This window comes from Acromyrmex echinatior, chromosome 6 (genome assembly GCF_024713525.1).
Source record: "Acromyrmex echinatior isolate Ae372 chromosome 6, ASM2471352v2, whole genome shotgun sequence".
NCBI lineage: Eukaryota > Metazoa > Arthropoda > Insecta > Hymenoptera > Formicidae > Acromyrmex > Acromyrmex echinatior.
This window is the reverse complement of record NC_141857.1, coordinates 12,671,642-12,743,730: the sequence shown is the minus strand read 5'-3', so window position 1 is coordinate 12,743,730 and position 72,089 is coordinate 12,671,642. Positions and strand designations below refer to the sequence as shown.

Here is a 72,089-nt window from a genome sequence, read left to right as displayed (position 1 = left end):
TATTCGGCCAGAATATCGCGAAGGAGGAAGTTGGCGCTTGTTACACGATAATGCGCCATCTCACCGTTCGACACTTGTCACTGATTTTTTGACTAAAAATCACATTTTAACAATCAACCATTCCCCGTATTCGCCTGATATGGCACCTTGTGACTTCTACCTATTCGGCAAAATGCATTTGTCCATGAAAGGAAAGCGGTATGTGGACGTAGAAGACATCCAAAGGGCTTGTACCACTATTCTGAAGGACGTGCCTTTGAACGACATAAAACACTCATTTGAAATGCTTTTAGATCGTGCCAAACGTTGTATTGAGTCCGACGGGGACTACTTTGAATAAACAATTTGAATTTGAAAAAAAAAGTAAACCGTTGTTGTTTTATTTCAAAAGTTGGGAAAATTTTGGGACGCACCTTGTATGTGTGTGTGTGTGTGTGTGTGTGTGTGTAAAACTACTATGCTAAAAATAAAAAAATCTTAGCATTATCTGTAGCTGCCATACAATATAATTTCATATTTCATTTTATATAATAATTAAAAATATTATGTTGTAACTGTGCTCGCGAGCGATACAACTTCGTCGCGTGCTCTGTGACTTTCCGGTACTTAGAAAGACTCTATGCAAGATAAATGTAGGATCTTGATAGCTCAATAGATTTTACAGTTATTAAAGCTTTTTACTAAACAGGTTGGGCAGCTAGGCACGAGAGAGCATGTCTCTCTTTCGATAGTTTTTTGTCTACTCTAAATTAATAGCTCGCAATTAATTCGCGAGGCAATAAGGGTTCAGAAAGGGGGAAGTTCTGAAAGAGCGTGAGAAATAGGCTATAAGAATCACACACAAATTAATAATGAGAAAAATAATAAGTGTATTTATTAAATCGTTTTACAATCAATCTCTAGAACTTTGCTCTGTGAGCCGGATTTAACAAGATCTATAATAATTCTACAGATTCAGACGATAATTTATTTCTAAAATCTGATCGACAATCGTATTTCATACAATTAGAATCTCACTTCTCTAAGCAATTATCTTAAGAGGACTAATATACGACAATCGAATGTTCATAAAACACGTCGATAGCATATAAGAGCGCGTATCTTGAGCAAAATCCGTTATCCGCGAGGGCAATTTCGAATCCGCACGATATCCGCGCACCCGATGCAAGTTACTGTAATCGATTCGACACAACACAAAGAAAAATGCGAGACCAAACGAAGAACATGCAGTGATTCGATCGTGGCAAAAGAAGTGAGCGCGAACAGACAGCAAATATTTCTTTTAACAAAAGGCGCGGGGATGATACATAATTCTACGGATGGCGGCCGTTAAGACAGTCACTTGCAGCCACGCGAGTTTTCACTCGCGATTTGCACGCTACGAACCTTACGATCGGCGGCCTTACAGCGGCGATACTCGTCTCATCTACGGTCCGGAGATCCTCGGCTAACATCTTCACGACAGCTCTAAATATTGGTCTGGAATATGTTATCGTCGTTAGCGGAGAAAGCACACGCATGGTGGAAGGGATAACATGGTGATTAGTTTGCAAGCATCTTTTTCTGAACCTCCGCCGTCTCTGTCTATGAATATCGATAAGAGACTAAGGCTAGCAACTGTAAAACGCTAAACATGAGGTAATATTAGTAATAAAGATAGGCTGGTTCTAATCCAGGAGCTCCGAGAAGAGGTGAGGGGCAGGGGAGTACCCGTGGCGTGGGGGAATCCGCGGAAAGGGGAGGGAGATGACGTAAAAGAAGGTGACATCATTAGACAAGGGGTGAGGGGGAGGCCAATGACGTCACAGGAGGTGATGTCACTAGGCGAGGGGGAGACGTTACGGGAGTGGGCGAAGAAATTACATTGTGGGAAATTACATAGCGTAGGGTATATGGAAAATTATGTCCGCGGTATTGACGTCACGCGGGGTCAGTGGCTGCTGGGCGCGGTCCGTCTCTGAGCGCGGTCCGTCTCTGGACGCGATCCGCGCCCAGATTTCCACCATCACCGCCATCAGGCATGGTCCCCACCGCATGCTATATTTACTATGTATACTTACCTTAATACTTTTTCTTCTTATGCGTCGTCATCTTATTCTTCTAGCACGCGCAATATTTTATTTATTTATTTATTATGTTATATTATATTATACTTTATTTTATTTTATTTTAACAATTTGAAGAGTGCGAACGCATTATGCAATAAATGCGATTTGTCGCGCGCGATGTCGTGCGTAATGCGAGATAAGATATCGCGGAGATAAGATGGAAAAAAAGATGGAAAGAAGGAAGGAATAATTGCGAACACTGAGATATTTTTATTTAGTTTTTATTTATTTTTATTTAGTTTTCATGTAATGCATTATATACAATGTTATCTCTACAGCGTATACTGTCAATTCGCATTTAATATATAAATTCTTATCATAAATCTTACGCAAAATATTTATAGCATCATATTTGTTATTTATACAGTTTTGACGTAAATAAGTCATGAAATATTTAAATTTTTCACTCATACATTTATGTATTGGCAGTTCATAATATATGTGTTCTACATATTATTCAAGTTCGAGCATGAAGAGCATGCGATGGTTTCATTATATATAAACACTTATCATATAATGATAATTTCACATTATCCACATCGCGTAATTTCACAAGTTCAATTTGAAACTTCTGAAGCATTAACAATGATGGAGTAGTCGACTGCACGAATCGCTCGATCTGTCCGTTTTTTTAGCGTCAGAATAACGTCCACATAACATGAGGCAGGACAATGCGGTTGCCTCGGGTGTCGCCAATGGCCATTTCTAAATAGGATAATATCTCGTTAATTATTGCGAGCATTACAAAATGGTAAAGGACTTTTCTACTCAGTTTAGTACATTCTACCTGCTCGGGACGAGTGGGGCCGTATATTCATGCCACCCTGTATATGATACAAATGCGACATTGACAAATAATATATAATGTGATACAATTGAAATGCGAAATAGTACAATTGAGTTGCCAAATAGTAGGGGAGACCGGGATTAGTTGAATATAGGGGTAAGTAGAATAATCGAGACTACATTAAAAACAAAACACAAAGATATGCGTAAACATGTCTGAGCACGCAGTAGCGACTGCCGCTGTTTGCTGTAACATCTTGCTGCGAACACATCTATGATAGAAGTTATGCCAATTTAAAAAAATCATACACCTAAGTAAATATTTTTATTCTTAAAGTTTTTTACTATCTTATATGATTGTCTAAGATATTTGATTTCTATTTAGTGTAGTTCTTATTTAATAAAGACAGATTTTTTTGTTTATGTGTCTCCGTTATTGTATTGTATATTGTTAATGTTTTTAAAAAATGAACGGATGGGGATAATAGACTAATCACAGCATGGAACTGTATGACTCATTTAGTGACGACTCTTATAATATTTACTCAAAATTTTATTCCTTTAAAGAGATTTTCCTCAATGGTAAATAAGTTTAGTTCCCTCATGTCCAATCTCGAAAAGTAGACTTATTCGATGTGTTTTTGTACGAAATGAACAAATTTTGCAAAAAGAAGTATTTGCTCTGCGAAGCAAATATTTGTGTTTAAAATATATTTTTATAAAAGTTTTATTAATATGTAGCCAAAAATGTAGATTAAAATATAATCTTTATTTTAATAATCTTAGTCGAATTATCTCAGTTCTAGGGTTAGTTGAATCAGATGGAATGCATTAGAAAAATGCATTTTTTTTTCATATTAGTTGTCAATTTCCCCTTATTATTAAAATATTATTAGGTAGTCAAATATGTATGTAATAACTGGTGTAGGATTCATTTTTTTGATAAGTTTCTTAATTTTGCCTGTAAAAATTCGAAACTGAAAAATGAATCTATTAGCCCCGGTCTCTCTACAAGTACAGAGTGCGTCAACAAAATCCGGACAAATTTTAATTTAAAATTAAAGTCCGTTATATTGTGCCTTCGCCAAAGATTGTTGTTGGCGTCTGAGAAAGCCTGATGCTTCTAGTAAAGTCATATTCTCCAAATGACCGCGATGTTGAAACCAAGTGCGGAGCATAATCGAAGAGCCGCGATCATCGAAGACTTTTGCGCTAGGCGCTCAGGAACGAATTACTGAAAATAATTCGGTTCTTTGGATACCCGAGATCAACCGTTTATGACCGTTTACGTTGTGGCAAAATATATGGCTTAGTCTAACAAAGGTTCCAGTATGCCAGCGAGAAAGAATCATTCGAAAGAACGCACCGCGAGGACTCTCCCAGTCGTTGGAAAGGCTCAAGCGCTGATTTCGAATGATCCAGGGCAATCGTTGCGAAAATTAGCATCGATTGTTGATGTAAGTGAGCCAACAATGCGTCGAACCGAAGAGGACCTTCGATACAAATCGTACACATTAAAGATACGATAGATGCTCTCTGAGGCTGCCAGGACAAACTGAGAGTTTCATCTTCCTTTAATGACTCGTTGTCTTCATTAGAGATTGCTCGTGCTTTCAGGGCAGAAATTCGTGCCTTTTCTGGCAGAAATTCGCCCTCGTCTCCACTTATAATCAAATTTATGAAAATAGCAAGACGCAATAAGCTAATCGCCAAGGCTCGTCAAAGGAGTGGATTGAATGCATCTGATATCTGCGGCTCCTGGTTAACCGATAGGATTTCTATTTGCGAGCGGGCTACAGCGTCTGAGCTGGTGCACTTTTACTGAGGCTCGTCGACTGGCGGCGGCACATGGTGTTGGGCGTGTTTGGATACATAGGGGGATGACGTATTTTCGCATCAAAGATAATACGCCCTCGTATTGTTACGTTTTCCCGAATTCTCTTCTCTCCATCCTCAAGTCCGTTTTACTCCCGTTCGCTCCTTCTCCCCTGTCTTCGCCGCTTGCATTCGGAAGTGTCTCTGCGTGACTCTCTGCAGATCCGTCTCAATTTTCAGGTTCAGGGACGGATATCTTTCTCAATGGCAGACTGCGTTTTGCACATTAGGTCGTTCGTTCCGCATGTCGCGTTGGTCGGAGATGTTATCACCTTCCACCGTTTAGATGTTCTGGTCATCGGGGAGACTTGGTTGCGGAATTCGATCGATTCTGGATCCGTCGACATTGATAACTACGTGCTCGTTGGCTCGGACAAATGGGTCGCTGTGGAGGCGGTGTCGCGCTATTTATCGATGAGTCTCTCCAATTCTTCCTAGCTTGAGCATCCCGTCAGTGGGTATTCTCACTGACATTTTTGCTGTATCTCTCCATCTTACTCGCGGTCGGATGGCGGTCATCTGCGCATATCGCCTTCCTGGTGCACCATTTTCTGATTTGCATTTTATAAAATCATGCCTATTCTGTGCGGCATGTATAACCGACGCGATTCTGTGCTTCGGCGATTTCAATGTCGATATGTTCGTCGACAAATTGATTATAACGTCAAACTGTTACTCGATATCGCGTCGCTATTTTCTCTTAGGCAAATGATTGATGCTTCAATTCACTTAACATGTAATTCGGTAACCACCTTGGATCTTATTTTTATCTCGTCGAGCATCAATGTAGTTGAGTGCGAAATCAGTGTGAGTGACCATCCACGCGACGTTGGCTATTCCGTGACCACATCGTCTTAGTCGTGTGTCTTTCTCGCATAACATTCATGCAATCAGACTGAGGACATCGAGTATGAGCTGGGATTGATAGACTGGTCTCCTTTATATGCGGCATCGCATGTTGATGAGATGGTCTCTCACTTTACTGCCTCTCTTATTGAAATTTTTGACCGACTCGCCCCGATTATTTGTAGGCGTGTTTCTCATCCTCTTACGCCGTGGCTGAATGGTGCAATTCGACGGCTCATTGAGCTGAAGAAATGTGTCCTTCTTTGGTACAGGCGATCTCAGCCTCCTGCGGACTGGTAGCGCTACAAGAGTTAGCGGAATGACGTAAATATTGCTGTTCATCGTAAGAAAAAGTCCTTCTTCTCTACCTGCCTTATAACTGATTCCTTACTCCAATTCTGGAGAAATCTCGGTGCATAATTCTCTTCTACTTCTATGCCTCTGCACTTTAGAAATCTTTCCCTTCTGAATAATCATTTTCTTGATACTCTACCTTCTTCGTTTTATTCCTCTAACTCTTTTACTCACTTTATTTCCTTCTCTCCTCACGTTTCCTCGACCTTCAACTTTGATCCAGTGATCTCTAGAATATTTTTAAGCGCATTTTCCTGACTTTCTCTGGATCTCTCCAGTCGCTTCTATTGTGCCTTCCTCTCTTGATCCCCTTCTCTATATGTTAAATTTCTCCTTTTCTCACAGTATCTTTCCCTCCTCCTGGGAACATTCAATTGTTTTTCCCATTCTTAAAACTAATAATCTCTCTTCTCCTTCGTCTTTTTGCCCTATCTCGCCCTTTCCTCTCAAAGCTGTTTGAGTGTATCTGCTTCTTACAACTTAATGCTTTTATCTCAAATTTTAATATCCTTCCTTCCTGTCAATTTGATTTTCGTCTTTCGATCTCACAGCACGATGACGGAATTGCTTCACATCTCTGACGTCATGCTTCGTAATTTCGATAATTGTCGCCTTACTTCCCTCGTTGTGCTAGACTTCACAAAGGCTTTCGATAACGTCAATCATGATCTACTTTTTAGTCAAACTCAAGTTATGTGATTTTTTTCATCCTGCTCTTTCTGCTCATTTCTTACAAACTGCACACAACAAGTCCTCACATATAATCTTTTTCCTCTTTTCTCCTCTACTCGTACCGTTCTCTTTGGTGTTCCCCAGGATTCCATTCTTGGACTCTTATTCTTTAATATTTTTGTCTCTGATTTGTCTAATGTTTCTCTGTCTTCCTAGCTCTTCATGTATGCAGATGACGTAATTCTTCTCAAATCCTTTCATTCATTTGATGCAACCTGTTCTACTTTGAATACAGACTTAAAATCAATCGCCTAATGGTCCACTAATAATGCCCTGCATCTTTCTAAATTATCCATACTGATTGTCGGTTCCTCAACATTGTTATCCCGTATTCAGTCCTTTGATATTTCTCTTAATTCTATTTCAATTTCTTGTTCCTCTTCTATTAAGATTCTTGGTGTACATGTTGACTCTTCATGGTCATTCGAGTCACACGTGGCCGTCAAGTGTCGGGCTGCTTATACTCGTTTACGTTTTCTTTATCCTCTTCGCCACATCCTTTTCTGCTCTCAAAAACTCCTTACTTCTCAATTACTTGTTATTTCTCTATTTGATTACGCTGATGTCATCTACGTTCTGTCTTTTAACCAACATCTGCTAAATCGTATATAGCATATTCAAAATTCTTGTCTCCTATTGTGTCCGTAAATACGACCATATATCTCCGTATTACCAGAGGTCTGGCTGGTTTAAGATTTGGCAACGTTTTATTCTCCACCTGTGCTGTCTTGTATTTTCTCTCCTTCACTCCAATACTCTTCTATATCTGCGATTTTCTTTCAATTGAACTCTGAACATCATTCTTCTTTTAACCTTCTCGTCACCAAGATTATTTATCCTTCCCCATATATCAGTCCACTAAGTTCTATGCCGCTTTCTCTTGACCTCTGCCAAATATTTTAATTCCCTTCCTAATTCCATAAAAATCATTCTCTCTCTGTTCTCCTTTTGTTCCGCTGTGCGTTTCATCGCGTTACAGTATTTAAACGAGATTGATGTAAATAATGCGTTTGCGGGTGTATGCGCGTGTGTGTATGTGTGTGTTTATGATTTCAGCTATTGATTTACCTTTTATTGCATTGTTGTTTTATTCTGGTTTGTTACTGATAGGCTTTGTAACAGAAATTTTGTTAAACGCCTAATCATTTGCAAGCTACTATTGTCTATTGTATTTATGTTTATATTAACTATAGTCTATTGTATTATATTTTATATCTATTACTCTGTTAACATATAGTTTTTTTCATATAACTTTGCAATAAACTAAATTAAATTAAATTAAATTAAATTAAATTTTAGATATTTAATCATACATCACTCCGGTAAGAACATGCAACATGTGGACACATTAAATTGATGTCCTTTACTTACTAATAATAAAGGAGTGTAACAATAGTTTTCTGGCAAGACTTCGTCGAAATCAGGAAGACGAAGAATTATTGAGAAACAGATCGAAAAGAATCGAGGAGACGACTTCGCGATGCAAAACGGACTAGTATAAGGAAAACGATGGCGATACTTTTATAGTCATACTAAAACTAATGCAGACAGCACTGATTCATCAGGTTCACAAACGTGGTCATTTTGGAAATATCAAGACAGAGCAACTCCTGAAGGCTGATTACTGGTTCAAGAACATTCGAAAGTAATCTAAAATTGTCTTGAATGTATCATGACTACGAAGAAAGTAGGCAGGCAGGAAGGACTGCTTCACCCAATTGGTAAGGAGGCATCGTTAGACTTACCACATGGATCACCTGGATCCGATGCCATCAACGCAGAAGAGATACCAATATATATTTGCGATCGTAGATACCTTCACAAAATTCGTGTGGCTCTATCCGACAAGGAGGATTAATTTTGGATCATCTGATGAAACAATCAGTCATTTTTGGGAACTCCAAATGGATTATCTCTGATCAGTGATCAGTATTTCACATTCAAGTTTCAAATCATATTATGAGGACGAAGGCATTGAGCATAGTTTAATTGTCGCCGATGTACCAAGAGGCAACGGCCAAATAGAACGCATAAACTCCACGTTGATTCCATTGCTGACCAAATTATTGATGTCACAGCCAACTCAGTGGCATAAATACATTATTCGAGCGCAACAATACTTAAATCATGTGCCGAGTCGAAGCACAGGAATGATTCCTTTCAGTCTTCTGTTTGGAGTTCAGATGAGATTTAAAGAAGATCCGCAAATAAAAAAGTCTTGGATGCAGAGAGTGCTACTAATTTTCAAGAGAAACGCGAGCATATGAGAGAAGAAGCACGTGAAGCAATATCCAAAATCCAAACTAAAAATAAACGAAACTACAATAGGAAACGAAAGAAGCCGAATAGCTATCAAGAGGGCAATCTAGTTGTCATTTAGCGAACGCAAGGAGGACCAGATCTCAAGCTCTGTACGAAGTATTTAGGGCCTTACAAAGTCAAGCGCGTCTTGCGCAACGATCGTGGAAAAAGTAGGCAAAGGAGAAAATCCACGTAGAACATCGTCGGCTGCTGACCATTTGAAACCATGGACAAATTATTTGGACGATCTGCCAGACGAGGAAGACGACATCTGAGGGCAGCCAAGTATAGGATAAGTTGAAATAAAGAAGAGAATGTATTTTTGTTCATTTACTTTTGTGAAATTTAGACTTATTTTTCGTGTAGTATCACTCAAACGCGATTAGGCATAGGGAAATCACAATGCGTGTGCGAAATGATATTTGGAAATGCTCGGGCAGGTTCGAAGTCCGATGAAGAGCGGAGAGGAAGAAACGCGCGGCAGTCGAGAATGAGCGTGTCATTGCCGCGTGTACGAAATTTTTGTAACTAACCTAACAATTAATTTTTACTGTGTAATAAACGCCTCTCTCTATTCTCAACACTACGTCTCGTGTAATCAAACCCCTAGACGAACCATTATTCTACAGTAAATATATATCGTTTTAATTTTTATTTATTCTTATTTTACTTAATTTTGCATTTTGAACATATGACTAAGATTCTTTTTTCTTTTTTCTTTCCATTATATTTTATTTATATACACATCACTAATTTTATTCTGTTCTTTATAAATCTAATTTTATTGTTTGACTTGTTTTTATAATGTTATCTGTTAATTATAAACAGTTAAACTATAAGGAGAGAGAGAAAGAGAGAGAGAGAAAGAGAGAGAGAGGGGGGGGAGGGAGAGGGAGGGAGAGAGAGGGGAGGGATGGAGGGAGAGGGGGAGGAGGGGGAGAGAGAGAGAAAGATTCTTGGATGTATCTTCTGAAATGCGAGTGCATGGCATTACAAATAGTATCTATTATTTTCTTTGTAATATTACATTATAACACCGATACGATATGAGTTGCCACTGAATCACAGTTATATACTGGAATTACCATAACTTCTCTATCTTCATTTGCGTTTCTAAATTAATTTCGTACATAGTTTAATTTTTATGTTAACAACATTGAAGATGATCTCATGGTAAGTCGAAACGTTTGTCTTTGTTATATTTTGCTATTAAGTTTTGTTATCAATTCTTCTACTTTTGTTTTATTATTTTTATCTTGAATATTGTGATATATATTATATTAGCTCGTAACTTTTTTTTATATGTATTGAATTTTAATCATTTGTAGTTTTCTTATATTTTTAATTTTATTGTTTTTATATTTTACATGAAATAAAAGGTTACTCACTTCCCATACTTGTCGCTATGGTAACAAAATCACTACAGTGATCGAATGTAATTAGTCTTGGTCTAATATAACTATCAATTACTATTATGTAATTAGTCTTGAAACAACAATAAACTATAATAACTATAATAACAGACCTTGTTTTTAACAACTTATAATGTATATCATCAGTAAATTGAACAATACACATTGATTTTTAAAACAAAGATAACTAACTCATTGATCAGAGGTGAAAATCTTGTCCATAGTAAAATGTAGTCAGAAGATACGGTACTGTCTCGCACTAACAAAGATCACGCGTAACGATAGATCAGCGCGAGATCAGTCGTATATCTTCATGTAAATCGGAGATTTTCCAGATCGCGATTATGGGATTTCAATAAGGACTGAACCGATCAAGTTATAAGTACGTTCAATCGACAGCTTCTATCCGAAATATATAGTGAGTCTTTATTTTTTTTTTGCGTGTCCTACGATTGGAGATATCATGATGCAAAGTTTTGATGCGTGTGACTTTCGCGATTTTGATTTAAGAAAGATTGTGATTATCATCGGACATTCCGCGCATTCCTTTTGTGCTCTTCCGATATTTTTTTGCTCAAGGAGCGCTAGCGATACGTAATCAGTAGAGATTATCCTATAATCAGAGTTTGGCGAATGTGGACCAAAAATGGCGAATAGAAAAAGATAACAGATACTGCTTTCTCTTATGAATGCATGCGCAAAAAGTGTTAAAATACGTGACGACAAGAATAACTAATCGAGTTGTTCAATTGATCGAATAGTGCAATTGTAATTTGTTAATTTTCTCTTTGTTTGAAATTTTGGAGCGATTTCTAATCTCTTTCACACAGGTTTTATTTATCTGCTTGCAGCTATCTATCTTTTTTTTTCTACGCACTCGTTTTCCATATACGAAGCTATAATCATATCCGAAGTGGATCAAAGTGAAGAATCAATTAGGAGTTGTGCCCGTTTTCGCCAAACTCTGATTATAAGATCTCTAGTGATCAGCGCTACGATCAGTGTCTCGATCAATTCTAAACAACAGAAGGTAAAGTCGGTCTAATAGCATAATATTCGATTTATTGACTCGACCTGACTCCGAGTCAATGATCTGTTCCGTTTAACTGCGAAAGAAAAGCTAAATTGCTAGTAAATCAAATACGCTATAAGTGTCTTGCAGTGTAATAATTTTGCAGGGTAATAATAAATAAATAGGTAATTGTTGAGCAGTGTAATAATCTCGGTAATAATAAATAAATAGGTAATTGTTGAGTTTAGCCTCCTCATCTTTGATGTTGGTAAAATTAGACTCATTCGACGTGTTTTTGCATGAAATGAACGAATCTGACAAAAAAAGTGTCGTTCTGCTTCATGGATTGAGATATTAATTATTAAAGTTGATGACTATTTAGGTTAGAAACACAAATAAGAAAATAATTCAAGGCCATACGTCAAACGTAAGTTATTTTTGAAGCGAGAATACATATTTAATACCATTGTTATAATTTAATTATAACAAAATTCAAAGTACGTTTCGACTATAGATTTAAGTCATCTTCAGCGTAAAATAATAACAAATGTATAATATTGCATAACGCAAACATCGTCGCAATTTTTTGATAGTATGCCGCATATAACCCCTTCGACATGAGAACACGAGCAGTTGTCCAACGCAATTGCATAACTGAATGAAAATAACATTCTAGCTCACTTCTACAGACAAGTCACAACCAACCTTATACAATACCATATAAGTACAGTTACTTTGAATTAAGACTCCTTTGAGATAAATCGATCAATGAATTAATGCCTTTGTAAGCACTGGATCTCGGTGTGAAGTATTTGGTTTATTTAATCTCTCATACAAATTTCAAACGTTTCGATCCTAGTTCGGATCCTTTTCAATGTCAGAAATTTACATTTGTGAAATCATTGTGTTTCCTGATACAATGAATTTAGTCAAAAGTAATGAGAATGACAAAACAGTTATATTCTCATTTCTTCTAACAATACACCTCATCTAACAACTCCTCAAACCAAGAGTGCAAAATTTGTCATGAAAAGTAGAAATTTTTTGAATAAAATAAAATAATATGAGCGAACATGTCGAATTGACGTTACGACGTTACGACATTACGATGTTATATCGATAGCATAGAGGAGCGTGAGATCATGTGAGGCTAGAATAAGTATTTTTTGTTTCAATTACATAGATTCTCTACTTCGAAACACATTCTCTGTTTCAAGAACATAATTAATGTATTAAATCAATTATTTTTTTATATAATTTTTGTTTTTACAGCAGAGAATTTGTTTTGGTTATGTATTTGTTTGTTTTAAAAGCAAATTTTCTATTATACTATAACAACAAAAATTATATAAAAAATAATTTGTTTTTATAAAAAGACGTCGCGAATCCAACATATATTGTCTGCTAAACTTTAAACTATTTTTCTCTGCTAACATTTTCATACGTTTGCATACTTCTAAAAGTATATATTTTTTCTTTTTACTTAAATCATATAAAATTAATTAGTTCAAATATGAGATAATGAAGAAGTAATTTCCTTATACTTGTATATTATACACGATGAGAATATGTTAAGATTTGGATAAATATTACATCAGTAATCGAGCAATTGTTGAGTAATGGGATTGCTATGAATTTATTAATGGCAATTACATCGTGTTATTAAATGTATAATATAAGTTATGTTAGATTGATATATAATTTAATACATCAACTGAATACAAGATTGCTAATTACAGTCAAAGTTAAATGTTTAGAGTAATACATCAGTATATATTTTAAATACAATTATCTCAGAACTATGATTGCGTATTAATTATTTTCGAACTTGTAATTCAATAAATCTGACATGCTAATAATTCTCAAAAATTAAATTAAAACCTGTAAATAACTTATTACGAAAAATATTACCGAAGCCGAGAATCGAATTCAGATTTCACGTTTAGTATACCATACTAGCTATTATCTTCAGAGACTAGAAAACTAGCGTTCTCACAGATAAAAATATTTTTTGCAATAAGTTCTTCACGAATTTTAATTTGATTTGGGAAGGATTATTAATATCTTAGATTATCGCAAGATTACGAACATAATCAGTCTGTAAAAAAGTTCTGAGATGAAAATATTGGTAATCCTAAATATTTAAGTTTAGCAGTACAATCGTTTTTGTATTTAGTTGATTTATTCATGTTAGCGCACCTATCAAATATTAATATTTTAAATAAAATAGACTTTATTATGAACAAAATTTTCACTTTTGATCAATGAATTAATATAAATTCTATTGATTAATATTACTATAGACTATGATAAAAAAGTGTAAGAGTCTGTTGAAATTAAATTATTCGAAACATTAATTAATTATTAAAAATAAGTTGAAAAAATTGATTTTTAAAAATTATTTTAACAATCTTTTATTGTCAACACTGAGGACGACTAATAATTTTTCCAGTTTTCTCGAACAAGCTAATAATAACATTACATGCTCAATCGCATCCTTCAAAAAAAATTATTGAACTCTCCAACGAAAAAAAAGGAAATTAAAAAGAGAAAGCGGTCAATCGAGATTATTTCTGTGATCAAAGTTACATTTTTGTTCTCGACGAGGTAGATGTTCTCGTTCGCTCCCATCCGGACGATTAATCTTGGCGGAAAACATTTACGAGCCCAGTGCCGCGGTTCACGGAGCTCGGCTTGCGAAAAGCGAGGGAGAGTCTTAGATCACGACAGCCCGGGACATTGGCGGTGGAAGGGCAAAGAAAAGGAAGCGGGATTCGATTCCTCGAATCATGATGGGGAGTAAGGCCCGATTGCACCAACGTTACTTTAATTTTAAGCGAGGCTTAAAACTTTCTTTGTCCCTGTCTCTTTTCAATTTTAAAATGAGATAGAGAGAGTTTTAAGTTTCGCTTAAAATCAAAGTAACGTTGGTGCAACCGGGTCTTAGTAGAATAAAATTATTTTAAAGTGCGAGTGCAAACGGTATCGCGTTTAATCGAATCGTCTTATGCATTTTAAAAAGAGATAAGCTTGTACATCTGTTATCTTGAATTTGTCCTTAAAGAGGATGATTTGTTTTTAAGTTTTTAAGGTGGACACACGAAATGCAGGAATTTGCACATGCAATTAATGATACGCCAAATTGCGTGCGGAGATCGTGAAGGGAAAGAGAGTTGAGCCGGTGGTTGAAGCAATGCACGAGATGGAGGAGGATATCGGCGGCGATCCTGGCGATGCGATAGAGAAGGTCTGATAATTGGAGAAAGAGAGAAGCAGCATGCCACTCGTTCATAGGATACTACCGGCGTGTGTACTGGTGGTGGCGAACATTGGGAGCGCGCCCGGACATCGATACAGCTCTGCCGCCGCTGTTGTCGCATCGCCTGCGCCACGCCGCGCTACCACCACTCGATCCTTTTTGACCTTCCCTAGCCATCGCGCGCGCGAGCTTCGTGCACACAGTATCACACGCACATGGTGCACACAGTAACACCACAGACGCGCTTTCTCACCTCTTCCTCTCGCATATACATCATTAGCTTCAAAAGCGATATGTGGCCCGGTCTTTCTCCTCCCTTACCTACGTTATTCGCGCGCTCTCAACATTTATTGTTGCCGTTCCTTTCCTAGTACCCGCGGCGCGACTTGCTCTCTCGGTTCCCTCCCTGATTCATTCAATTAAAGTCACTCGAAATAATCCTGAGAACACACAAAACGCGGCAGAAAGCGGAATTGTCGCTCTTAATCATGGCCTCGTCATTTTTTCTGTATAAATTATTTCAAGTTACAGTTATTCCTCACCAATATGTGAAAGAAAAAAATGGTGATTTCATTGGATTTGTGAAATTGTTTGATTAGATGGTATACTCGCGATCGATAAATTTATTTTCCAGAAAATAAACAAAGAAAAATGAACAATTGTAAAAATTCTTTCGAAAATTTCCTTCAAAGGGACAATCGTAAAATCGATGATTATGACAGTAATCTATTTGTTATTTATATATTCTTATAATTTGTAAGTGCAGTTCCATGGTTATATTTAAGAAATACTTTTTTCACACAATGTATTAAATTAATTTAACAACGCAAAATATTATAAATGATTATTGAAAGATCAAGATAGTAATTTGAGCAGTTATAAGAATTCCGTGAAATATTTCACGATTCTTGTTATATCGATTCTTGTTTTTATTTAAAATTACATATTATATATTTAATTGTACATAAACTTATCATTAAAATATAGCAGACACTTTTATATTATATTATAAGGTTATGATTACCTATTTTGTCATCGTAATGAAAAATTACTATTGTGATAAATAACTCACAATAAATCAAATTTTTCTATTTTGCTTCGGTATAATTGTTGTTAATTTCCGTGCTTTTTATCAGTATAGAAAAATGTGCTTCAAGTTACATGAGCGTCGGATTAACTTGATTATTATTGAGCTGTGATCTTTTTATCACTAGACAAAATTCTTACGTTCTGTGTGCTCAATATTGCACTCTCCCTTCTTCAACCCTTTTCTTCCATTTTCTCTCTCTCTCTCTCTCTCTCGCTCTCTCTCTCGCGCTCTCTCTTTCTCTCTCTCTCTCTCTCTCTCTCTCTCTCTCTCTCTCTCCTTCTCGCCCTTTGTTTGGCATTACTTGCAATCAGCTAGCTCTCCGAGCGCTGGAACTAATGAGCGACTCGAAATTGTTATCGAATGCAGATCGCTGATGAGAGCAATTAACACCAAAATTACATTCTAAATCGGGATTATTTTGCTTAGCGGACATCGTTAAGATGTTAAACGCGCGCATCAATCCACTACGGCGCAGTCTTTTATGCGGAGTTGTATCAAAATTAGCATCCGACAAGCTCATTTTGAATTTAATCCTTTGTAATCCTTTGGGCCAAATTGCACACGCATTGGCGTCTCGAGGAACGCATACGCTCATTCCCGTATCATTATCAGCTTCGGATGGAAATGTGATTTGCGATCTAAGCCTCTCTCTCATCGCTTTAAACAATCTTAAAAACAAATTATTCAAGTAATGCTAATTAAAATCGGCCAATATATAACGGTTTTTGTTTATTTAAATATATGGCCGTAAACACACGGTCTAAGTGTGCATTTAATATTTATGATAGTAGCAGATTATAAATTAGAAATAATTTCGATGTGCTAATCAAATACTGATGAACAATATCTGATTAAATTGATATACACAAATGGTCTGTCCGCTTTTGACAGCGCAACCGGTAAGGAGGTAATTTTCCGCATAAATTAAACGTATTTAATGAATTACTATTGTATGCTTTGTTTTCGATTGAGAAAATCGAATATAAAAATTAATATCATTTTCTCTTGTCATTTTAAAGATGCATTTTAAATTACATTATATTACATTATAGCTCGATTTGTGTTTGGAGATTATTAAAAATTATTAATAAAATAGTGTAATATTTTATTTCACACAACGATTAAATATAATCTTAATATTTTGTAAATTTAATTACTCTTTATCGTGTGTGTGTTTCACGTTATAAAATAGAATATTAAATATTAATTTTATTTATATTTCGCCATTAGTATTGAAAGTTTGTATAGAAATACAATTTATGTCGTAATATAATTAAAAGTTATTCAAGTTTAAAAATTTTTTCAAGTTCAATGTGGATGCAATACTTCTTATACAAATTGTACAAGTTCAGACGCGATTGTGATCAGAATCATTTTCTTTGTTTCACTAATCGTTAATAGAACTTGTTATGCCGTTTATTTTTCTATTATTAGAAAAAAGAAAGAAAGAATCGATCTCCACTTTGTAGAGATTTCTAATGATCGAGGTTCATGCTGCAGATTATTTCAATTTCTCAAACTAGTTTAATGAGATCTAAAAATTATAACTGAATCTGAGATACAGTTGAAGCATGACTGATCATAGTGGCTGTCAGTTATTATAGATATTTACAATTAAGAAAGTGGAAAAATACCGGAAGCAGATCGAATAGTTAGAAACATACGTATCGGTGGGCGGATTCTAGGCATATTAATGTAGATATATTTTGCAAATTTCGATGGAGATATGAGAGCGCGTAAAGGCATTTCACTGAATCATTGACCCGACCAAAAGCAAATAGCATGATAAAACGTATACTCTCAACCACGAGAACGGACCGCTAATTTTTTGCTCTTATTCTTATTGAAGGATGATGGATATTTGAATATTCGTTAATGAGTTAATTGAGCGAATTATCTTACGAAAAGAAAACTTTCGCGATTAGAATTATGAATTTGCCCGGTATACTTTCTATTTTAATCCTTTTACCATACCACTAGATATATTATGTTTTAAATCTTCGTATTTTTTTTCATTTTCTTTTCTAATTCTTTCTTTAAAGCAAAAAAAGAATTGTTAAGTATATATACAAATATGAGTAAGATTTATTAATATTAGAAGATATTTTCATAGAATATACAAATTACAGTTTTCTATCACAGCGTCTTAGAATGAATTTTACATTCTGATCTTTTATATTTTATACTTTAAAACGGAACTATTGTATTATCATGGAAGCAGCAGTAAATTGTAGTTTGATGATCGCATTTATTATTTAATTAATATCTAGTACTGCAAATCAATAAAATTTCACTGAAACAATTAATTAGTAATATTAACTGTTTCAATGTAGTAATATTATATTGTTAGAAACAGTTCGTAATTACAAGATATAAAGTGCGTTAAGTAAAGAGAGAAGAGATAACGTGAATAAAACGGAGATGATAATTTAAGAAAGATGTTTATTTTTGAATTGATTCTAGTGATATAAGGGATGATACTAATGAAAATACTACAGTAATTTAATTTATTATTGATAATAATTAAATATTATTGAAGATATTGATGGAAATAATATAATTAACAATACTATATAATACAATGACATATATCGAAGGTATAGATTGAAAAATTTGTTTACTTGAAAAAAATTAAAAATTTCACAGATCTCTTATAGTTATAATGAGAAATATAACTGTAATGTTACTCAATTTTTTTGGAAAATATTGAGTTTACAATTTTTTTTCAACATCTGCAAAAAACCAGTATCAAAAGTTAATTCTCGTTTTAATCTGCTGGCTATAAATAATGAAGAACGCGGAAACCTCAGATTTATTTTCGCGAAAATAACGTGCATTCCGAGAGTGCTAAAACTCAACATAATAACAATTTTATTGTACAGTAAAACGCGACGCGTGAATGTATCTCATGGGAGATCGGGAGACGACGTACGCGAGAACAAAAAGAAGACACGCGGTAAGGATTTATTTTTCCTCGTCCGTATTTTCACGCAAAATTGAAAACTGAGCTATGCCGATGCTTTGATAATTATATGTTCGACATCTTGTTATTTCTGTATTGAATGTGCCATAATTATTTTTTATCGAATCATACACAAAGGGTAAAAAAACATTAAAAGTGACGATTTTTGCTCGACTTAGACCGTTTATATAAGAAAAACAAAAAATCTAAAAATGTCAGGGCGAATGAGAATCATTAGTTAATACGCAATCTTTATTTTAAAAAATAGAATCTTTATTCCAAAAAATAGAAAATAGTATGTTTCAGTTCATCTTGGAACCTCAGCAATACAATTTCAAAATATTAATCTCTTCATGTCTAAGACAAAATCATCATCAGATCAACAAATGAGGTGAAATTTTATTGATTTGCAGTACTAGGTAATAATAAATGCGATCATCAAACTACAATTTACTGCTGCTTCCATGATAACACAATAGTTCCGTTTTAAAGTACAAAATATAAAAGATCAGAATATAAAATTCGTAATTCATTCTAAGATGCTGTGATAGAAAACTGTAATTTATTCGAAATTAAAGTAATTACGAGGGAAAGTCAATAATTTTTTAGAAAAACATAGTTAAACACATTTTTTTTATCAATTCATTTTTATTTCTCAACAGTCTCCTTTCAGCTCGATACACTTGAGCCAACGATTCTCCAACTTTTTTAAGCCGTCCGAATAATATGATTTGTCGAACCCTTTAAAATAAGCCTCTGTTTCGGCGATGAGCTGCTCTCTAGTGGTAAATCTCATTCCTCCAAACCATTTCTTCAGGTTTGGAAACAGGAAATAGTCGCAGGAGGCTAAATCTGCTGGGTGAATATGCTGGATGAGGAAGCAATTCGTAGCAGAATTTGTTGAATTTGTTGAATTGGTGCCGAGGATATGTGAACTCGTGCATTGTCTTGAATTGTGCATCGGAAGAGCACTTTCTTCTTCGCCAAATGGGGACGTTTTTTCTTCAAAATGTTGAAACAGTCCAATAAGGCTGCGTAGTAATCGCCATTCATCATTTGCTTCGACGGAGGGTAATCAATATGAATTATACCGCATGCATAAAAACTGTGGCCATTACCTTTCCGGCCGACTTCACGGTCTTTGCCTTCTTCGGAGCTGGTTCACTCGGTGAAGTCCATTGTTTTGACTGTTCTGTCATTTCGAGTGTGAAGTAATGGATCCATGTTTCGTCCACAGTAATGAATCGACGCAGAAATTCATCTGGATTACGTTGAAACATCTCCAAACATTGTTTTGAAATCATCACACGGTTGCGCTTAGGTTCACAGTGAGCAAACGCGGCATCCATCTTGCCAATAGCTTTTTCATACCCAATTGTTCGTACAAAATTGAAATCACTGTGCCATGTGATATGCCTGTGACCTCAACAAGCTCGCGCACTTTTACTCGTCGATCAGTCAAAACATCACATATCGTGGATTTTATCGATGATTTCTGGTGTAGCAGTCTCAATTGGACGTCCCGAACGAGGTGCACATGTGGATGTACAACCACGTTTAAATTCGTTCACCCAATTGTATACAGTCGCAAACGGTGCAGATGTGCTATGAACATTATTCAACTCGGCTTTGATTTCTTTCGGCGTTAAACCTTTCATATGTAGATGTTTGATCACTGCACTTCTGAAATTCGTTTTTTCCATTTTGCAAAAAAATACAAAAATTGTCCGCTTTAATCGTCTACAGAAATGAAACCACGCCATGAATTCCGCTCAAAATTTGACAGTAATCAACTGAAAGATGCTTTGTCAAAAAATAATGTGACATGACACTGCCCTCTGACAGATTTTCTAATAACTTTTTGACTTGCGTATCTTTTTGACTCGTATCTTATAAATATTTCGAAACCATTTTGTTCAATAAGTTACAAAATTAACATTAAAAAAACTGATGACTCACCCCAACACATAGAAGGAATTCGTTTCGACATTGGTTCAAAACCAATTAAAATTTATAATCACGAAAGAGTATCAAATTAAAAAACGCATGTTGATTGCTCGAACAAAACATGACTAATACATTTAATATAATAAGAAAGGGTGTCATGTCAGGTCAAGAAGGAAAATAAAAAGAAAAAAGAATAATGTCAATACACAATAATTTTTATAAACCGACAAAATGTAACTATTTAATGTTTTTTAATAATTGTATATAAGTTTGTGTATACCCTCTGTATCTGAGCGTAAATTGAGATTATTTTGTTGCATGAATATGGAGGCATTCATAATCAGATATTAAACGTTCATTAAGAAAACACTCTTCATCTAGTATCGCGACATTCTCACAATCGAAATCATGTTCAAATTTAATTCGATGTTCTGTGATTAACCGATTGATTGTTACTATTCATGTTAATATGATTACGATGCTCAGCCAATCTAATTTTAAGTTTTCTTTCTGTCTGCCCAACTGCTAAGAGGCATTGTAGTATTTACATTTACAGGACAGGAGAAAATTTAAAATTAGATTGGTTGAACATCGTAATCATATTAACCGGAATAGTAACAATCAATCAGTGGTTGAATTTGAACATGATTTTGATTGAACATCACTGAACATGATTTGAATATCCGTTTTTTAACTCTTTAATGATTATAAATTTTAATTGGTTTTCATCCAATATTGAGAATTCCTTCTATATCTTGGGGTGAGTCACCATATTTGTAATGTTAATTTTGTAACATGTTGGACAGAAATATTTGTAAGATAATTGTTTTAATGTTTCGAATAGATTACAACATCAAATCTGTTGATCTGATGGTGATTTTTTCTTGGACATGAAAAGATTGATATTTTGAAATTGTATTGCTAAGAATAGTTCCAAAGTGAACTGAAATGTACTATTTTCTATTGTTTGGAATAAAGATTCTTTATTGGAATAAAGATTGCATTAACTAAGATTTATTAACTATCACGTTGATTTTCATTCGCCCTGACTTTTTTGGATTTTTTGTTGTTGAATTTGAGAGAATCCGTAAGAAGATTACATTTATATAAGGCAAGATTTCCTTTTAATTTTTAATTGTGAATCTTTCTCTACCTGTGAAACTTCATATTCTGCAAAATAATTGAATCTGACTCTAAACACATTTTAATGCATTTAAAATATGTACTTAAAAAAATGTCATATATTATGTGTTAAATATTGCATGACATGAACTTGTTAATGCAAAATAACACTTACAAGGTTTTTATTTGTCAATACCTGAATAGTAATTTTTATGTATTTATTTTATTGTTGAAAAAAAAATAACGTTAAAAGAGTTCCACAAATTTTGAGAAATCAAGAATATTTTTGAAAAACTTTGAAAGCACATATATAGAGTGCGTCACCAAAATCTGGACAAATCGAACAATTTCTTTAAACAAAATATTTTTAATGAAAAATTAAATATTACAAAAAATCCTCTTACATGGCATTTGGGGGATCCCTGTAGAAAACAATTATTCGATATATCCCCCATTAGTTTGAATGACGACCTCTATTCTCGGTCTGAAACGTTCGCACGTACGCTGTAATGTAGCGCTGTCCATGCCGACGAATGCTACCTCAATAGCGGTCTTTAATGATGTCACATTGGGATGCCGAGACTTGTTTGTGACTCTTTCAACTCGCTCACTACGCTCTATACGTAGTCCAAGAGATTTAAATCTAGGTTCGGTTGGGAGTCGAGGCGAGCAACTCGGCTTGTCCTGCTTCAGAGAGCATTTGTCGTATCTTTAATGTGTACGATTTGTATCGAAGATCCTCCTCGGCAATTTGATGCATTGTTGGCTCTCTTACACCAACAATCGATGCTAATTTTCGCAACGCCCTGGATCAGCGCTTGAGCCCTTTCAACGACTGCGGGGGTTCTCGCAGTGCATTCTTTCGAATGACTCTTCGTCACTAATATACTGGAACCTTCATTAAACTGTTCTGAAGCCGTATATTTTGCTACAACGTCATAAACGTTGATCTCTATCCAAAGAATCGAATTATTTCCGTTGCTGAGCGCCCAGCGCGAAGGTCTTCGATGATCGCGACTCGATTATACTCCGCACTTGGTTTCAACATCGCGGCCATTTTGAGAATATGATTGTTTACTAGAAGCACTAGGCTTTCTCGGATGCCAATAACAGTCTCTGGCGGAGGCACAATATAGTGGAAAATTTAAATTGAAATTTATCCGGATTTTGGTGACACACCCTGTAAATAATTTAATGATAACTCTTTTCTTTTATCCTATCGTATAAAATATATAAACATCTCTGCTATGGTATTGAAGAATAGAATCCCTGTTAATCAGTGTAATTTTTTGACATTGAATACTATCAAAAAATTTTGTTATTTTGATATATAACTTAAAATTGTACATTAACAATAAAAGAGGTTTCATTCTATAACATTTATTTTCATTGTAAAAAATATTTAATTTCTTATAGCCATGCATACACTACATAACATTGAGTTAGGAAAAAAGTCCTTTTAGATATAGCATAATTGAAACATATTTTTTAAATTATTTACAAACCTTTTATTAAACCAAATATGTGCCATTTTAATCGATGAAACTTTTGCCATTTTTCAAGTAGAGCCATTATTCCATCGGTGTACAACTTTTGTGATTTTTTGGAAAAAAAACCAAGATAACTTGTAAAAAGACTTTTTCTCTAACCTAATATATAACGTATGTACATATTACAAAAAAAAAGGATATGCATGCAATTTGAAGAGCAGGAAGAAATTGTTGAGTTCATTTTCTTTTCCATTCAATTTTATTTGTTGAATCCGAAAATCATAGACAAAATAGTCTTGGTGTTCAAGAAAAAATTGGGAATTTAAAAAGATTATTGTTATTTTGTAAATGGAGTTGTATGATTTTTTTACATAATATGATTCTTCTCATTATTCTGTATATAAAAGTCTTGAAGTAAATTTATTTAAAAAATCAATAGTATTTTTTACGAGATATTTTATACTTCATGTCAAAATGTGTCTGAATTGAAAATCCAGTTATCCAATTATAAAATCCAGTGAATTATTGATTTTTCGATAACTTTATTTTAATATTTTTATATGCAGAATATGGAAGAATTATATATATATATATATACGGTAAACACACACACACACACACACACATGTGGGATCCAAAGATGGGCAGGAGACGAGAGGGATTGCGACTAGAAAGTGTAGGAAGAAAGGGGGCGCGCGAGGATAAAAAAAAGGAAGGAGGGACTAAGACTAAACGGATGTCGACGTATGTTAATTTTTACCTTCATTCTTTGTATTTTTTAATTATTTATTATAAAATATTTTAAAGTTCTTGATTCAATATATCTACTGTGAAAATACAGAAACATACAAACATTTCCTACCTATTTTGGGGGCTCATCCGGGATTGAACGAAGAGTCGAAGAGTGAAGGAATTGCAGAATTCAGCAGCTAACCTACGATGCATAAATCTACTACAAGCTCAATATACGAAGAGACATCCGAGACGGTTAGAAGGATGGCCGAATTAATTTTTGGAGAGATATTCCCGAATAAGCTAAGTAGTTATTTCAGGAAGTTGAAAGATATCAATTCCTTGTATTTATTATTCTACGGAGAACAAGGTAATCCGAAAACGCAAAGTTCGCGTATTTAAAGGATTTTATTTTAACGACGATCAGGAATATGAGGCTAAGTTAAATTTTATAATTAATTCTTTTACAGTCGAAGAGTTGGTTAAGCTTTGTGCATGGTTTCAGTTCGAAATAATCGGATCTGCAGAAAAACTAACAGAGCATTTGTGTTTAAGCGACGACGAGAATGATAACGAAAATACCGGCATAAATGATAATGTTAGCAACGACGACGGTCCAATAGAAAAGGAACCTATGACGACACAAGGCTCAGCTACAGTGCTAGATGATGAAGCACAACAGCAAGGAAAATCACGATGACACGAGCGAATTGTACAACAACAACTCATTACACGACGAGGTAATATAGAATACGACGAACGACGTAGAGAAGATAGTGATCCTCGGCGAAGGATTGAACATCAACGACGAATCGAGTTTTCTCAATATCCGAAGAATGATGCACAGTATTATGATAATGAGATACAATGACTTAGCAATAAAATAAATCGCCTCAATGAAGAATTTCGACATTGTGATTATGACGTATAAAAGATGATGGATATCACAATGAAAAAGAACAACGGGAAGATTATTTACGATGTGCATACTACCAACAGGAGCATGATGATAATTCGAATTTATCACAATGAAATTAATACACGAACGATGGGTTATCCCATTCGACCGAGAGATGTGGAAGCATTGATTTGCGTTCACAGCTAACGATTATCCAATCGAGAAATGGTTGTCCGATTTCGAAGATATCGCACGGATGTCTAATCTCAACGAGCTAGAAAGAGCTATCTACGGTCGAAAAACAATTAAAGGAACAGCGACTAAGTTTCTACGATGTAGAAACTTGACACTGAATGCTGGTCAGAGTTCAAGACATCTCTACTAAATGAGTTTCAAAAAAAGAAAACGAGTGTCGAGTTACACGAAGAATTAACGAAGAGGAAACAAAAGCCACAGGAAAGTATCCAACAATACGCTGTGACAGAAATTGCTAGCTATGGAGATATTTCTGAAGAATCAATAATTGATTATATGATTCGAGGTATTAACGATGACGATATCAACAAGATGGTTCTCTATGGCGCACGCACATTAGAAGAATTGAAGAATAAATTAAGAATATACAAAATACGTGACCGCGCCATAGTTGATAAAAAATGAGACTCAGACAAAAAAGTCTAACGAAGTAAAATCTAAAACAACAAAAAATACGTTTGAAATGAAGAAGGAACGATGCTTCAATTGTGGACGTAGTGGACACAAGTCTCACAGTTGCCAAAATAAGGAGAAAGGAAAAAAATGCTTCAATTGTGATCAATTCGGGCATATGGCAAATTGCATCCAACCGAAACGCATGAGCTCCGGACAAAAACCGAGTAAGCCAATTGAAGCGACGACTAAAAGTTTCTATACTGTCAAGCAAGTCGAAGATTTCCACGGCATGAAGAATTAATAAATGGACGTGATATGATAGCTCTAATTGACACTGGTAACGAGATTAATATGATGAAATATGAAAAATACGACTAGGAAAACCAACATTGAGCTCCAGAGCGGTGTCAATAACCGGCCTAGATTAATACGAAATCAAAACGGATAGGCAGATTTAAAGCCAATATAAATGTTGATGACGTAAAGATTGAAATGGAAGTTCGTCATTCCCAACAACGCTATTCAATATGACATAATACTAGGTCAACCTTTGCTACAAAATAGCATAGTAGTAAATCGAAGTACTCTCAAACTTGTAACACCGAATATGACGAATGAGATGATACGCGAAGAAGAAAAAATGGACATTTACGAACAGAAAGATGATCCACCAGATATCGAAGAGAAGAAACCTCTGTGCTACATAACGTTGAATAACGATGAGTTAAATCTGGACATAAGTAGCTCACAATATCTCAAGGATGTCGTTAAGCTGATCGATGATTATAAACCAGCAGCTGTAAAAGAAACAAAAGTTCGTATGAAAATTGTTCTCAAAGATGATAAATCGATTTGCCAACGTTCACAAAGATTGTCGCAGCCAGAACAATATGAAGTTGACAAGCAAATTAAACAATGGTTAGAAGACAGCATTGTGAGGCCAAGTTCATCGGAATATGCAAGTCCTATCGTTCTTATCAAGAAGAAAACAGAAGACATTCGAATCTGCGGCGACTTCAGAGAATTAACAAAAAGACGATACGAGATCACTACTCATTGCCAATAAAAGAGAAAGTTAGATAAGTTGACTGGAGCCAAAATATTCACTACGCTCGATCTCAAAAACGGGTTCTTCCATGTGCCTGTTGAAGAAGAGAGCCGCAAGTACATATCCATTGTAGTTCCAAACGATCAGCACGAATTCCTATGCTCATTCGGTATGTGTAACAGCCCTTCAGTATTCCAACGCTATGTTAATGAAGTATTCAAGGAGTTGATCAGAAGAAATGTTGTACTTACCTATATGGATGACTTTATCATATCGGCAATGACGGAAGAACAGGCGCTAGAACAATTAAAGATGGTATTGGAAACTGCATTGATGTATGGCTTGGAATTCAAAAAAGTCACAGTTTTTGAAGAGCAAAATTGAATATCTGGGCCACATGATAGAAGATGGAAGGATTAAGCCATCACCGAAGAAAATCGATTTCAATTCAAAATAAAGGAGGAAGCAGCTTTTAAATTATTAAAGAAGAAGTTGTCTGCAAATCCAGTTCTAAAAATCTTTGAAAAGGAAACGGAATTACATACCGATGCATCAAGCGAAGGCTATGGAGCTTTTCTACTTCAGTGAGATGACATGGATGGTCAGTTGCATCCAGTACAATACATGAGTCAAAAGACGACGGATACCGAAAAAAAGAAGCATAGCTATGAATTAGAAGTTCTGGCAGTAATTGAAGTTCTTAAGAAGTTCCGACACTACTTTTTTATTAGGTATCCCATTTAAAATTATAACGACTGCCAAACTTTTGCAAAGACTATAGACAAGAAAGAACCAATACCGAAAATTGAGAGATGGGCATTGTATATGCAAGATTTTCAATGTACGGTAGAGCATCGTTCAAAAGATGCGACATTGCGACGTACTCAGCAGAAACCCTGTTGCAATGATGATACATGATGAAGTCACGCAACGAGTGGCTAGAGCACAACGAGACGATGAGTACCTTCAGACATTAGCAATAGTATTGCAAACCAAGCCGTATAAAGATTTCTGTATGATGCACGACTTTATTTACTTAAGGAACAAGATAGCAGGAAGTTATTAGTAGTGCTCAATCGAATGGCTGACGACATTATTAAACGAACCCACGAAATTGATCATTTTGTCGTAAAGAAGATGATGTATGTCTTAAAAAGTGATTACTGGATTTTAAATCTGGAAACAAAAGTTGAGCGATGCATAAGAATTGCAAACCGTGCATATTAATTAAGAAGAAAGAAGACAAACAGGAAAATTTGTTACATCCAGTAGATAAGAAAGATAAGCCCTTATGCATCTATCACATTGATCACGTTGGCCCATTGGAGAGCACGACTAAAAAATACAAATATTTGCTGATAGTAATTGATGCCTTCAGTAAATTCACGTGGATCTATCTAACAAAAACTCTAAGTAGTGAAGAATCGTCAAACTAACTAAGTTATCGTCAAACTCGAGAACAAAGTATCTTATTTCGTAATCGCGATGTGATTTCTCAGACCAAGGAAGAGCTTTCATGTCTCAATTATTCAAGGAGTACTGCCTACGAGAAAACATCAGTCATCATCTTATTACAGAAATACCACAAGGAAACGGACAGGTCGAAAGGATCAATAGAGTTATCCTGTCTATTCTAATGAAACTATCCATGGAGAAGCCTTCCCTATGGTATCGACACGTGAGAAGAGTTCAGCAAGCCATTGGAAGAACACCATTTGAGGTGATGTTTAGGGCATGAAGCTACGACGAACGGAAAATCCTCCGTTACAGCAATTATTGCAACAACAGCTGCTTGATTGTTTTATTAATGACAGAGACGATATATGTGCTGATGCTAGAGTACAAATCGAAAAAATTCAAGCCGAGAATGTACATCAATACAATTTACGTCGGAAGAAAACACGGAAATACGCTGTTGACGAACTGGTGGCCATACGAAGAATCCAGTTTACTCAAGAATCCAAGTTATTTCCAAAGTTTATGGGATCTTATCGCGTGACAAAGAAAATAGGTCATGACCGATACACTGTTGAAAAAGTTGGACAGCAATTAGGTCCGATGACATCAACAACCAGTGCTGACAATATGAAGGGCAAGAATCCATCAAGGCGACGATATACCAGATAAGAGTCTAGATGAAAGTCTAGTTAAAGGTCCAAATAAGACTCTAAAAGAAATATCGGACAAGTTCGAGGCGGACTCTGGTCAGGAAAGGCCGAATATGGGATCCGATGATGGCGCTGATCAGAAGACAAGAGGGATCGCGACTAGAAAGTGCAGGAAGAAAAGGGTGTGCGAGGATAAAAAAAAGGAAGGAGGGACTGAGACTGAACAAGTGTCGACGTGTGTTAATTTTTATCTTCATTCTTTGTATTTTTTAATAAAGTTCTTGGTTCAATCTACTGTGAAAATACAGAAACATACAAACATATAAATATACTACATATATAATATATAATTATATATACTTTGTATAAAATATATACATATATATGTTATACAAAATTGTTATTATGCAACTATTAGGTGTACAACTTTGCTTTCGCCGTTTTTTTTCCGAAATTCGAGGCTTTATTATAAAAAACTGGTTATACATTTATGATTCAAAGTATTGTCCATCGCTGATCACTACTTTCTCCCATCTTTCGGGCAGCGTACGAATCCCGCGTCGAAAAAACTGGTCATTTTTTGAGGCGATCCACGAATTGATCCAATTTTTTACTTCTTCATAAGACCGGAAGTGCTGGTCAGCCAAGCCGTGTGCCATGGATCGAAATAAGTGATAGTCAGAGGGAGCAACGGAGAATACGGCGGGTAGGACTTCCCATTTCAATGTTTCCAAATATGTCTTGATCACTTTCGCAACATGGGGTCGAGCATTGTCATGCTGCAAAATCACTTTATCGTATCTCTTGTTGTATTGCGGCCGTTTGTCTTTTAATGCTCAGCTCAAACGCATCAATTGCGTTCGATATTGATCGCCTGTGATTGTTTCAGTCGGTTTTAATAGCTCATAATACACTACGCCGAGCTGGTCCCATCAAATACAGAGCATGACCTTGGAGCCGTGAATATTCGGTTTGGCTATCGACGTAGAAGCATGGCCGGGAATGTTCCATGATTTTCTGCGCTTGGGATTATCGTAATGATATCGTAATAATCCATTTTTCGTCACAATGCGATGCAAAAATCCCTTCCGTCTTTGCCTTTCAAGCAGCTGTTCACAAGCAAACAAACGCCGTTCAACATCTCTCGGCTTCAACTCGTACGGCATCCAATTTCCTTACTTCTGAATCATTCCCATGACTTTGAAGTGTTTTGAAATGGCTTGTTGAGTCACTTCCAATGATCGTGCCAATTCTTTTTGATTTTGACACGAGTTTTGATCAAGTAATGCCTCCAATTCTGCATCTTCGAAAACCTTCTCCATCCTTCTTCCACTGCTATACCAGTCTTCGACGTCAAAATCACCCCGTTCTTGAAGCATTGAAACCACTCACGACACGTTCTTTCACTAATAGCGGCCTCACTATAAATATTTGAGAGCATTTGATGAGTCTCAGCCGCAGATTTCTTCATATTGAAGCAGAAAATTAAAACCTCCCGCAAATGACGAGAATTTGGTTCGTAAACTGACATTTTCAATCGAGAATAACTTTATGATGCAGACACAAATCGACTAATGTTTCTATAAGGTTATGTTGATAGATGCCCAAGTTTATTGTATGGCGATCTATTTATTTCGACCATCACTTACCGCTAAAGCCATCTATAGGAAAACGGCGGAAGCAAAGTTGTACACCTAATATTATATTATATTATTGCAATAAAATAACTTAATAAGCTCCAAAGAATAAATCAAATAATCAAATGCCTAATGAGAGCCAAACTGGATGTACATGTGTGATAAATTTATTCAATAACTATCAAAGTACAATGATAAACGTTCCAATCCTACTTTGGATCCTTTTCAATATCGCTAATTAAACTTAAATTACATTAGAGATTTTTAATCATACAAACATATTAATCAAATTATGCAAACATGTATGTATCTTGTATTGATAGATGTGATAAGATTTTGTAGTTATACTAGCATATTTTCATTATAATTGACGAATTAATTGTGATAAAATATTAAATATCGCGTTAGATAAACATATGTAATAACTAATAGCTTTTAAAATTGGATTTACAAATCAAACCATATAGATTATTACGATCCTTGAAATAGCCTTGTTATCATTATATAATAATTATTAGGTTAGCTATGACAAATTATTAAATATCAAATTGAACAGACATATATAATAAATAATTAAATAATAAATAATGACTAATAAATTATTAAACTTACATGATATAAGCACAAAGCAAAATCGTTCATAAAAATTATCAATTCTATTGATCACTTACATATGACTAAATACAAACAAGATTAAGCAATATATAATGATAACGACAGTTAGAGGGAAGCATCACATCCTTGTAAATAAGTTGTTATAAATAGCGTCTAGAGAATCCGTGTTATTTTTTTATATTTAAATGATTAATTTGTTTCTTTTTATAAATCATTTCCAAAACTAAAAGACGAAGGTTTTTTATAATGCCTTATGTACTTTTTATATTATTGAAAAAATGAAACACATAGTTAAAAAAATTTCTTATATAAGCTTGGCATATAAAGGGATAAAAAAATTGAAGAAATTCATTCGGTTACAAAAGGACGAGCTACCTACTTTATATATAGAATTCATTGCTGTATATAGAATTAATTGCAATGATTGTGATGCGTCAAACGGGTAGAGTTTTAAAGAATCGCATTTAAAAACATAGAAACCACATTAATTGGAATACGACACGGCATTCAGTCATGACTTGACTTTTTACACGAATTTGACTGGGAGAATATAGATATTTTAGATGAAGAAGAATTTTTACATAAAAGGCTAACGTCGGAAATGATTTATATAAAGAAATAAATTATTGGTTTAAATATAAAAAATGACACGGATTTTCTAGATGCTATTTATAACAACTTATTTACAAGGATGTGATGCTTCCCTTTCCTTACTGTCGTTATCATTATATATTGCTTAATCTTGTTTGTGTTTAGTCATATGTAAGCGATCAATAGAATTGATAATTTTTATGAACGATTTTGCTTTGTGCTTGTATCATGTAAGTTTAATAATTTATTAGTCATTATTTATTATTTAATTATTTATTATATGTCTGTTCAATTTGGTATTTAATAATTTGTCATAGCTAACTTGGTAATTATAATGATAACAAGATTATTTCAAGGATCGTAATTCTATGTGATTTGATATGTAAATCCAATATTTTAAAAATTATTAGTTATTACACAAGTTTGTCTAACACGATATTTAATATTTTGTCACAGTTAATTCGTTAATTATAATAAAAATATATTAGAACAACAAAATCTTATCACATCTACAACATAAGATACATACATATTCGCATAATTTGTTTGTTAATATGTTTGTATGATTAAAGATCTCTAATATAATTAAAGTTTAATTAGCTGTATTCCCAGAGAAGGATCCCAAGTAGGATTGAAACGTTTATCATTGTACTTTGATAGTTATTGAATAAATTCATACATACACCCAATGGTCGGCTCTCATTAGGCATTTGATTACTTGATTATATTATTATACAAATTATAATTTTATACATATGTGTATTACAAAAAATTATCTAATTCTATTTTAAAACATAAAAATGACGTTAATGTGATTTAAAATGTGTCCTACACTTTTCCCGGATACTACAATACTTTGATTACAATTTTTGAATTCAGCAAGTGACATGAGAGAAAAGAAAATGAATCCAACGATCTCAGCGTACTTCCAAAATCGAAATGTGTGTGCGTGCGTGCGTGCGTGCGCGCTCGCGTGTGTGTGTGTGTGTGTGTGTGTGTGTGTGTGTGTGTGTGTGCACATAAAGTAAAACCACTAGTTGTAAATCACTCTTTAAAAAAAGATTCATATTTTTTTTTATCCAGAACAATATCAAACAGTTAATAAAATATTTAATAGTCATGATTGATTATAAAGATTACATTATGGATGATTTTATTCTATTTCTTACCATTTTATATGTTTTAGTTTAAATTAAATAAAGTAATAGCAATTATCTACAATTAGCATTATTGGCAATTAGCCTCATGTACTAATTAATTCACCAAATTTATCCTTTTTGGTGACGTTACTACATTCCATAAGAATAATAAAAATGATTTACACACACATATCGTAATAAATATAACGAAATTATATTATATATTTAATGATCCACATCTAGTTTTAAGATCTAATTGTGGATCATGATGCAATTTTAACACATTGAAGTTTATTTAAAATTAGTGACAATTAAAAATTAATGATAATTTAAAAATTAATGAAAATTGAACATTTAGCAATAAAAAACAGTTAAATTGTGAACAGTAACACTTTCTGCATAAAGACATGTATAGGGAAAAAGAGTGGTAAGATGACCTTAAGGATTGTCGACTTTTCCTAATTTTTGCGATGAGGTAAAAAGATTTTTTTTTCAAATTCACTACAGTTTTAGTATCATTTTAAAAAAATAAAAACTTAATTTATTTTGTTAAATGAATAAGAATTTTTTAAACTTATATTTTTTAGGGACAATTTCGTCATCTTGCTCTCATATGTGGGTAAGATGACTTTCAATAATGGATAAGATAATGAAAAGTTAGTTTTAATTAAAAATATACTTTTTATAAATAGATTTTAAAAAAAGATTTATTATGACACTATTCTTGAGGCTTACACGGGTTTCTATATAAAGATTATGCGGGTTTCCTCTATGTCCAAATCCATTCTTGGAATGCCAACGTTTCGTGAACCTTACAGTTCACTTCATCAGGGCGAGGGGCAGCCTAATACCGAACTGTTCCTTCGGGAACGTTCCTTTTATATTACATTTTTTGTTAGTAGTAAAGCAAAGCGGGTTCTAACCCATGGGGCTAGAGGGAAGCGCGGGGCACGGGGAGTACTCGTAGGCGCGGGGGATGCTCGTAACGCAGGGAAGGAGGGGGAAAGGTCCCGGCTATTGATGTTACGTAAGCATAGGACCCCGGTCCTTATTTATTGCCGCCGTTCTGTCTCCAAAAATGCAATAAAGACTTGCATACATTTACCGCATCTGTTACTACCATTACTTACTACCATCTGTTTTTTTTTTATATTTCATCTTTCCCGCATTGTCACTCTCGTTATATCTTCTTGCACACAAACATATTTTATTATACGTTTTTATTTAAAAAGAGAACGCTTGATACGGTCGTGACAGTACCGTCGAATGCGAAGATGCTCGCGTAATTTAGCAGTGCAGAAATAAAAAGGAAACAAAGAAATCTAGATGCGAAATTTCAGTAATACAATTTACATATATTTTTCACACTACATAAAAATTTTATTATAATAAAAAAATTTTAATTAAAAAATTTTAATTAAAATTAAAAAAAAATTTTAAATATATGATGAGACGCCATCGTTTCTGTAAAACAAAAGCGTTACATTAGCATGTAACATATAAGAAGAGAAATTCACATATAATATTATATTATATAAATTTATGATACTTACAATTCCAATCTTCCGGCTCTGGATCAGGCTCGTACGATCGGAAGCCGAACAGTTCGGCTAGGAAGAAGTCACTTTCCTTCCATATATCAATTTGTTCCTCCCGGTTCCGCTGTCTCTCACCTCGTACCATTTGCCACGTAACTATATTTATAAATCCTCTGATTTGGAAGTAAAAACGAGATACACCCTGAAAAATGGACAAAATGAATTTAAAAGAAAAAAGAAAAAAAATAGAAATAAATCTATTTGTTATATCTATTTGTTACTGAGGGAATAATTTGCATCCCCACCTCGTTTCGCAACTGCAACCGGACTTGCGGCTCGTTATCGATCATAAGATACTGGAAAAAGAAAAGTAAAAAGACGTTAGAAGAACAAAATCACTAAAATGTTTGATACAAAAAAACAATTTACTCCTTCAAGGTTTCGAGATACTCGTACTGGATTCGAATAAAATCCTGTAAATTTCTCATTGTTGAAAAAAAATATTCTGAAAAAAATCGACAAAATTTTTTTTAAAAAATCGCAATATTATCACTTTCACTATCACAATCACTTAATAAACGTGTAAAAGTATTTTACTATTTAGCGTTAATGGTAAAATACTTTTGCACTTTGGGGAAAAAATCACTCACTTATATATTAAATTCTTGTGTTAGACTCGCACGCGAATTCAGCAAAGACTGAGAAGCATCTTTTGCCATAGCGAGGCTATCTAGGAAACATTTGCGCTGCATATGAAACACATAAAATCATGTTACAGAAAGGAAGAATCAATAGAGTACAAGTGTCCTTTTTTTTCGACACAGTTTTTTCAATACAATTTTTCTTGGCGAGACAAAGGATGGAAAGTAAAAGAAAATACATATGTAGTAATGCGAACAAAAAAGTGTTTATTCACATCTTATTACACTGGTTTTCGTACTTATTAAAAACTAAAGCTAATAGTTTGCAGCGTTCGAATGCGATTGGTGGCTCGAACATCGTTAGCAGCGCTTTCTGGAAAAAGAAAGCGAAAAAAATTTTTTAACCACTATTCACTTTTTTAACAGAGAATAAAATTAGTACTAGTCACTCTAAATACGATACCTTATGACTTATATTTTGATGACATTAATGACGTTGATGATGAGCAATACGATTTTGATGCTTTTTCATCAGGCCATTCCCAATATCTCACTTTTTCCTCGATGGTGGTGGACTTGGCGGACAAGGAATGGTACCCCTTGCGCTCGATCGATTTTCGATGTATATATTCTTTTACTCGATCCATATCTTATCGTTCGTAACTAATATTTACGATTGAATAAAAAAAGCGCTGTTTATATATACTGTTTATATATATATATATATATATATATATATATATATATATATTGGGTCATCTAAAAAGTATCCGCGGTTTTTTGTCACTAGATTTGTGTTGATGGTCATATATCGGGCAATACTAATCCGATTGTGTCAAACGAACGCGCGTCTGAAAGATGACATTTTAGGTTACATTTTTTGTAAACAAAGTTTGGTGATTTATCAATCGTGTCAATCGTGTTATATTGGTTTGAAAATGAGTGAAATATCTGAAGAAATACGCTATGTGATGCTTTTTTACTACAAAAAAGGCAAAAACGCAGCACAAACATGCAGACAAATTTGTAAAGTTTATGCGGATGTTGTAAGTGAACGCAGAACGCAGGAGTGGTTTGTCCGATTTCGTTCTGGAAATTTTAATGTCAAAGATCGACCTCTGGTCGGCCAGTCACTGAAAAAGTCGATGAAATTTTGCAACTGGTCAAGCAAGACCGACATGTGAGCTGTCAGGAGATAGCCAATGCACTAAGAATCAACCATATGACAGTTTGGAATCATTTGAAAAAGGCTGGCTACGCAAAAAAACTCGATGTGCTTGGGTGCTACATGAATTAACGCAAAGAAATTTGATTGATCGAATTTCCATCAGCGAAATACTACTAAAACGCAACGAAATCGACCCATTTCTGAAGCAAATCATCACAGGCGATGAAAAATGGGTGAAATACAAGAATATTGTTCGTAAAAGATCATGGAATAAGCGCGGCGGACCACCACAAACGACTTCAAAACCTGGATTGATGGCAAATAAAGTGATGCTGTGTGTATGGTGGGATTGGAAGGGAATCGTCCATCATGTTACCACATGGCCTAACGATTAATTCAGAGCTCTACTGTTCACAACTGGATAGATTACAGGAAGCGATTAAGGAAAAACGACCAGAATTGATTAACAGAAAATGTGTTGTCTTCCATCATTACAACGCCAGACCACACACATCTTTGATGACGCGTTAAAAATTGAGGGAGCTTGGTTGGGAAGTTTTGATGCATCCACCGTATAACCCGGACCTTGCACCGTCTGACTACCATTTGTTTCGATCTCTGCAGAACTCTCTTGATGGAAAAACATTGACCGACAAAAGAGCTGCCGAAAATCACTTGAAAAAGTTTTTCGCCGATAAACCACAAAATTTCTACGGATGGAATTATGAAATTACCCGAAAAATGGCAAAAGGTTATAGATAATAATGGCCAATATATACTTGATTAAAATTGATTTTCAATAAAGAAAAATTTCATTCGAAAATTGAATAAATAACCGCGGATATTTTTTAGATGACCCAATATATATATATATATATATATATATATATATATATATATATATATATATATATATTAGGTGTACAAATAAGTTTCCGCTGTTTTTAATCAAAAATTAAGCATTTATTGTGAAAGAACGATACATAATGTTTTATTGAAAGTATTGTCCATCGCTAGCCACTACTTTTTGCGTTTGGCACGAATCTTCATTCAATAATGCTTTCAATTCCGCGTCTTCGTACACTTTCGGCCTTCCGCTACGTTCTTTGTCTTCGACGTCAAATTCACCGTTCTTAAATTTTTGAAACCATTCACAACAACTTCTCTCACTTAAGGCAGCCTCACCATATGCTTCTACAAGCAATCGATGAGCCTCAGCTGCAGATTTCTTTAAATTAAAGAAGTAAATCAAAAGTTCCCGCAAATGACGCTTATTCGGCTCAAAACTCGGCATTTTAGCAAAAAAAAAAATATATGATGCTGACAAAATCGTAGCTAATATTTCAAGATCATGTTATTGACAGATGTCCAACCTTATGATATAATGTTTTACATCAGACAATTTTAACCATAGCTTGCTAGTGGCACTGTCTTTTGTCAAACGGCGGAAACTTATTTGTACATCTATTATATATACTATTAGATCGGTGACATGTCGCCATGCGTTAATAGAAGCGCCAATGTTTTTCGGCTGCTAAACAAAAAAAAAACATAACTCTTCCGCAGTAAATGAAAAACAGGATGTGCAAGTATTCGCATAAAGGCGAGTACTTCAAGTCGAACGCACCCTTTTTGTCATCGATTTCTATTTTATTACTTGAATATGCGTTTTCTCGTCTAGAAAATATTTACTTAAATTTTACGATCGACAATCTAAAAAAAAAATTAAAAGCTACGCTTTGTGATTCCTCATTTATTTTATCAACTTCCTATTGTTGACGAGAAAATGCCCTTCAACTTGCTTTTACATGTTTGGAAATATGAGTCTTTATTTACACAGGATTCACATTTAGATTTTGTACTTACTGAACCGATCGTGTATAAATAGGATTTTCTCCACATGGTTTGTAACTTTTGTCGGAAATTTTATTGCCGTGGTCTGGCGAAGATCTATGTTTTTCTTATGTTTCGTTGGGAAAATTTTCTAATATGTTTTTTGAATATTATCACATTCGATCGGTGATCGTTAAAGCTCTCGAGTTTTGTGTTTACTTTGTATTAACGACTGTTTTGTCGAAATTTTCATGAAACAAAGAAATCTTGGAGTCCATTGGACGTAACGAAATATATATATATACAGGGTGGCCCATTTTAATCGATCCACCCAAATATCTCCAAAAGTATGCACTGTATCAAAAAATTGTTCAAACAAAAGTTGTTCAGGACAACGGGGGCCATCTTTGTGCAATATTAGTTTTGACCTTGAACTCAATTTTCAAGGTTATTTAAAGGTCAACCTAACTTTTTTAAATGGAAACCCCTATTTTTAATACCGGATTCGGAAAGAGCGGGAAATTTTACGTCCGAAATGATATTTTGTAATTTAATAGATTGACCTTCAGAAGGTCAAATATTAAAAAATCGTCCAGACGTTGTTTTCTTTGAGCATCAGAGGATTTATAGGGGAATAAATGTTTGAGTGGACTTGGAAGTCAACGACCTTGACCATCTTGACCGCGGCAAACTTTCAAGGTCATTCAATATAAATTTTTTGATGAACATCTTACTTTTAGCATTACCCAAAAACAACGATGTGGACGTAGTAAGTTCTGTTTTCTTTGGGGTGCTTGTTTACCGTGAGTCCCCTTGCCTCTCACGATTGGGGTGCTTCATTACTGTAAGTCCCCTTGCCTCTGACTTTCACTTTATTGAAGCAAATGTTCAAAATTGCCTCCATCAACTTCAAGACACAAATTTACACGCCTTTGAAAATGTTGCACTGCCCTTAGCAAAGTATCCCTTGGGATTACTGCGCAAGCGCGACGAATACGGCCTATCATGTCTTCTCTGGTTGTTGGTCGTTGTTTAAAAACAGCATCTTTTAAGAAGCCCCATAAATAGAAATCCGGAGGTGTCATGTCTGGTGAACACGGAGGCCAGTTAACTGGACCTCCTCGTCCAATCCACCTGTCTTTATAATTATTATTCAGAAAATCACGTACTATTCGCGCAAAATGGGGTGCAGCACCATCTTGTTGTAACCACATTCTCTGACGTGTCACCAAATCTACATTCTCCAAGAGCTCTGGTAGTCGTTCCCTAAGTAATTCTAAGTAGGTAAATCTATCGACATTTTCCTCAAAAACATAAGGTCCAATAAGGTATCCATTAATTATGCCACACCAAACCATAATGCTCCATCGATGTTGATGGTCAACAGTCCTATGCCAGTGGGGATTTACTTCAGACCAGTAGTGACAATTGTGCCTGTTAAGCTGACCTTGACTGTTAAATGTAGCCTCATCAGAAAACATTACGTACCTAAAAAAGTCAGGATTATTTTCTGTCATTCTTAAAGCCCACCGGCAAAACTCAATACGCATTTGAACGTGATTTGGTCTTAATTCCTGAACTAAGGTGATGTGGTAAGCGTGATACTTCAGCTTTTTCAGAATTCGTAAAGCCGTTGTTCGTGGTATACCAATTTCCCTTTCAATTATGCGACTGCTAGTGTGAGGATCGAGATGAATAGCTGCAAGGACAGTTACAACATGAGGATCATTCTCGTCGTATTCGCGGTGTCTGCGTTGACGAGAAAGATGTCCACCGCGGGCTCTTTCAGTTAATCGGCGTATTGTCGTGTGATTAGGGAATCTCCTTAAAGGAAAGCGTTCAGCGTACAGCCGTGCCGCTGCACGATAATTGTTTTGACATTCTCCTAAAATCATAGTCATATCAACGATATGATTAGGAGGATAATCAGCCATAATGAACAATTTTAATCAAAATAGTAATGTTGTAATCTCTATTTCAATTTCCATAAAATTAAAACAAACAAATCTCGACAAGAATGAAACTGAAAAAATAACATTGAACAAATATTGGAATCGTCTAAAAAAAATTGCATTGGATAGTGAAAGTTATTAAATTTAAAATTTAAAGGCACACGATTTGTAGAGTCGTAGGCTATCTGGTTATAACTTAGTTCTGGTTAGTACTTAGTAGCGAAGTTAGTAGTAGTCCAATAGCGGGCAGTAGCGACCAATATGTATCCAGGTAGAATCGAGTAAAATCCAGTAGTGATCAGTAGTAGCCAAAAGTATCCAGTAATGGTCAGTAGTGTCCAGTACAGTCCAGTAGTGGCCAGTGAAGTCCAGTAGTGTCCAGTACTGTTCGGTTGTGTCCAGTAGTGGCCGATAGTGTCCAGTATTAGTCAGTAGTATGCAGTGAAGTCCAGTAGTGTCCAGTACTGTTCGGTTGTGTCCAGTAGTGGCCGATAGTGTCCAGTATTAGTCAGTAGTATGCAGTGAAGTCCAGTAGTGTCCAGTACTGTTCGGTTGTGTCCAGTAGTGGCCGATAGTGTCCAGTATTAGTCAGTAGTATGCAGTGAAGTCCAGTAGTGTCCAGTACTGTTCGGTTGTGTCCAGTAGTGGCCGATAGTGTCCAGTATTAGTCAGTAGTATGCAGTGAAGTCCAGTAGTGTCCAGTACTGTTCGGTTGTGTCCAGTAATGGCCAGTAGGATAATTTTCACCATATTGTATGTATGAAGACATTGCCAATAGTGTCCAGTAGATTCTGCATACAGTTGATAAAAAATTTATATTGACCTTCGAATGACCTTGAAAGTTTGCCGCGGTCAAGATGGTCAAGGTCGTTGACTTCCAAGTCCACTCAAACATTTATTCCCCTATAAATCCTCTGATGCTCAAAGAAAACAACGTCTGGACGATTTTTTAATATTTGACCTTCTGAAGGTCAATCTATTAAATTACAAAATATCATTTCGGACGTAAAATTTCCCGCTCTTTCCGAATCCGGTATTAAAAATAGGGGTTTCCATTTAAAAAAGTTAGGTTGACCTTTAAATAACCTTGAAAATTGAGTTCAAGGTCAAAACTAATATTGCACAAAGATGGCCCCCGTTGTCCTGAACAACTTTTGTTTGAACAATTTTTTGATACAGTGCATACTTTTGGAGATATTTGGGTGGATCGATTAAAATGGGCCACCCTGTATATACATAGGTCATAAGTGCTCGACACCACAGTTGGTGTCCTGGAAGACGAACGAATCGGTCGTTTCAGTTATTGACGATAAGCATAAGTATGGCTAACCATCGTGCGAACATAGTCAACGTAGTCGAATATATTCGAAACGTGGATCCGGAACAGTTCGCGAATATCAGAGACGAAGTGTTCGAAGTGCTCGAAGAAGTGAATTTCGAAGAAATAATGGACTAAGAAATCGATTCCGACGAAGAAATATTATCAGACGACGTGGGCTATGCTAGCGATTTAAGCGTGTACAAATTACGTAGAAAGATTTGTGCCATCATCAGAAATCCATGCACTGAATGGACGCACTAAACAGTATATAATCCATTGTTATTATACGACGGGTGGTGCTTTAAGTATGTGCAGAATGCATGATCCGTTTGACTGATACCGATATCGCAGGATTGTACCTCGTAAGGAAACACGATATCGATTATATTGACGCGCTAAGTGGTCGGTCTTGCACGAATTGCAGATTGCCAACACACATTATATTTCCATGCAATAAGTGCCCGCACTGCACGCTTTGAAAAAACTATTGCGAATAGTGAGCGACACACTACATTGGGAAATATGTGGGACTATAATGTAGACGATGTTCTATATGTTCTCGGTAATCTGCAAAAAAGAGACACAGGTGCGCGAATATCGCCGGTGCAATTTCTACGCGATCGCGAATTAGGTATACGTGGTGAGAAACATGAAATAGTTATTAGAGAGCTTGTTTCTGACTGGTCTTTACTCGCGCGGCAGAAAGTGTACCCACAGTTATGAGACAAATGTTATGAGGACGATGAATATGAAAAGAGACATTGGAATAGAAATGTTTAAGTAATAAAGGACGATTATTATTGGGCGAAGAAAATCGCAGATAAGAGTCAAGGTTGGTGCATATGCATTAAGATTCCCGCGGGTAATGAAAAGTGCGTCGAATTGCTGATTATCGACAATATATAGATGGAGTTTCGTGATCGCGATCTTGCGCTAAAACTATTTTTCGATAGATGCGATGATCAATATTTTGAATGTGAATAGTGCACTTTCGCAAACAAATATAATGAAAAAGTGTTAGAACGTTATGACATTTTAGTCACGGTGCTGCAACGTGTGTGAACGAGTCACGTGTAAGTGCTCCATGGAAGAGTGTGACGTGATCTAAAAACTATAAAAAAAAAGACATGGAAAATCACGAGCAAGTGGAACGCGAATTGTTGGAACAGTGCGGCCAGGTCGCTACTCTGGTGGAGTGTTTCGTGTGGCTGCAACGATGCGATGAGTGCATCGAGCGGCTCGAAGAACTTTGTCGTGCCAAGCGTTCGCCGTTGGACACAGACAATCCGCGGTAGCGAGGATCGCGCGACTCGCGGATGCAAAATTGCAATTGGAGCGATGTTTCGTGCACGTTGGTGGCGAGTACGCGAGTCGCGACGAAAGATCTCTCGACTGGCGAGAGATCGACGCCGCGTTTGAAGGCCGTATATTGACAGGTGTTGTGATAAACTCTAATCACATTGAGCCGCGGCGGTTTTTGGAAGACGCTAGAGAAATAGTATTCGAGCGTGTACGAGACGCTGTAGAAAGACACGGTAGCGTAAAAGTGAAAACCGCGTTCAACGGTGAGTTCGCGACGAAGGATAAACGTGCTCATAAGAGCATAATTATAAAGAACAGTGAGATATACCGATACACCGATTTGCGCGAGTGATACGAGCAGCGTGTCATCGAGCCTATCCTAACATCGCTCGAAGAGTTCCAAGAACGCGACAGCGGATGGGCATTGTATAGTGAATTTGACTATCAACGTGAACAAATTAAATCCAATGCGCGCGGGATGCCATATCAAAGTACCGTGGGAAATCGCGAAACGAGCGGTGATCAATGTGCGTACGACGGACAATGCGTGCTTCGTATGGTCGGTGGTCGCCGCGCTGTATCCGGCTGAAAAGTATACGGATCGGGAATCGTCGTATCCGCATTATACGGCAGTACTGAATCTCGCAAACATTGAATTTCCAGTGACTTTAAAAGACATTTCTAAATTCGAACGGTTGAACGCGGTGTCGATCAACGTGTACGGCATCGAGAATAAACAGGTCCTTCCTCTGCGACTCACCAATGAAAAAAAGGAGAAATACGTCAACGTATTGTACGTGCAAGATCCACGCAACGACGGTGTTGGACATTTTGCGTGGATAAAAAACCTATCCCGTCTCGTGAACTCGCAGATTAATGGGAAAAAGAACAAGAAATTTTTCTGCGATCGGTAAGTATATGTATGAAAAAGTTATTATAATTTTCCGTCTTACTAATAAAATAATGGTAATAATTATAATTTTTTTCTTTTTTCAGATGTTTGCACTACTTCAGTACCAACGAAAAATTGCAGTCGCACGTAATGGACTGCGAGAAGATGAACGACTCCGCTATCCGACTGCCGAGCGACGACAAGTGGCTCGAATTTGAAAACCACTGCAATAAGCAGAGCGCCCCATTCATCGTCTACGCTGACTTGGAGTGCGTTTTACGGAAGACGAAATCCGACAAGGAAGACGCATTGTCGTACGCGTATCAACGGCACGAGGTATTTAGTATAGGATATTACGTGCGATGTTCGTACAACGACGCGTTATCGTCATATCGGTACCGTCGCGATGAAGATTGCATAGCGTGGTTCGCGCGACAACTCAACGATTTGGCGCATCGAGTTAAAAATATAGTATCCGCCAACGTACCCATGGAAACGTTGTCGAAAGAACAATTGGAGGCGTATCGTAGCGCGACGCGTTGTCATATTTGCGAGAAACCGTTCGCGCCGGACGATACGCGGGTCCGCGATCATTGTCATCTTACCGGTAGATTCCGTGGTCCAGCGCATGCAAATTGCAATCTTAATTATAAAAATTCATTTTATATTCCGATCGTTTTTCACAATTTATCAGGCTACGACGCGCATTTTATAATTAAAGAAATTGTTACCGCGTTCGAAGGACATGTAGATGTGTTACCGATAACCAAAGAAAAATATATTTCGTTCACTAAACATGTTCAAGATACCGCCGAGAGGGCAGACTCGCGAAAATACATAAAATTACTACGATTCATCGATTCTTTCAAATTTCTAAACGCAAGCCTCGATAAATTGGGATCGTTTTTAAGCAGAGACAAATTAAAAATCGTACGTTCCAAATTTTCAACACTAGTTCTCTCTTCGGGTGAAGAATTTGAATTACTGACTTGTAAAGGTGTCTTTCCGTACGAGTAAGTTGACTGCGTCGAAAAATTGCAAGACACGCGCTTACCACCGCGCGAATCATTTTTCAGTTCGTTAACGGGCGATACTGTATCCGAGAGAGATTACGCTCACGCCGCGAACGTCTGGAAGCGATTCTCCATTCAAACGCTCAGCGAGTACAGTGATCTGTACTTGAAAACCGATGTCCTTGTTATTGGCCGACATTTTTGAAAATTTCCGCGAAAGTTGTATCGCGAGTTACGGTCTCGATCCCGCGCATTACTATACATTGCTTGGTTTCACGTGGGACGCGATGCTAAAACATACGCGTATAAGATTCGAGTTACTCACCGACATCGATATGATCATGTTCATCGAGCGCGGTATACGCGGTGGTCTCAGTCAATGTTCCGGTAGATACGCACAGGCTAATAACAAGTACATGCGTTCGTACGACTCATCGAAACCGTCGTACTTGATGTACTACGATGTTAACAATTTATACGGATGGGCGATGTGTCAACCATTGCCATACGCCGAATTTCGATGGGTCGAAGACGCTGCGAATTTTAACGTGAGCGCGATCGCTCTGGATTCATCCACCGGTTACATTTTCGAAGTCGATCTCGAGTATCCACAACATCTACACGACCTGCACATTGACCTGCCGTTCTGTCCGACGCGCGATAAGCTGCCCGGCAAGCGCGAGGCTAAACTTTTAGCTGTACGATAAACAGCGTTACGTCATCCACTACCGCAACCTGCAGCAATGTACTCGTCACGGTCTTCGCGTAACAAAGATTCATCGAGTACTACAATTCGCGCAATCTCCATGGCTTCGCGATTATATTGAATTCAATACAAATTTCAGAACTCGCGCTAAAAACGATTTCGAGAAAAATTTATATAAATTGATGAACAACGCGGTATTCGGTAAAACTATGGAGAATGTGCGCAACCACGTTGACGTAAAATTATTAACAAAATGGGACGGACGGTACGGCACGGAGACAATGATCGCGAAACCGAATTTCCACAGCCGTAGCATCTTTGCGGAAAATTTGATCGCCGTCGAATTGAGCAAACTCGAGGTGAAGTTCAACAAGCCGATTTACGTGGGTATGTGTATACTCGACATATCGAATTCTGCTTGTACGAATTTCATCACGAGTATATGTTACCACTGTTTCGCGACAAATGTAAAATTATGTACATCGACACGGATAGTCTTGTATACAGCGTCGAGTGCGAAGACGTTTACGAGACTATGAAACGCGATATCGCTAAATTCGACACGAGCGATTATCCGATGGACAACGCGTATGGTATGCCTCTCGCGAAAAAGTACCCTGTCTGATGAAGGACGAAAATAACAGTGTGATAATGACCGAATTCGTTGGTCTCAGAGCGAAGATGTACGTGGTGAGGGTGGACGGCAAGAGAGAAACTAAAAAAGCGAAAGGCGTAAAGAGTAATGTCGTAGCGCGAACGATAACGTTCGACGATTATACGCGGTGTTTGAACGAAGAGATCGAAATGACTCGTCGTCAATCGTGTATACGATCTAAACTGCACGATGTGTACACGATATCCGAATCGAAAATCGCTCTGAGTCCATACGATGACAAACGATACGTCGTACCGGACTCGACGGAGACGTTACCGTGGGGGCATTGGCGGATACCTTTGTAATATATATATATGTGTGTGTGTGTGTATGTGTGTGTGTGTGTGTGTATCAATATTTATATTACTGTTACGTCCAAACCCTTGAAAATTTGGTTAAGGAGACAATGAGGGAGAATGGAGAGGGTATGGAAGGACGGTCAGACTCAATCTCACAGATATACGCGCGGAGGCGAACATCTGTGAGTCGTACGCACCTTTTAAGTCCCGGAATGTGGGTCAACGTCCGAAGGGACGCTATGACTGTGTGACGCTATGACTTGTTCCGCTGGACAGTGCGAACGTCGGTCCTATTTTTTCGGTCAAGGAACTCAATCCCTTTGACCCGGGACTGGACCTCGTGCGATCTCAGGTAAAGTGAATGCCAGAGGTAATGTTAATGAAAGACAGAGGAATACCTTAAGTCACATTTATTAATAAAATAATAAACAAAAGGTTTTGTACATTATAACTTCTCTTTATATAAAAAATACATATATATTATCTATAGAAAAAATATATACTATCTTGTGAATGCGTATATGTGTGTGTGTATGTATGTGTGGATGAGAAAAGGTTAGCGAGTACGGGCGGCGAGGAACGTATTGCAGGAGCTTATCGGGATGAGGTGTTTGAAAAACACGGTGTAAGGGATTTCCGGGGATATACATGGTCACTAATCTGTCCCCTTCGTGGGAGGGGGACGTATAGAACCGGAACATCCGATCCCTGTTGATCGGCTCGGAATTTAGTCGAAATGGGAGGGGCGGGAGTTGATCTGAAGGAGGAAGAGGGAGTGGGAATCGTTGTTCATAAGGAGAAGGGGGAGGGAAGCGTTCCTCGAGAGGAGGAGGAGGAGGAGGAGGGAATCGTTGCTCGAGAGGAGGAGGGGGAGGAAATCGTTCCTCGAGAGGAGGAGGGAAATAACCAAGGATTTCTTGGATATCGAGGTCGATAACAGGAGAAGAGGTGAGGTCTAACGGTTGCGTTGGTGAGTAGGAGATTTCTGTGGATTGTTCGACAGTTGATTGTGCCGGTGCGATTGTGGGTGGCCTCTGGGGGAGCGGTTCTGCCTATTCCTCCGGTTATAGGAGAGTCGTCCGCGTTTCTTGATAGTTCGCACTACGAACCGACGAGTTAAAATTGGAGTACGTTCTTTGGAAACGCGTATATGTGTATTAATGCACAATAAATAATGTGAGTTTTTCCATGCGGGGAAACGCGGGGTGGACTGTAAATAATTACAACTTACTTATTAGCTATTCCCAAGATATCGAGTAGGTTCTAGATGAGTGGCCAACGAGATCCGGCGTCAGCAAAGAGCGTCTAAAGGGCAGTGGCGTATGATTATAAGTTCACACTCGGACGGAATCTCAACTGGCGTGGTTAGCGCGGGTTATAATGATTTTCGAAGTGAACCGGATGCTTCAAAATTTGGTACTGACTCTCTGTGCTTCCGCGGGACCTCTATTTATACCCCGAAAAAAGGGTGTTGAGCCCTTTGTCTAGGATGCTAAAATTAGTTGTAAATGTCACGCGAGATTTATGATTTTTATAACGTTTTATCATAGTTGATCTAAAGTACATAGAGTAATTTTGAGAAGAAGAGAAAGTGATTTATGATTTTCCTTAAAAAGCCAAGATTGCTCCGAGACGGATGACGAATTCTGTTATTCTCGCGGAAAATATGACTAGATAAGCAGATGGTTACCATGCTATCATTGTTAGTTGCGAGTCTGGTTTCAGATAACGCTCCTGTTGGAAGTTATTCTATGCGTTTACGTTTTTTTAAGTGCGATATGGCGCCTGTTTTCTAAGATAAAATTGTTAGTCAGTCTCGGATGATAAAGCCTAGATTTTTACTATTGCGTGACTTCGGTACATTTATAATGTCTTTGCAATCTTGTCTCTTTTCGAGCCTACATTAAGGTTATTATTCTTTTCAGGTTAATTGACATTTACGAGTTTTAGCGGCGCCTGTCCGGTTCCTTTTTCAATTCTGTCAGTCCGTTATCAGAAGGCGCCGCTCGGGTCTCGTAGACGCTAACCATAGTCGCGGCGAAGAGAAAAAAAAATCGTGGCGTCTGTAGGACATAACATTACTATTATGTTTTTTTCTACATTTTTAAATATTTTCATACAGTGTACATGTGCGAGAGCGAACCAGAGCGAGAGCGCTGATCGTGAAATTTTTAAAGTGATGCGGCGTTTGTCTTACTGTCTTTCTCGCTAGTTTAAATCCGGCTCGAAGGACCAGAAAATGTGCGAGAATGCACCGCGCGGAAAGATTCGAGTGAGAGAACGGCACAAGGTGATGTGATGCACGACAGTGAAGAGAACTCCGTTTCATTTAATTTAACAAAAGAATTTTCTTTAATATAATCAATTACAGAGTCAAAAAAATATAATTAATTAAATATTAGATTAACAAAATATCAAATGCGGTCACCTTTTCCAAAATTGTATTTGGAATCGCGGTGATGGAAAATCTCGGCGATTTTCTCGGAAAGAGTCGTTTTATCGCGATTTCACTAAGCGGTTAGCGCGGCGATTTAACGAAGCGGTATAGTAGCGAGACTATGATTCTAAGAACTCGAAGAACTTTTAGAAATAAGAACTCTAAGAAGTCTAAGAATTCTAAGCGGTGTAGACGGTATAAGCGGTGTAAACTATGTAAGCAATCTGCGCAATCTGCTCAATCTGGTCTGAGGACCGGCGAGATCGAAGCATTTATTGTTTTCGGTCCGGGCTTTCTTCTTGGGAGAAATCCAATTAAATTTTGCCACAATCGTAATTATCACGTGGCATTGGTTGTACAAAATTGATTGGCGCTTTCGATTCTTTTCTAGCGACGTTCAACGTAACAGTCATGCGCGACAGAAAATCCGTACGCGGGATTGGTGACAGCGCGTGACGTATTCGTCGGAGCGCGGCGCTCGCGTGCGCGAATCGAATTGTTCTAGAACTTTCGATGTTCCGTTGCCGATGCCTGTTTGCGTGTACCGAATTGTTTTGAAAAGTCTAAAGAACAATGAATCCCTGACTTTGACGAGGTTTAATGTCAGCTCGAGATGAAATCACGAGCTCGCCTTGTGCGTGCGTTCAATAACAATTACTGTCGGTCGACCGAAGGAATTCTTACCTTTTTTTTGAATTACCGATCTTGAACAGTACATGTTACTATTATGTACTATTATCATTATAATTTACACGTAATGTATTTTTTGACATTTATATAAGTATTACTATTACGTTTTATGTAGTATCATTTATTATGTATTATTATTATTTTCATTTCATGTATCGTACATTTATATACGTATTTTATATCTGTATACTGCAAAACGAAGATGAATGGGAAGTAATAAAAAATATACGTTTATGTACTTATATTGATATATTTTTTATATGTAGAAATAAAATATATGAATCAAAATTTCATCAAATAACATTGTTTTCGTATATCCATGAATTGTGCGATCCATCGAATCCCAGTCACTTAACTTACACCTTGTTTCCCTTCCTGCGCAGTACTTTCTCCACGAGATACACGTCCGGATGAGTAGCGCGATGCAACTCGTACTCGTAGAATGCTCCAGCGACGGATTTTCCGCGATAAATCCTCGAGTAAATAGGTTACAGCTTTGGTTGCACCTTAACGATCGCAAACACCTCGGTGGTCCAATTTAACGTGTAACCCTTCTCAAAAATCGTCTTGTACTTGCTCACGCGTACCGAATCACCTACTTTGAATTTTGCAAGACCCGCGATCTTTATCGCGCTGTACACCGTGTCCAAGAATCTTTCGGCGATCGCGGGAGTTACTTCGGCGGGTCGCATGGTGCGATGCTTGCGCGCGTTGTAATCTGACAGGAGACGCGGCAGCTCGTCGATCCACTTGTAATTGCCGTAGAGCGTAAACATCTTTCACATGTCGTTCTTGAGCGTGCGATTGAATCGCTCGACCACTGACGCTTTCAACGTCGAATGCGTAGAATAGTGATTATCATCGTGCTTTTTCAAGATTTTCTGCACATCGGCGTTGTAAAACTCTTTCCCCATCCGTTTGTAAATTTTTCGGACATCTACTCTCTCGAACGATCTCACCGATAGCGTTAGCCGTCTTCGCTTCCACCCTTGCTCTTGAGTGGTACGGCCCACGCGTATTTGCTCAACACATCGATGACGGTGAGTATGTAGCGGTGGCCTCTGTTGAAACCTGAGTACGAGCGCATCTCAACGACATCAGCCTGCTACAGATCGTCGTATCCCCGAACTATAACGCGCCTTCGCGGAAAATTTCTTCTCGCAGGAGCGTGCAATTCTTCGACGAGTCGACGTCTCTTGGAGCTAATCTCTCTGTTTCTCTTTCAGATTTCTTTTTCATGATTCGACGCGTAATATACTGAGTATGAGAAAATAATGTATTTTTTCTCGCTGATGTTACTCGACTAAATCGTTTCATGGATACGCGATTTAATTTATAATAAGACCAGCTTCGCGAAGTTCCTCGATGATCGATAGCATCTCGTTGTCGTGAGCGTTGGTACCTGCTCGGTGCGAAGCGTCGAGCAATCGTAGACGATCCACCAACTCGTTGGGATCATCTTAGTGCTCGTAATCGATCGCGTTGTCGTTCAATGTCATTGCATGAGATAATCCCTTTTCAGATTTCTTCTTCTTTTTCTTGGGTGTGATCGACATCAACGGCGCGATTACGTGTTTGTACTTGTATGCCCTGTTGTTCAATAATTGACCCTGCGAATGGTACTTGTGTTTGTGCGCGTTCGTTACCAACAGCATGCTCTTGTACTTGTGCATATCGTCTTCCGTGTAGAGAGTATCGTCGGGAATTCTCTTGAAAATTAACTCGTAAAGACCAGGTGTGCCGTCGATAATTATGTTGTCCGCGTCATCTACGTCGAAACGTTTATTGCCAAACATCAGTCCATCTTTGTGTAAGTAAACGCCGTACACGTGATCTATACCGCTCTCTTTATCTTTACTCCCCTCAGGATAGTCTCGACGTACTTTGGCCCCAGCGAGCCCAAGCCAGCTCGTAACGCCTCTCGACCTTCCGACGTTTGCAGCTGATTTTGAACCTTCGTCGCTAGCGAGTCTTCCGTCGTTTCGAAAACGTTCTCCAACGACTCTATCGTCGGTACGATTTTGGCACGCAGTGTGGAGGTTATCGGCTGTGCACGATCGTGCGATCGATCATTGGATTTATGCAGAGTCGTGGAACGCTCGAACGTCTCGTTCGCTTCTTCTCCCTCCTCCTCCTTCTCTTATTCCTCTTCCTCCTTTCTCTCACGTTTAGAGGCAGACGTTGCATCTTCGTCGCGCGACTCTCTTTTTGTAGCGCGCACGCTGGGGCTGTCGACGAAAAGTCGCAGCGGCTCGATAAGAGGTTTAAAATGTCTGTCCAACGCGATGCTCTCCTCGATTCTACCGGTCTTCAGAGCGCGATGTTTCTTGCGGATCGACTTGCTCGTCTTCTCGATCTCCCTCGCGATTTTTTCACGCTCGCGCACATCTGCCATGTTCGTTTCTGGCTAAGTATCGGCAACGACTGGTCGCGTTACGATATCGCGAACTCGTTAAATCCTTTTCTGTATCGTCCGTTTATGAGCCCACTGTCTTTGTCTATCACTAGAAATCCATATTTTTGCTGCCAACAGTCGCTGCACAACGTGCAAAATTCATCGTACGACATGTCGGTATTCACATGATCGTAAACGTGTTTCAAGTTGGTACAGTCCTGTTTGAACAGGATCAGCAAGTTCGCGTTGTCGCGTATCAGATATTTAGGTATCCTTGCGTACGTCTGACAGAGATAGAAGCAGTCGACGTCCGCATGACGACCCATCGAAAAGTATTCTCTCACCTGCTTCCTGCTTGTCGCATGTCACGTCATCAAAGATAAAAATAGAGTTTGGACGCGCCTCGCTCGGTGGAACGACGTCGCTGTTGTTGGAGAACGTAAAGCAGATTTCGTCGATAGACGTAAACAAATGTTCGAGATATCGATACTTTGGCTGTTGCTACGATTTCGAATAGACGTACACGTTTTCGAAACGTACGCCGTTCGGGCTTTCGAGTAAGCTTATAAGAATGTTGATTTTACTACAATTCGACGGGCCGCAAATGATCGCGCGTATAGTACTCGGCAGCATTTCGCCGTGCTTGCGCTTCTTCACGCTGCCTCCCATTCGCGATTTCGCGTCGCAGTTCGTGACGCGTATCGACAACAGTTGCAGCACGAATTTCATGTTCACACTAAGGCTAGTCGCGCTCTCGAACGACTATTTACAGGCGCACGAATTTACGAGTCGTGCAGTAGCAAAATGTATCTCGCGCTGTGTCATCCTTTCGACATTCAGGACTTGAACGCTGAGCAGCTGCAGTATATACCGAAGGTCGTACTCTTACGCGATGACTATATCGACTACGTGTGGGACAAGCTTCCGAAACACGTGAAGGCGGATTCAGAGATTCGAACGTATCGTCGCTGCGACAAGCACTATAATCAGCCGTGACAAGGGACGCATATCGATGGTCCCGCACCTAAGATAAAGGACTGTAGCGAATATTAGCGTCGGGCGGCAGTCTGTTGAATCGAGTGATAAACGCGCTTCCTTTCGAATTACATATTCCGGGTTACCAGTTTTGCGGCCCGGGCACTCGGCTTACAAAGCGATTAGCCAGAAGTGACGCGGGCATAAATCCGCTGGACGCGGCGTGCCGAGAACACGACATCGCGTATTCTCGGAGCAACGATCTCACCGATAGACACGCGGCAGACAAAGTACTCGCCGAAGAGGCGCGGAAACGCGTCACCGCGAGAGATTTGGCTCTGAGCGAGAGAGCCACCGCTGCTGCCGTTTGGGCAGCGATGAAAGCCAAGACCAAGATCGGCATGAGCATGAAATCAAAGAAGAAGACAACGACGAAAAAACGGATACTTCCAACGACAAAATGAGGTGGTGCGTTACCTTTTCTGCCAATGTTGGGCGCGCTCGGGTCCTTGATTGGTGGAGCGGCCAGCGAAAGCAGTAAACGATAGTAAAGCCGCGCGACGTCAGCTCGAGAAGCTGCAACGTCACGACGCGATGGAAGGGCCGCGGCCTGTATCTCGCTCCACATAAATATGGACGTGGACTGTATCTCAGCCCCTATAAACGCGGACAGGATGTAGCAGTGAAGAAAAAAAAAACGCCAAAGAGACGATAAAAATGTCCTCGGGTGCAACTAGCAACGTGCAATTGGACGTGCTCGCGAGACGAATGAGCGTACCATACTTTAGAGGTGTCTTCATGCGTAACGCTTTACTGACGAGCGAGGCGCGCCGAAACGAAAGCGATATTGTGAATCTGGCCGATGCGATCGAGCCTGGTACTCATTGGGTAGCGTACGCTTCCAAGAGAAACAACCGCGTCGTATACTTTGACAGTTTCGGTAATCTTCGACCGTCCAAGGAATTGGTGCGATATTTCGAGAACGATAGAACGGCTACGACGATAGAGTACAATCGTACGTCCTATCAGATGTACGATGAAAGTTTCTGCGGACAGATGTGTCTGCGGTTTCTACAAACGGTAGACGTGCGTGATTTTAAAAAGCTCGACGAGATGCTGTAAAATCTCAGTATTAGTCGAACGCTTTTTCCGTTATGTCGCTGACACTTACGTTGAGCGGGAAGAGCACCGTCTTCGCGGCGAACTACTTTCCCTCCATAGATTTGAGTGACGACGATTACGAGCTCGGTCTGGTGATTTTTGAGACTTAGCACACGATATTGAATGTAAATGAATCGAACAATAAATTTTATTTTGGCAAAGACGACACAGAAATTACAATTCCCGAGGGTTCATACGAAGTGCGAGACACAAATAAATTTTTGAAACGTATGATTTTACAGAACCGTTCACACCGCGACGCATTTGAAACCGTTGACGTAGTGCACGATGACAATAACAATAACAACAACAACAACAACAACGATACTGATGACGATAATGGTGAGGGTGGAGAATATCCGATTACGCTCCGTGCAAACTACAACACGATGAGATGCGAGATTAGATGTGCATACAGAATAAACTTTGGCAAGCCCAACAGCTTGGATCGCTGTTGGGATTCTCATCGAAGCGTATACTGCGACCGCGAAGATGGCACGAATCGGACATGTCGATCAACTAATGAACGTAAACGTTATCCGCGTAGAGTATAACGTGACCGCGGGCGCGTATAGCAACGGCAAAAGCGCGCACACGATACACGAATTTTCGCTGAGCGTGCCACCAGGATGTAAGATATCGGAGAGGCCGACGCAGATCATTTACCGATCACGGCACGGAGCATTACGGATCTAACGATACGCGTCGTCGACCAGAACGGACGATTGCTCGATTTTCGCGGAGAGGAGATCACCGTCAGATTGCACGTGCGACAGCGACAGCGAGCGTGAGATGCTTGTATTGAACGGAGCGGAGCGCACGCAGAGAGATAACGCATTCTTTACAAGGCTGGTAACATCACCGCTCGATAACGCTCGCTTATCCAACTGCGTCAGCAAGAAGAAGCTCAGCGCGTCGAACATTAAATTTTTACAATCTTTGGGATTTGCGGTGCGCAACTTTTGAGATGATTGATATCTTGAATATTATCGATGAGCCGATCTTTGATCGCATCGTCAAGATTGAGACTCACACGTACAACCCGTTCGCTAATACAACGTACGCTGTACTTTGAGTACAGTGACGAGATAAGAATACCCACAGCAGCAGGATTTGTACACGTTGCCGTGCGAAAGTTTTCTCTACGTTGAAGGAAGATTGATGTGAAAAAGAAAAACGATCAGATGCCAACGATCAGACGACTTGTAAATAATTGCGTGGCGTTTACGAGGTCTGTCCCAAAAGTATCCGACCTGCATTTATATCTTCGCGCCAAAGTGTTCTAGCGACCTCTACCGGGCAGGCACGTTAACAGTAGGACCTTACGAACTTATCGGTTGGTCGCCGACACTAGTAGGACGTATAGTTCATACGCAGTGTGTATTTGTTTACAGTGTCTTTTTCACGTTCGTCAGATTTTTAAGTAGCTAAAAATGACCGAAAAAGTTAAGCAACGAATTTGCATCAAGTTTTGCTTTAAACTTGAAAAAACTTGTGCAGAAACTATTGAAATGTTGCAAAAGGCCTTTGGAGACCAGTGTATGGGCAAAACACAAATAAAAGAGTGGAGAGGTATAAGCGGTTTAAAAATGGCGCACGTCTGTTGACAGTGATTCTCGTTCTGGTCGACCTGCGACGGGAAAAACATCGGATAATGTTGAGCGTGTGCGAGTGGCAATTGAACAAGATCGTCGTTTGACTGTGAGGGAACTAGAAGATGACCTTGCAATACCAAAAAGTATAGTTTACCGAATTTTAAGCGAGGATTTGGGCATGACTCGTGTGTGTGCTAAATTCATCCCAAAACTGATCTCAGAACAGCAAAAAAGCCTTCGATTAGAAATTATTAAGGACAATCTGGAAATGATCAATAGTGATGAAAATTTGCTCAAAAAGGTTATTACTGGTGATGAATCATGGGTTTATGGTTATGGTCCTGAAACAAAACAACAGTCTTCGCAGTGGAAGCATGCTTCTTCGCCCCGACCAAAAAAAGCAAGTCAAAGTCGGAGCAAAATCAAGTCAATGTTGATTGTTTTTTTCGATTATGAAGGCGTCGTGCATCACGAATATGCTCCTGCAGGTCAGACGATCAACAAAGAGTACTACGTTGAAATTTTGAAAAGATTGCGTGATGCAATTAGAAGAAAACGACCGCACTTTTGGCAAACCGGTGACTGGCTTCTTCACCACGACAATGCTCCAGCGCATGCATCAAACTTTGTGCAGCAATATTTATCAAAACACAGTGTTGTACAGCTTCGCCAGCCTCCGTATAGTCCCGACGTAGCTCCCTGCGACTCTTGGCTATTTCCTCGATTGAAAATGCCGCTTAAAGGACATCGATTCGACGACAAGAAGACTGTTGAAACCAATGCGATGAATGCACTAAAGGCGATTCCACTGACTTTCAAGACTGCTTTGGGAAGTGGAAGCATCGATATAAGCGTGTTGTTCAATCAAATGGGGACTACTTCGAAGGATGCCATCAACCGGATGACGAAGAATAAGCCAAGCGCCGAAAAATGGAGGTAGGATACATTTGGGACAGACTTCGTATGTTTGATGAAATTCGATATGAACTCAACGGTGTGGAGATTGATCGCAACCGAAACAAGCATAACTAGCACGTTCAAGAATTACATGTTAATGACGTACGATAAAGCTTTGATTGCGCTGAATGATGGATGGAACTCTAGATCCGACACTTTAATTTTTGCGTGCCGCTCAGCATGCTGTTGGGTTCTTGCGAAGATTACAAACGCCTGATTGTCAACGCTCGCCACGAATTAATTTTGATACGAGCGCGCAACGACAACAATTACTTGGTGAGAAATCCTGTGACGGAGTCTGAGGTTGAAATTATTTAAAGTATAGTGGCGGATGCCTCATGTTGCGTTAAACGAGGTCAATAAATTATCAATGCTGCGAGCATTGGAAAGCGGTCATTATCAGAGCATGAGTTTTCGCTCGTGGGATCTGTACGAGTATCCTCTGTTACAGAATACGACCAAGCATTCATGGGCCGTCAAAACGGCGACTCAGCTTGAGAAGCCTCGATACGTTATCTTTGCTCTGCAGACCGGTCGAAAGAATATCATGTCACGAGATGGTAGCGTGTTCGACGATTGTAATTTAAGTAACGTGAAACTTTATCTAAATTCGGCGTTTTATCCGTACGACGATTTAAATCTGGATTTTGGCAAAAAGAGATACGCCGTTCTATTCGATATGTACGCACGTTTTCGTAGAGCATAATATGGAATCGATTGCTTCGAAACGCTACTCAACGTGCTCTCATTTTTCGAGAAAGGGCCTTTTGTGGTCATTGATTGCTCGCGACAAAACGAATCCGTCAAGAGTGCCACTGTGGACGTACGCATAGAATTTGACTGCAAGGAGAATGTGCCCGCAAATACAACAGCTTATTGTCTCATCATACACGATCGTGCTCAGTATAATCCATTGACCAACGTAGTGCACAAAATCACCTAAATGCATCTCTGACACAATATAAAATCTATGTTACGTAGCAATCGACGTCGCAGTCTTCTCGACAACATGTCCATGCCAACGTTTGTGGATCTGCAAAGATTCATCGTTAACAAGAAATTTATCGTGAAGGAAGTGGCGGTGCTGAAACAGGGGACCGTTCTCACGCATTACATTTTTACGAATCCCGTGCCATGGAAATTTTTGACAAGATCCGACAGGTCTTGCGTTTCCTGGTTGATTGCTTATCGCCATGGATTGTAATGGGAGGACGGGACGATCCCGTACAACGAGGCGAAACGTCTAATTACGAAGGTTGTATTTGAAGCTGTCGTGTATGTCAAGGGACGCGAGAAACGAACGTGGCTGCGGAACTTGCTTCTGGACGATGAGCGAGAACGCATGTACATCGAGACCTTGGACGTAGTTTACGAAGACATGGAATCTTTATCTAATCTAGATGTTACTAATATTATACGATGGACAATATGTTAAGAATTATGCGTTGCAAAATGTATTGAAAATATATAACTGGTGGTTGCAAAAGAATTTTTTAAGTAAAAATACATTAACGTATTTATTATGTATTTCTTTTCCCTTCCTTTGTAATGTATAAACGTATGTACGTATGTATAAACGTATGTATAAACGTATGTACATATAAACGTATGTATAAACATATGTATAAACGTATGTACGTATGTACGTATGTATGTACATATGTACGTGTGTATAAACGTATATATAAACGTATGTATAAATTCGACAAAGAAAATGCGTAGAAAGACTTGATAAAACGTGTCGCGACATGTTCGAAATTCTTGGAAAGAGGGGGAGAACCTGCCTTCTCTCATCGATTCCAGAAGTATTACGTCACAATTTACGCGGATGCAATCAGTCTTGCAATACCTGCTTGTACAAACGACTGAAAAAATGTACTTCGCTAAAGAGAACAGTGCATCGTACGATGTGAAGAAGGAATATAACATGTAAGTTTCAACGTTCTATACACAAAAGTAACGTTTTTTAACATTATGTATGTACACAGTACGGAGCATCGTGCGGTGCGTTTACTGAGACGTTACGATCTGACGAATACGGGCTACAAATTTTTGGAAATTGGAATCAACGTTGGCCTACCGAGTAGAGGTCGCCCTTGGAGATCATCGCGGACACGAACTATCGCTGTCTCTCGAAACGTAGAAGAGCCTCTACAAACAGCGAGGGAATATTTACAAGATGTTTCGAAACGAATACAAAGATAATTTTATAAGCGTTGGACCGCTAACCGTCAGTGTTTGCATGCTGAATGATGCTACGCTCGTACGTCTCGATTCTTCATCCGTCCGCATTACAATGACCGAAACGACGCTACGCCGTATGTTTGACTTTAACGAGTGTATAACGTTCGAACGATTAGCTCGATTCGTCGATACGATGGATACCAAGTATACGCGATTCTCCAACATTGCATCTGAGAACATTATACGTGATAGTGACATCTTCAATGGATATCAGCTCGTCGATTGCGAACTATTAGCTTTAATTTTTAATAAGTACGAAAACCAGTGTAATAAGATGTGAATAAACATTCTTTTTGTTCGCATTATACGTATGTATTTTCTTTTACTTCCCATCCTTCGCACTCGACAGTACTGTCACGACCGTATTAAGCGTTCTCTTTTTAAATAAAAACGTATGATAAAATATGTTTGCGTGCAAGAAGATATAACGAGAGTGACAATGCGGCGGCGGCGGAAAAGATGAAACATAAGAAAAAAAGATGGTAGTAAATGATGGTAGTAACAGATGCGGTAAGTGTATGCAAGCCTTTATTGCATTTTTGGAGACAGAGCGGCGGCAATAAATAAGGACCGGGATCCTATGCTTACGTAACATCAATAACGCTGGGACCTTTTCCCCTCCTTCCCCGCGTTACGAGCATCCCCCGCGCCTACGAGTACGCCCCGCGCTCCCCTCTAGCCCCATGAGTTAGAACCCATCTTGCTATTCTTGTTGAAGAAGTGGGGAGAAAGAAGAGAATTGTATACATTGGAGAAACCGGAAGAATGGTCAACCTATGGATAAAAGAACAACGTGATGTCAGGCTAAAACACGCCATGCAGTCAGCATTATTAGAACACAACATCGAAGCTGGAGCTTTTATCAAATATCAAACTTTTCAAGAAAGTATAGAGAAGCCATAGAGACACAAAAACATCCTAACAATCTAAATAGAGATAATGGCTACAACATAAATAAAATATGGAAAACCATTCTCCTGATTATTGAAGACCGATTAATTTCCTCCACCTCTCCCTCTTCCACCCACAATTTTCTTCTTTCCCCCTCCATCACTCCAATAAATAGCGTAATAAAAGGAACGGTCTGGAGGAACAGTTCAATATCAAGCTGCCCCTCGCCCTGATGAAGTGGACTGCAAGGTTCATGAAACGTTGGTATTCCAAGAATGGATCTGGACATGGAGAAAACTAGCGAAACGCATAATCTTTATTTATTATGACACGTTGATATATTTCAATAAATTACAATGAGTTTTAAAGAATATATGAACAAACTAAAACATTTATAAAATTTATAAATTTTAACAAAAATACACTGAATTGATGTGTTTTCGCGTAAAAATAAAGATGTGGTAAGGAAAAAGTATCACTCTGCTTTAATCAAGATATATAATCAAGATATATTATTGTTAACTTTAACGATTAATATCTCGAATTTCCTATTATAGCAGTGATTAAATTCACTGCTTTAAAAACAAATTCACTATTTTAGAAAAAAATTTGTATTCTTATAGCAGTGAATTTATGTTTTCAAAGCAGTAGACCACTGTTGTTTCTTAATCTGAATGGTATGACACGCAACTTTTCTTACATATTTAATAATATAATATTTTACTTAAAATAAATGATGAACCTCAGCAAATGAGAATGGATTGAAATGAATTGAAATGGATTCAGATTTTCAGAAATATTGATTCACGAATATTAAAATGAATGCTTTTCAATCTTGAATGTATTTTTATTCATTTATAGGAATTTGCATGGAACATATCTCTATTTCTTTCAATATAAAAATAATATTAGCTTTTTCTGTGCATTGTAAATACTGTTCAATTCAAAATTTTGTGAATAGGAAATGCAGTTCTTCAATTCAATTGCATATAATTGAATCTAATTCAATCCAATTAAATTCACAAAAAAGTATTCGCTATTTAAAATACGCATTTGGATAGAAAAAAATTTCAATCCATTTTAATCCATTTTTGTTTGCTGGGACTTTATGAATTATATGTAATAATTGTATATAATGAAATTTATTTACAAGTAATCAATATCAATGAATTAATCATTAATTTTTTAACTGTTTGAATCACGTATAAGTTTAGTATGCAGTCAAGTATAGAATAGTTGAGTACATCATTAGGTAACATAACCTACAATCTATATGCACAAGAGTGTCATCTTATTCACGCACAACATTTGTTTTTTTTTTTTTATTTACGGTTATTGTATATTTTTACTTAATTAATAAAACTATTGCAATGTGAAGAATAAAAAAAATATTAATACGTTACTTTATTTGTTTTTAGCTACACAATATTGCAATTTTATTTAAAAAAATAAGAGTATTTATACTGGAAATATGTCATTCTTTATATATGTATGGTAAATACCACAAAATTACATGAGAGTGCATCAAAAACACATTTCTTAATATAGTGTCTACTTTTGTGATCGGATTGAATTCAAATTATAATAGATTATGTATTATTACTTAAAGCCTTTAATAAGCATCTGTTCTTCATTTATTATTAATTTAAAAAAATTAACAATTTATTATCTTACCTACTTTGTCCCCTTTTTCCCCTATTATATATTATATTCTATTTTGATATTTAAAATAAATAAATCTTTTCAGGATTCATTTGTAAGATTGACAAGTTTTTATAATAAATTACATTTTTATAATAAATTTATGCAATAAAAGTATCGTTATAACATAGTAATTGAATAATATCCGCGGACACATTTAATCTCAACTGAGCATAACGTTAATTTTTTCCAATCTAATGCTATTTACTACTTACTATAAAAATCATATAAGGCAATTCTTATGATATATATTATACTTTGAATGAATTTTTAAAGATAATATGTTAGTTAACCTCGCACATTTAATTTAACGACATCAATAAATGTATAGCGCCGTTCTTCATAATTAAGTTAACGACATCAATAAAGTGTAGTATCGTTTTTAATATAATAGATTAACTTCAATTGACATTTGAAAGAGATAAAACAAATGAAGAATCTTGTGATATGTACCATTTAATGGAAAATATTATAATTATTTAAATAAATATAAGAAGTGATCTAAATATAAGAAGATCCGGAGTTAGTGCCTGATCCAAATCTATAATAAGAAAAATGTCCAGTGCTTTTGATAGGAAATAACTGTTCTATTGCTTTCTTTGCGATTAATTTCGATCGGATTCAGGATTATTCCGATGAATTGTAGTCCGATAAACACCTTTATCTGATGAAATTTCCGATTGTGAACGGATTACATATGAACTGTCATATGCCTATCCATTACAATTTCATCGGATAAATCTACAACTTGATCGGACATTAGACTTGAATGAATAAAAAGAGAATATTTTATCCAATCAAGTTTGATCCAATCAAATATGCTATATCCGATCCGATGAAAAAATAACCGTTTAATTGGAATCTATGGGATAATTTGGTCGGTTAATGTTATCCGAACAAAAATATATGCGTGCAAACACTTGATCGAACATAATGAATCGAACAATCCATTCAAAAGATATTAGAGTGGATATTTATCATCGTACATTCCGATGAATTTATTTCCGATTAAATGTGATCAGATTTTTGACCGATCAAAAAAATCGGAAATATCTGTTTGTTACTTTTTAAAAGGATAATCCGATTATTATGATAGAAAAAAACATAGATATTTTTTTCAGTATAGTGTTTTATCCTACTCTCCCTTATGCATTATTACATAAAAAAAGTTTGAAGTTTTAAAAAATTAAAGGGTGATGGAATTTTGTGAAAAGTATATTCTTTTTCAATATAAATAGTTCTACAGGAAACACGCACGCACGCACGCACGCACGCACGCACGCACGCACGCAAATGGCCAAGCGTTCCTAATTATCGAATCATTATTAAAACTGTTATTGAGTAAGACTGTCAAACACTTGTTAAACTATATACATACTACTGAACAACTATCATTATTGATATTAGAGGTTTGCATTAAAAGTTATTGTACACGTTTAGATGACAGTAACTGCGTATGCTATGCTCAGAGACATCTGCTACTTATATCATTTTGAAGTGTGAACATTTCCTACTAAAATTCAGTCAACAGACGTCATCCTTGGTTACATATGTGCTTTTCTATAACTGAATTAAAATGGAACGTGATAAGTTGTTTTTCCGATGTGTACTTCTACACTATTTTGATTTGAAAAAAAGTGCAGCTGAAACTCATCGATTGCTTGCGGAAATTTATGGTGAATCTGCTCCTTCGGAAACAGTATATAGAAACTGGTTTCGACGATTCAAAAGTGGTGATTATGATATTCACGACAAACAAAGCAATGCTCTGTATTTAGTGGGATATGGAGGGTGTCGTGTATTATGAGCTGCTTAAACCGAACGAAACAATCACCGCCGAGCGTTATCGACAATAATTGGAACGTTTGAATGATAATTTGATGCAAAAACGACCATCAATTGCATCAAATCGAAAGGTGATTTTACTCCATGATAACGCTCGCATGTTGCTATAATCGTGAAACAAACATTGATGGATCTCGAATGGGAGGTTCTCCCGCACCCAGCGTATTCTCCGGACTTAGCACCAAGCGATTATCATCTGTTCCGATCTATGCAACATGCTCTGGAAGATACACACTTCCATAATTGTAGCGAAGTCGAAAATTGGGTTGCTGAATGGATTGATTCAAAAGACAGACCATTCTTTCGTCGTGGAATTCAACTTCTGCCTGAAAAGTGCCTGAAAAAGTCATAGCTTCCGAGGGAAAATACTTTGATTGAGGTATTCATATATTTTATTGAAATAAGTGCTCAAATACAAAGAAAAAACAGTAACTTTTAATGCAACCCCCTAATAGATTCTTAATTATAGGGATAAAGCAAAGAAATTAAAATGCATTTAAAAAAATCTCATACTTTATTTTTTAAACTTGATACATTTTTTTCTCGTGTTGCGATCACTAGTTATATATTTTAAATATATTCTGTAACGCACAATTTTTAACATGTTTTTTATATCGTAAATATTAATAATATCAAGATTTCGTAAAGAATCTATATCTTCGTAATCAGCAGAATCTCAATTGTCGAGTCGCTATCTAGTATACCAGCCAGCCATTCGCATTTTTCACGTTTTTCCTTTGACGTATATAAGAGCCTTATTGTCGTCACTCTCTTCTGCACCAATTACAGCCGTTGTAATCAGGCGTTCCGCCATGCTATATGGGATCATCTCGTCTTCCCAATGGCAATCCATGGTGATAAGCACTTAGCGAGGAAGCGCAATACTTTTCTGACTTTGTTAAGAAATTCCATGGCATGGGACACTTAAAAATAAAATGAAAGGGAATGACTTCTTTTCTCAACACCGCCACTTCCTTCACGACAAATTTCTTTTCAATAAATCCTTGCAGATCCACAAACGTTGGTATAGTCATGATGAATGACTTTTTAAGTGCATTTTTAAGTGACTATTTGTGCATGATCACAAAAGATCTTGGATTTTATCTCATATATTAAAAAGAGGGCGAGGGAATTTTTTGGTGATGATAATTTACATAATCTTGCATACTACATTTGACATTGGCTATTCGATCGCGCGGTCGTATATAATAAGATGAGAATATGTGGTTGTATTCGCGTACATTCTCTTTGAATTCAAATTCTAATCGTACACCCACGATGCCATTCTTGACGGACTCGTTTTGTCACGAGCAGCCAATGGTTACTAGAGAAAAACCTTTCAAAAAGGAGTTTAATTGGAATGATGGTTCATTTCTTTCACGAGGGATTTGATAGTAAGACGGGAACGTAAATACGAGGGCAAGTCAATAAGTTCTTAGAAAATCTGTCAGAGGACACTCGCAGTATCATGTCATATTACTTTTTGACAAGTAGCATCTTTCAGCTGATTACTGTCAAATTTTTAGCAGAATTCATCGCGTGGTTCCATTTCTAGAAACGATTAAAGCGAACAATCTTTGTATTTTTTGCAAAATGGAAAAAAACGAGTTTGGTGCAATAATCAAACATCTACATATGAAAGGTTTAAGCCGAAAGAAATCAAAGCCAAGTTGGATAATGTTCATAACACATCTGCACCAGCGTTTGCGACTGTATACAATTGGGTGAATGAATTTAAACGTAGTCATACATCCACATGTAATGCACCTCGTTCGGGACGTCCAATTGAGGCTGTTACGCCAGAAATCATCGATAAAGTCCATGATATTGTTTTGACTGATCGACGAATGAAAGTGCGCGAACTTGTTGAGGCCACATGCATATCACATGGCACAGTGATTTCAATTTTGTACGAACAATTGGATATGAAAAAGCTATCGACAAGATGGATGCCGCGTTTGCTCACTGTGGATCATAAGCGCGACCGTGTGATGATTTCAAAACAATGTTTGGAGATGTTTCAACGTAATCCAAATGAATTTCTGCGTCGATTCATTACTATGGACGAAACATGGATCCATTACTTTATACCCGAGATGAAGGAGCAATCAAAACAATAGACTTCATCGAGTGAACCAGCTCCGAAGAAGGCGAAGACCGTGAAGTCGGCCGGAAAGATGATGGCCAAAATTTTTTAGGATGCACGCGGTATAATTTATATCGATTATCTTCTGTCGAAGCAAATGATCAATAGCGATTATTACGCAGCTTTATTGGACCGTTTCAACAATATTTTAAAGAAAAAACGTCCCTATTTGGCGAAGAAAGTGCTCTTTTATCAAGACAATGAACGGGTTCACACGTGCCCGGCACCGATGGCCAAATTCAACGAATTCCGCTACGAATTGCTTCCCCATATTCGCCAGATTTAACTTCCTGTGACTATTTCCTGTTTCCAAACCTGAAGAAATGATTCGGAGGAAAGAGATTCACCACCAGAGAGTCGGCTCATCGCTGAAACACTTATTTTGAAGGGTTCGACAAATCATATTATTTGCACGGCTTGAAAAAGTTGAAGAATCATTGGATCAAGTATATGTGGAGAAATAAAAATAAATCGATCAAAAAAAATGTGTTTTATATTTTCTTAAAAACTTATTGATTTACCCTGGTATATATCATACAAAATAGCGACTCTGCGTTTGTCAAAGTTTAGATTCAGGTCATCGTACGGATAAAATTTAGAGTTTAAATAAAATTTCACATTGGTTAATTTGCAAATGTTGAAATAAATTTTACGTGCTGTCATGATATTTCTTTTATCAGTCTGTAGACGAAAGATAACGTATCGTGATTTTTCCAGCTAAGTCGCAGTCTTGATGGCCCAGGAATGTTTCGTTGTACTCGGCAATAGGGGGTACTCCTACAGTTCCCAGGAACGGTAACTCAGATATCGTCCGCTGTCTAAAGCGTGCAGCATGGATAGTTTATTAACTACGTTCAACGCGACATGAGGCCGTATTGCTAGTGGGGACGAATTTTCTCGCGCACGTGACGTCAATAACATCAAGTTCACAAGAATACGGGTATCTTTATCTCCAGATAAACTACTAGATTTTATAGAGAGATACATAATTATTAGGCTTATAATAAGTAAAACAAAAATATAATTAAAATAAGATAAAGAAACTATAAATATAAGAATAATTATATGTAATTAATATAGAAACGTGGAAAAGGATATTAAAATAATTTTAATCATCTTTTTACATATTTTAAATAAAATATTTTATTTGATAGAATCATAAGAATACCAACATTTGTTGCCAGGATAAGGAAAACTGTCAAAAATCTTAACAGTATTCGTTACAAAAATATATTATATTACCTAATCTTACATTATCGCAGCCCGCCAAAGAATCGTCACATCACGATACAGAAATATTTACATGACTGTTTTGCGCATTAAAACGCGTCCCCGTTAGCAACACTAATGTGAGGTATTCGCCACTTTGAATTCAAGCATCGGCTCTGTCGCTGGATCTTCCATTATGCAATTGTTACAATTACATGTTTGTATCAAAATCAATTCGTGATGTGCGTTAATTACTACACACGTCTGTAATCTTCGCAAAAGCCCAACACCGCTGAGCGGTACACAAAAATTAAAGTATCCATCGTCTGTCATTAGGCTTTTCGCGGTATCATTAGAGTCGATAAATCCAGCATTATGCAAACTATATGTGATTTCATTAGAAAACGTTGCATAAGACTTATTATAGTTATTCCAACGTTTCTGCTGCGATCAATCTCCAAACCATTGAGTTCATATCGAATTTCATCAAATATGAATGCCACAATTACATCCAAGATTTGACTGCTTTTGTACTTTTTTTCCTTTGAAGTCAATCTACCTTCGACATAGAGAATGCTTTCACATGGTAATGTATAAATCCTGCTGTTGTATGGGTATCCTTATCTCATCGCTATATTCAAACGTCGTGTTGACGTACGGATTGTACATGTGAAACTCGAACTTGGCAATGCGATCGTCAAAGATTGGTTTGCCTGCAATATTCAAGATATCAGCCATCTCAGAAATTTGGTGCAACAAAGCCCAATGATTGTAAAAATTTAACGTTCGACGCAATGAGTTTCTTTCTACTGAACGATCGAATGTTTATGATCGCTGTCGTCCCTCTGGCAAAATTATGTCCTCTATCTGTTTCGCCTGCTCGTTCAGAACAAGCATCTCACGTTATTATTGTAGTATCTTTTTATCGCTGTCGCCTCTGTATATGCAATCTAACGGTGATCTCCTCTCTGTGAAAACTGAGCAATCGTCTTGATTCATAATGCAAATCGGTAGATCCGTAGTGCTCCATATGATCGGAAGGTAAATGATCTGTTTCAGTTTTTCCGGTATCTTATATCCTAGTGACACGCTCGACGAAAACTCGTGTATCGCGCACACACATGTCATTGCTGTATGTACCGACGGTCACGTTGCATTTAATGCGAATGATATTTACCGATACGTCCGATTCGTGCCACTGTCGTAGTTTCAATATACGATTCGATAAAAATCCCAACAGAGATCCAATATTGTGGAGGTTTGGTGAAATTTACTCGATAATCGCATTTGATCTCACTCTTCATTGTATTGGCATGAATAGTCAATGGATGCTGTTCATCGTCTTTGCGAAGCGTTTTCTCTCTCGCAACATCATTAAGATGAAATTGTAGAATTGCACGTCTTAGATATTTGTTTATTGTCATGTATTTAAAACTTATTATAAAACTTATTATAAAACAAAGTAAAACTTATTATTTAATGAATTATTAATTTATATTAGATATCGTATGGTAGGTTTCAAAGTTCGTCAGACCGAACTTCATCATCGCTGAAATCTACGATCGGAAAGTAGCAGGCCGCGAGGACGTTACTCTTACCGGTGAGCGTAAATATCAGTGACATGTTTGAATGAATACTGAATTGAAAGAGTGCAATGTCAATTCTTAAATTGATCGTCAACCGTTTGTAAAAACTGTAGACACAGTTGTCCACAGTTACTTTGATCGTAACGTTGATAAGGTATACGATTATACTCGATTTGCGTTACGTTTAAATATCGCATCAATTCCTTCGGTGATCGAAGATTGCTAAAACTATTAAAGTAAACAACACAATCTCCCTTCTTCGTGTACACCACCCAATGAGTACCTGGTCTATCAGCATTATTCAAATTTACGATACCGCTCTCGTTTCGATACACTCCCCGAGTTGGTAAGATAGTACGCATAAAAATATTTCTAAAATATGGAATATGCATACATTTTGTCAGTTGTTGCAGTTGTACGTTTGCAGTTACACCCTTCGGCATTTTTGGCAACTGTTTTTTTTTTAATTTTTTAAATTTTTTCCGTTGTGACTCTTCATCTACGCTTGTATGGAGCGAGGTAAACTCCATGACCTTTCATAACGCGGTTATGACGTTTTAGTTCTTCCAACTGACATTGTGCGGCTTTATTATCATTTATAGCTTTTGCGACTCCTGTCGCGCCGCTGACCAACGAGCCGAATACTCCCAACAGCGGTAAAATAGCTAAGATATCACCGCGTTTTGCCACCGGTAATATTCGTTTTTTTGTCGGATTTTTCTTCTTCGTTTTCAAGCCCATATCAATTTTTGTTTTGGCTTTCATAGCCGCCCACATAGCTGTGGCAGCAGCTCTCTTTCCAAGAATCGAATCTTTCTCGATAATCCAATTCCGCGCTTCCTCAGCGAATATTTTGTCAGTTACGTGTTTCTTAAGATCTTTGCTTCATTATAAGCTATGTCGTGTTCGCGACACGCCGCGTCCAACGGATTAATGCCTCGATCGCCTCTAGTCAATCACTTTTCTAAATGCGATCACAAAATTGATATCCAACTCGATATGCAACTCGATTAGAAATGCGTTTATCGTATAAAAAAACTGCAGCTTTTTGTTGTTATTGTTGTTAACATTTGCTATAATTTCTTATAAACGGCACTGGACCATCAATATGCGATCGATAGTAGAGCAACTTATAATGTTTCAAGCACCGACGATGTTGCTGAATCTCTGAATTAGCCTTTATTTGCTCGGGTAATCGGTTCCACAGTTGATCTATGTAATTCTTAAATTCTCGTAGCAAAATAATTTTCAATATATATTCCAACTCTTTGGTGGTTAAACTATATACATCACAATTGTCTAACACGATAAGAAGCATTTTGAATACTGAGCGATTTCGCTTTGCGTGCTACTATAAATACATCTGTTCTCGATGTCATTTTTTTCAATAGTGTCGTGAAGGGAGAAGATATAAAGTTCGTGCAACAATCACAGACGATCAAAGTGACTAATGTCGACAATAAAGTACAGACTGAAAAAGAAATACGAGTCTGGAAACATGCTGCCGATTTCTATACACGAAATCATCTGCGGTCCATCGAACTGCGGCAATACAAACGTTTTGATAAATTTGCTAGAAAGTTCACATGGCATACGTTTCGAGAACCTGTACGTGTACTCAAAGTCATTGCAAAAAATATCGATATTTGGAGAATTTATTAGCATCGATTGAATAAATTGGTTATTTTACATTCTTCAATAATAACGATATATTAATACCGAACGAAGCGCTTTCAAATTCCATTTTTGTCTTCAATGACGTGGCATGCGACAAACAAAACGCAATCAGAGAGTACTTTGCAATGGGTTGACACATGGACGTTGACTGCTTTTATCTGTGTCAGACATACGTAAAAATACCGAAGCATCTTATACGTAATAATGCAAATCTGTTGATCCTAATCAAACAGGACGGTACCAATCTGAAACATGTATACAATGATCATATAAATACCGACATGTCTTATGAGAATTTCTGCGAAATGTGTCGTTACTGTTGGCAACAAAAGTATGGATTCATAATCATAAGTAAAGACAGTGCGCTTACGAATACAAAAAAGGACTTAATGAGTATGCGATATCTTAACATGGTTTGTCGTTGTCAATACGTCAACTACACAACATTTTCTTTCAAGTGCAACATGGATAACAATAAAGAGTTCAATGATCGCGAAAGGAAAGCGAAACAAAGTTGCGAAAATAAGTGACTTGATTCGTAAAAAGTATCTTTAAAAACCAGCAAAATAGAGGAAGATATACCATTGAAGAAACACTTTAAACCTATCGTCAAACCTCTAAAACAGATTGTCTTGAACACCTCTAATGATGAATCTCAACCAATTAAGAATGTGCGAGAATGCACCGCGCGGAAAGATTCGAGTGAGAGAACGGCACAAGGTGATGTGATGCACGACAGTGAAGAGAACTCCGTTTCATTTAATTTAACAAAAGAATTTTCTTTAATATAATCAGTTACAGAGTCAAAAAATATAATTAATTAAATATTAGATTAACAAAATATCAAATGCAGTCACCTTTTCCAAAATTGTATTCGGAATCGCGGTGAATGGAAAATCTCGGCGATTTTCTCGGAAAGATTCGTTTTATCGCGATTTCACTAAGCGGTTAGCACGGCGATTTCACGAAGCGGTATAGTAGCGAGATTATGATTCTAAGAACTCTAAGAACTTTTAGTAGTAAGAACTCTGAGAAGTCTAAGAATTCTAAGCGATGTAAACGGTATAAGCGGTGTAAACTATTTAAGCAATCTGCTCAATCTGCCCTGAGGACCGGCGAGATCGAAGCATTTATTGCTTCCGGTCCGGGCTTTCTTCTTGGGAGAAATCCAATTAAATTTAGCCACAATCGTAATTATCACGTGGCATTGGTTGTACAAAATTGATTGGCGCTCTTGATTCTTTTCTAGCGACGTTCAACGTAACAGTCATGCGCGACAGAAAATCCGTACGCGGGATTGGTGACAGCGCGTGACGTATTCGTCGGAGCGCGGCGCTAGCGTGCGCGAATCGAATTGTTCTAGAACTTTCGATGTTCCGTTGCCGGTGCCTGTTTGCGTGTACCGAATTGTTTTGAAAAGACTAAAGAATAATGAATCCCTGACTTTGACGAGGCTTAATGTCAGGCTCGAGATGAAATCACGAGCTCGCCTTGTGCGTGCGTTCAATAACAATTACTGTCGGTCGACCGAAGGAATTCTTACCTTTTTTTTCGAATTACCGATCTCAAACAAAGAAAGAAATCAACGTTATAAAGGATAAAAATATTAAAAAAAGAAAACCTGAAGATAATGAAGATGTTCATAATGATGATGAAGATGATAATGACAATGATGACCTCTGGATGAGTAATTCATGGCTTCAATTAACACCGTCGTCTAAAAAGCAATGTACAAAAGAATCGAACATTATGTCGAATTCCAATTATGCGTCGCTTGAACCACACGAATTATAGTACGAACGTTCGCACGTTTCCTCAGTCGAAGATGTTTATGAAACGCCTAATGAACCGCTTGAAATGTTAGTTAAACAATCTTTGCAAACGCGGCAAGTTCGTGAGGAGTTGCATAATCAATTGGGGGCACTTGGACAAAAATATGTAAACATGTTTCTCAATGACAGAGAAAGGCGATCGATTACGTTTATGGCGTATACCTCAGCGAGAACGATACAATGCTCGGTGACAAATATTTTGATGTAGACACAAATGACTTTGTGATCGTGGATGAAGTAAAGTACAAAAGTATACCTGGTTTGTACGAATTAATTTTCAAAAGAATTCCTGACGATACTATTTACACAGAGAATGATAAACTAGCACAGTGCTCGGAATTAGTTGCCCATTTCGAGCAGATTCTGTATCTTGCATTCGCGAGACATACAGATTACTAAAACCATCTATTGGAAAAATAATGGATTTCTTTTTACTACATCTAATACATATAATATGTTAATAATAAAAAATTTAAATATTAAAATAAAAATCATATAGGAAAGAAAATATTTTAATAATATTTGCCGGAAGATATGCTCCCAACATACTTTTTGTATCGCGACGCTCCTGGGGCACAGAGTCACGTGAGCTCGGCCGCCTAGTCTCGAGTGATAGTGGGGGTCGCCTCAGGAATCTGCCCGAAATGGACAACTAATTCCGAGCACTGAACTAGCATATAAAAGTATATTGTTAGCAACGAATGTTCACAGGC

At 37.3% G+C, this 72,089-nt stretch overlaps 1 protein-coding gene and 1 pseudogene across 1 annotated transcript; both read left to right on the top strand.

Annotated features, from left to right (window-relative positions):
• Positions 1 to 43,047: 43,047 nt before the first annotated feature.
• On the top strand, positions 43,048 to 44,398 carry LOC147909477 (uncharacterized). Its single transcript, XM_087407225.1, has one exon. It carries the CDS (start codon positions 43,513 to 43,515, stop codon positions 44,377 to 44,379), a length of 867 nt encoding a protein of 288 aa, XP_087263351.1. The 5' UTR covers positions 43,048 to 43,512; the 3' UTR covers positions 44,380 to 44,398.
• Positions 44,399 to 45,523: 1,125 nt separating this feature from the next.
• LOC147909476 (uncharacterized) lies at positions 45,524 to 49,644 on the top strand (annotated as a pseudogene).
• Positions 49,645 to 72,089: the final 22,445 nt, after the last annotated feature.

Coding starts and splice junctions, on each gene's coding strand:
- LOC147909477 (XM_087407225.1), top strand. CDS start 43,513: ATGGACTGCGAGAAGATGAACGACTCCGCTATCCGACTGCCGAGCGAC.